A 72,089-nucleotide genomic window follows, 5' to 3' on the forward strand; every position below is an offset into this window, starting at 1 on the left:
CCAGAAATCAGGCCCTGAGTATTGCATGGAAAGGTTTGCTTAAAGGAGAACTGTAGTGAGATGTATATGGAGGCTGCCATATTTATTTCCTTTTAAGCAATACCAGTTGCCTGGCAGCCCTGCTGATCTATTTGGCTGAAGTAGTTGCTGAAACAAGCATGCAGCTAATCCTGTCAAAATTGTCAGAAAAATCTGATCTGCTGCATGCTTGTTCAGGGGCTATAGCTGAAAGTATTAGAGGCAGAGGATCAGCAGGATAGCCAGGTAACTGGTATTGCTTAAATGGAAATAAATATGGCAGCCTCCATACACCTCTCTCTACAGTTCTCCTTTAAGCAATGTAGGGATTGCCATCATGTTAAGCTGAAATTCAGAGGAAATACATTTTTCTTCGGTTCCAGTCCCCCCGACCCCCCCCCCCTCCCCCCCACACACACACACAAAGTATTAGGCGCAGCGGAGCTATGTAAATATTCACTGATCCCGCTGCCTGGCACCTCCTTTTCCTCCTGGCACCCAATCACTCTGTGCCACATACACTGCTACCGAGGTCACATGATAGGTAGAGATGGGCCGAACCTCTGATTTTTGGTTCGCGAACTTCCGCGAAATGTTCGGTTTGCGCGAACCGCAATAGACTTCAATGGGGAGGCGAACTTGGAAATCTAGAAACACTTGCTGGCCAGAAAAGTGATGGAAAAGATGTTTCAAGGGGTCTAACATCTGGAGGGGGGCATGGATGAGTGAGATAGACGCCAAAGTCCCGGGGGGAAATCTAGATTTGACGCAAAGCAGCGTTTTAAGCATTGAATGCTAAATTGCAGGCCTAAAGTGCTTTAAAACATCTTGCATGTGTATACATCAATCATTTAGTGTAATTGGTGTACTGCTTCACACTGACAGACCAAACTTACTGTGTAATGCACCGCAAACAGCTGATTGTGTAGTGATGGCCGTGCTGGACTGGTGCACACCATGACGAGAGTGCAGGTGATGGTGGCTTTACAGCCCATATGGTCGCCCTGCTGATGTAGCTGAATGACAGAACAGTGACTGTCCAGCTGATCAAATTTGGTCTGACCACAATGAAGCAACAACCCTATTATCTTTGGTGTGCCAATCCCCAAGACACTCATATAGCCAGCGGTCATTGCTGCATTGTGATACGCAAGCCCCTTCACCGCGGCAAGGTAATGATCACGAAGGGGGGTGGGCACATGTACATGCCTTTTGTTTTGTTGTTGCAGCCGCCCACAGTGCAGCCAGAAAAATTAGGCAGGCATGTATACGCCCCAGAAAAATTATTATAGCAGCTACTGCTAGTAGCGGCCTAAAAAATTCAGGAATCCGCATAGAGTCCTGGACCCTGTTGGTGGTGGCGGAGAAGGCAGTCAAGCGGCCGGCAGGCAGAGGTGCTGTGTGGGGAGCGACTTAGTCTTGGGGCAGGCAGCCAGTCACACGGCGTGCAGGCAGAGATGCTGTGTGTGGGGACTGACTTAGTCTTGGGGCGGGCAGTAGCCATCCGGAATCCATGCCTCATTCATTTTGATAAAGGGGAGGTACTGAACACTTTTGTGACTTAGGCGACTTCTCTTCTCAGTGACAATGCCTCCAGCTGCACTGAAGGTCCTTTCTGACAGGATGCTTTCGGCAGGGCAAGACAGAAGTTGGATGGCAAATTGGGACAGCTCAGGCCACAGGTCAAGCCTGCACACCCAGTAGTCCAAGGGTTCATCATCGCTGCTCACAGTGTCTACATCCACATTTAAGGCCAGGTAGTCGGCTACCTGCCGGTCCAGGCATTGGTGGAGGGTGGATCCCGAAGGGCTACGGCGAGGTGTTGGACTAAAGAATTTCTGCATGTCCGAGATCACAATGCGATCGCTGGAGCGTCCTGTCCTTGCCTCCGTGGACATGGGAGGAGGATTACTGGCAGTGGTGCCTTTATTGCGTTGTGCTGTGACATCACCCTTAAACGCATTGTAAAGCATAGTTGCCAGCTTGTTCTGCACGTGCTGCATCCTTTCTGTCTTCATGGTAACAGGTCCGCCACTTTGTGCTTATACCGAGGGTCTAGTAGCTTGGCCACCCAGTACAGCTCATTCCCCTTGAGTTTTTTTATACGAGGGTCCCTCAACAGGCTGGACAGCATGAAAGACGCCATCTGCACAAAGTCGGATCCAGACGTACTATCCATCTCCTCTTGCTCATCCTGAGTGACGTTATGTAAGTCCTCTTCCTCCCCCCAGCCACAAACAATACCACGGGAACGCCAGCCATGAACAATACCACGGGAACGTGCAGCAGCACAAGCTCCCTGTGACGGCTGCTGCGGTTGTTCTTCTGCCGCCGCCTCTTCCTCCTCCACAGAAACACCTTCCTCATCATCCGAGTTTGACTCCTCTTCTTCCCCACACGACTCCTCTTCTTCCTCCTCCAGCCCCCTCTGTGCTGCCGCGGGTGTTGAGGAAACATCTGGTTCAGATGAAAATTGCTCCCACGACTTTTCCTGCCATAACTGTTCCTCTTCACGCTCCTCCACAGCTTGATCCACCCATCTACGCACGGCACGCTCCAGGAAGTAAGCGTAGGGGATCAAGTCGCTGATGGTGCCTTCACTGCGAATCACCAGGTTGGTCATCCCCTTTAAATGGCCGCATGAGCCTGCATGCATTTTGCATCAGTGTCCAGTTGTTGGGCCACAACATCCCCATCTCCCCAGATTGTGTTCTTCTACTGTAATTGTACAGGTACTGGGTGATGGCTTTCTCCTGTTCTAGCAGGAGAGAGAACATGAGCAGGGTCGAATTCCAGCGAGTCGGGCTATCGGATATCAAGCGTCTCACCGGCAAGTTGTTTCTCCGCAAAGCATGCCATGGCCGTGTAAGACCGCCTGAAATGCCCACACAACTTCCTGGCCTGCTGCAGGACATCCTCTAAGCCTGGGTACTTTGACACAAATCTTTGAATGACCAGATTCAACACATGTGCCATGCAGGGTACATGTGTCAGCTTTCCCAAATTCAAAGCGGAAAGGAGATTGCTGCCGTTGTCACACACCACATTGCCGATCTCCAGCTGGTGTGGGGTCAGCCAGTGCTCCACCTGTTTGTTAAGAGCAGCCAGGAGAGCTGGTCCAGTGTGACTCTCCGCTTTAAGGCAAGACATGTCTAAGATGGCATGACACCATCATATCTGACATGCAGCATAGGCTCTGGGGAGATGGGGCTGTGTAGCGGGAGAGGAGATGGCAGCACTATTAGAGTTGAACTGCCACTCAGCCAAGGAGGAGGAAGAGGATGACAGCGAAGAGGATTTAGCAGGAGGAGAAGGAGATGAGGTGGCAAGAGGCCTGCCTGCAAGCCGTGGAGGTGTCACTAGTTGGTCCGCTGCGCAGCCACGTACTCGCTGCTTGCCATCGTTCACCAGGTTGACCCAATGGGCTGTGTAAGTAATGTAGCGGCCCTGCCCGTGCTTGGCAGACCAGGCATCCATGGTCAGGTGGACCCTTGACCCAACGCTGTTCGCCAGAGATGACACCACTTGCCTCTCAACTTCATGGTACAGTTTGGGTATCGCCTTTCTAGAAAAATAAGTGCAGCCTGGTATCTTCCACTGTGGTGTCCCAATGGCCACAAATTTACGGAAAGCCTCAGAGTCCACCAGGTTGTATGGTAATAGCTGGCAAGCTAATAGTTCCGCCACGCCAGCTGTCAGACACCGGGCAAGGGGGCGACTGGCAGAAATTGGCTTCTTCCGCTCAAAGACTTCCTTCACGGACACCTGGCTGCTGTGGGCAGAGGAGCAGGAACCGCTCAAGGGCAGAGGCGGAGTGGAGGAGGGTGGCTGTGAAGGTGCAAGGGAGAAAGCGGCTGAAGATGCTGCACCTGAAGGAGGAAGAGGAGAAGGAGGGTGGCTTTTCTTTTGTGTGGTTTTGCTCAGGTGTTCTTCCCATTGCTGTTTGTGCCTTTTCTCGAGGGGCCTTCGTAAGGCACTTGTCCCTACGTGAGTGTTGGCCTTTCCACGGCTCAATGTTTGAAGACAGAGAGAACAGATGGCTTTACTCCGATCTGAGGCAGACACACTAAAAAATTTCCACACCGCTGAGCCCCCCTGGGGTGATGGCACTATGGTGGCCTTAGAGTCAGCAGCTGACGTTGAAGGGCACGTTGGCTGGCTGTCTATAGCTGGCGGTACATGACGCCGGACACTGCCACCAGCTGTTTCTGAGGACAAGCTCCCCCTGCTTCTTTCAGGAACTCGTCTCCTCCTACTCCTCTCTGACTCCCCCTCCGAACTGTGCCCCTGTTCATCTATTCTATTGGGAACATATGTGGCATCCGTATAATCGTCGTCATAATCATCCTGCCCAGCTTCGCTTTCCTCAGACACCTCCAAAACTGCACCGGCAACAGCAGGTACTTCATCAACATCATCCTCCTCCATTACATCCATATTGTCACCTAACTCACACATATGAGGTGGTGTAACTTGCTTAGCGCCTTCATATTGTTGTAGCAGTAGTGGCTGTGAATCAGTGATTTCACCACCAAATAACTCCTGCAAAGTGTCAAATGCAGCGGATGTGGTGCTTGTAGTAGTGCTAGTGGCTGCGGGAGATGAGGTGTTCTGTGTTAAATAGTCAACCACGTCCTGACAATTTTGGGAGGTGATGGGACGTGCCTTCTTCTGAGCACTGTACTTTGGGCCAGGGCTGCACAAAATCACATCAACACGACCACGCACACACCTGCTAGGTGGCCTTCCTCTGGGTCTGCCGCTACCTCTTCTGCGACCTGGTTTGCCCGTTTTGTCCATATCTTTTGAAGTGAAAGGTATGCACTGATTTGACTAATACAATGTGCAGTCACACAGGTGAGGCAGTTAACAGGTATGCACGGAGTGGTATATCACACTGTGTGCACTCACGTAGGTAGGTGGGTTCACTGAACCCAACAGCTAGGTAGGTGTATGCAGTAATGGGTATTACAATGTGCAGCTGCCTATCACACACACAGATACAGTAGTCACTGAATGTACTGGGCCTGGCTGGCAGTGGCACTGCACACAGTATGAATTACAAAAGCTGTCGATGCAACACAAGTGCAGTAATGGGTATTACACAATGTGCAGCTGACTGACACAGGTAGTCACTAACTGTCTGAATGTGCTGGGCCTGGCTGGCAGTGGCACTGCACACGGTATGAATTACAAAAGCTGTCGCCGCAACACAAGTGCAGTAATAATGGGTATTACACAATGTGCAGCTGATACAGTTAGTCACTGAATGTGGTGGGCCTGGCTGGCAGTGACACTGCACACAGTATGAATTACAAAAGCTGTCGCCGCAACACAAGTGCAGTAATAATGAGTATTACGCAATGTGCAGCTGATACAGTTAGTCACTGTATGTGGTGGGCCTAACTGGTATTGACACTGCACACAGTATGAATTACAAAAGATGTTACCACAACACAAGTGCAGTAATAATGGGTATTACACAATGTGCAGCTGACTGACATAGGTAGTCACTGTCACTAGTCACTGACTCACTGTCTGATTGTGCTGGGCCTGGGCTGGCACAAACACAGTATGAATTATCAAGGCTGTCTATAATGCAACACAAGTGTCAGTGACACACGGAAAAAAAAATAAAAAAAAACAACAGGATTAGCTCTCAAAAGAGCAGTTGTGGGGTGCTATTATAGCAATAAGAATCAGCCAGGAGCAAGCCAAGAGCCTAACTAATCTTTCCCTAGGTGAAACAGTCTGCAGCAGCTCGCCCTACTCTCACTATAGCAGGCACACGAGTGAGTATAATGGCCGGTGCTCCTTGTCTTATATACAGGGGGGAGTGGCTCCAGGTCTGAGTGTAGCCTGATTGGCTACAATGTGCCTGCTGACTGTGATGTAGAGGGTCAAAGTTGACCCTAATGGAGCATTATGGGGCGAACCGAACTTCCCGGGAAAGTCTGGTGGTGCCAAACCCCCCTGGTGGTGCCAAACCCTAAGCACCCCTCCTGGTGTTGCCTAACCCTAAGACCTCCCTGGTGGTGCTTAACCCTAAATCTCCCCTGGTGGTGCCTAACCCTAACCTTGACAGTGTTACATTACAGTAAATCCATTCACTGTTTTGAAGTTAAATAACTTCTGCAGTTTTGCTTATGTAGGGCGCTATTGATAAATAACGTTACTGTGCACAATAAAGTCTGCTGTTTGGCATATGAACGGCGATATTGATAAATAACGTTACTGTGCACAATAACGTCTGCTGTTTGGCATATGAACGACACTATTGATAAATAACGTTACTGTGCACAATAACGTCTGCTGCTTGGCATATGATTTTGCAGGGAAGAGAAGAAGAATCGGCACTAGATGCTGACTTGGCAGGTCAGGAGCTGCAGGTGCTATGTCCACTGTGCCTCCAGTAAGTATTGTATCCAGGTAAAGGCAAGTAAGATTCTCCGGGCACCAGATGGATTTGCAAGTCACCTTTAATAAACTCCCAACACCTTCATAGATACATACAACAAATCTAAGCCTTACAGCTGTTTCACAGGATAAACCTGCTTCTTCAGAGGCAGAAGATACCTGTGAAACAGCTGTAAGGTAAGGCTTAGATTTGTTGTATGTATCTATGAAGGTGTTGGGAGTTTATTAAAGGTGACTTGCAAATCCATCTGGTGCCCGGAGAATCTTACTTGCCTTTGCTTGGCATATGAACGGCGCTATTGATAAATAATGTTACTGTGTGCCGTTTTTCTTCTTTTTTCCCTGTGCATCATTATTATGCAGTACTAACGATAAATAGCGATAAGCGTATCTTTTTAATGCGGCGCCATTTTTATACATGGGCGCTGTGCGCCATTATTCACTGATCTGGTTTTACCCACATACAACAAACGGCATGGACACTCAAGAACATATAGTACAAATTTCGTTTCGCAGTTTATTAACTTTTTAATCTCATATTCACGGCTGTCCCGCGCATTCCTAAACGTCGTGGTTCGATCAACCAGCCTACAGACATTACATTTACCGCACGTGTACATGCCTTTTGGTTGGATGTGAGAACCCAGCCACATGGTTTTCGCTTTTATCATGGTCGAATTGTATTCTGATTTTACAAGCATGTCTTTAATATTTGGGGCTCTTCTGGCCGTCAGTAAGGGGCGATCCCCAACCACCTCCCTCAGTGTAGGGTCTAGTTGTAAGATATGCCAGTTTTTGGCTAATGTCCGTCTTAGCTGTGACCAATGTGATCCAAACCGTGTCACTATTCTAACAGGTCCCTGTTTGTCACTATCCCGTCGCTTTCTGGTCAGAAGTTTCGTCCGTTCAGTTTTTTTCAGCTCTATCCATAGCTGTCTTAATAGTCCTAGTGTCGTACTTCCTTTCCAGGAATCTTTTTTCCGTTGCTTCTAACTCTATTTTGAAATCCGAGTCACGGGTACAATTACGACGTGCCCTTAACATCTGCCCCATTGGTATCCCTCTAATCAGCGATGGTGGGTGAAAGCTACCTGCATGTAGCAGGGTATTCCCTGCAGTCGGCTTTTGGTAAGTTTTAGTTATGAGAGTGTTTTCATACTTTTCAATTATCAAGTCCAGAAAAGTGATTTTATTCTCATCAATGTCAAAGGTCAACTTAATATTCCTGTCATTTTGATTAAGCTGATCAAGAAAGGAAATAAGTGACATCCTAGGGCCCCTCCAGACCAGAAGCACGTCATCGATATAACGAATCCATAGGGCGGCATGCGCCCCAAAACCCGCATGCCCGTAAACCTCACTGCGCTCCAATAAGATGGGACAAATAAAGTCCTATACGTGAACTGCTCTGAATAAAACATCCACGAGATGGCAGCAGAGTGATGTGATATCATAGTCACGTTGTTACGTGACGTTACTTAAAGAGAATCTGTAACGTCAAAACGTCCCCTGGGGGGTACTCACCTCGGGTGGGGGAAGCCTCAGGATCCTAATGAGGCTTCCCACGCTCCTCCGTCCCTCAGGGGTCTCGCTGCAGCCCTCTGTACAAGATGACGTCAATATTTACCTTCCCGGCTCCTGCGCAGGCGCTCTGACGGCTGTCGGCTCCGAAGTAGGCGGAAATACCCGATCGCCGTCAGGTCTGCTCTACTGCGCAGGCGCAAGTTTCCGGCGCCTGTCCAGTAGAGTGGACCCGACGGAGATCGGGTATTTCCGTCTACTTCAGAGCCGAAAGCAGCCACAGTGCCCCCGCTGGAGCCAGCAAAGGTAAATATTAAATTGACAGTCGGGTCTGTCGCCGGCTGTTCGGAGGGCTGCAACGAGACCCCCGTGGGACAGAGGACGGCGTGGGAAGCCTCATTAGGATCCCGAGGCTTACCCCACACGAGGTGAGTACCCCCCAGGGGATGTTTTTGATGTTACAGAGTCTCTTTAATGCCAGCTCTAAACCACCGCCTCCAGATCACATGACTAAGGCCGGAAGCGGCCGATACGCATGGTGAAGGCATTCTCACTGACGACCATGCGCAGCCCGGCCACACACCCTGCCTGAAGCCTACGACGGAGCCTGGCACCGTCTGACCGTGTGGGAGGCCCCATCCAAGAAGGGTAGAGAGGCTGGCTATACCGCTGGCTGGCAACACGCGTATGCACACGTCCTCATTAGTCTGACCAGGGATAGATTTCTGCAAAGGCCACAAAGGTCACGGCCTAGGGCGGAAAAAAATCAGAAGGATAAAAGGGCGGCAGGACCTGACAGAGATAAGAGGCTGCATGTCAAAATAAATCATTTCTCCTGCTCCGAAGCGCCCCGGCTTTGCTGCACACACAGTCAGAATTCCAGAGCTCCATGTATTTTCCTTACTTCGTGGTGTGCGATGAGACAGTGATATCTACTGAACATACACGCTTTAGTTTATTGCCAGGGGTGAGAGAAACATGGATCACAATGTAGACAATTTCTGATCCAGTAAAAGTAAACATTTTACCATAATTATTTCCACTTTACAACTCAAGCTGGCCTAAACAATGTATTGCTGGTCAGACTCTGTTAATGACTTGAGCCATTCCTTCTCCTCTCTCCCCCTGGATTGTAAATCTTAAACAGAAAGATAAGGGTTTTTTTTCCTTAGAGAGATTTATGGCAGCCCCTTCTAAGCTAAATCTTAACCCCTTGCTGGCTCATTTTAAAGGCAGCAGTAGTCTAGTATGAGATAGACAACTTCTCTATAATTATAATTGCAAATGTACTGTTGTATACTTTTGTATTGTTACATTCTGTTGTGTATACCAAAAGTAATAACATACACTAAAAATTAAAAAAATATATATTTGTACCGTGTTGGCAAACAGTAAAAAAACACCTGTAAAAGAATCAGTACAATAAATACTATAAAATAAATGCAACAGATCTGTGATTACAGAAGAGCAGAGAGGGAGATGATTGCCGCTCTGCTACTTCATGCCTGGTACACACCATGCAATTTTCCATCAGATAGATGGGTTCAAATTGATTATTTCTGACAGGTCTAATCTGATTTCTGATCATTTTTCTAATCGACTTTGTATAAGTGATCGGAAAATCGATTCAACCCATCTATCTGGTGCGTACCAGGCATTAGGGACTCACTGCTCTAACAGGAAAAACAATCATTCATCATTTTTCAGAGAGAAAACATTCATAGGTATCCTGCAAACAAGTGATCGTTAAGGCTCATACACACATCAGACTATAGTCTTTGGAAAAAGAAAGATCACAGTCCAATCTTACCACCCTTCATGTAGTATGAGAGCCATACCTTCACAGTCTTTTCTATGGAGCTGAACTCCCCATCAGAAAAAATCTTTGCAAGATTCTGCACACACAGATGCTGTACAGACACAAAAGATCAGTATCTGCAAAAGATCTGTTCCTGCCACAGATCCGTTCCTGCAAATTGCATTCATAGTCTATGGGCTCGATTCACAAAGCGGTGATAACTCAGTTATCACGCCTAAAAGACTTTAGGCGTGATAACCTCTGCACTAGCAAAGTTATCACCGCTTTGTGCTCTAACTTGCGCGAAGCTACCGAACGCGCGCGCGCAAAGTCCCATAGGGTTTAATGGGAGCTTCGCGCGAAGTGCCGGGTGCTGCGCGCGCGCCTGCGCGCTTGCGCGCGGAAAATTCGCGCGAGTTTCTTCTTATCATGCCTAAACTGAGTTTAGGCGTGATAAAGGGGTTTTCACTCGCGTGCAAACACTTTGCACCGCTTTGTGAATCAGGCCCTATGAGATCTGCAGATCATCATACACACCTTGTTTAACTGACATTCATCTGCAGATCAGACAATCATCTGCAGATCTGAAAATCCATCCTGGTGGATCGGATCTGCAGATGAATGTCTGTTAAACAAGGTGTGTATGATGATCTGCAGATATCATAGACTATGAATGCATTTTGCAGGAACAGATCTTTTGAAGATACTGATCTTTTGAATGTGTACAGCATCTTTGTGTGCAGCATCTTGCAAAGATTTCTGTCTGATGGGGAGTTCAGCTCCATAGAATAGACTGTGTAGGTATGGCTCTCATACTACATGGAAGGGGGTAAAATTGGTCTGTGATCTTTCATTTTCCTAAAGGCTCACACACACATCAGACCACAGTCTTTGGAAAATGAAAGATCACAGACCAATTTTACCCCCTTCCATGGAGTATGAGAGCCATACCTACACAGTCTATTCTATGGAGCTGAACTCCCCATCAGATAAAAATCTTTGCAAGATGCTGAACACGTTCAAAAGATCAATATCGGCAAAAGATCTGTTCCTGCAAAAGATCCGTTCCTGCAAAATGCATTCATAGTCTATGATATCTGCAGATCCTCATGAACACCTTGTTTAACAGACAATTATCTGCAGATCAGACAATCATCTGCAGATCTGAAGATCCATCCTGGTGGATCTGATCTGCAGATGAACGTTTGTTAAACAAGGTGTGTATGAGGATCTGCAGATATCATAGACTATGAATGCATTTTGCGGAAACGGATCTTTTGCAGGAACAGATCTTTTGCAGATACTGATCTGTTGCATGTGTACAGCATCTTTGTCTGCAGCATCTTGCAAAGATTTCTATCTGATGGGGAGTTCAGCTCAATAGAATAGACTTTGTAGGTATGGCCCTCATACTACATGGAAGGGGGTAAAATTGGTCTGTGATCCTTCATTTTCCAAAGACTATGGTCTGATGTGTGTATGCACCCTGAGTGTGTGTGTGTGTGTGTGGGGGGGGGGGGCGGTTGGTGGTACCGGGCCTAGGGCACTGGGAAGTCCAAATCCGGCCCTGAGTCTGACTGTTAACCTGACCTGCTTTACATGCGAACTATTTGGAGCAGTGAAAGCTACCTGTTTAAGGAGTGCTGTAATCTCCAGCAACCGGACGGGTGATAACCATAAACTGTACTACTGAGAGCCTCAGTGAGGCAGATCCTTGCTGTTTAACTGCATGTTTAATGCTCCAAGCTCTGCGGATATATGCTTTGCTCTCGCCAGAGCAGGGACAAGGTCCTCCAGCACCCAAGGCTGAGACACCAAAGTACGCCCCTCCATCCTTCCTACCTCAGCTGTCACACACTGATTGCTATTAGACTAAGAGGTGCCCCAAGGCCCACAACCTCCCCAACACCTTAATATCTAGTTATCTGGCTTGCAGTCACTGCCATGTATCCCCTTTTCTTATTTCTTTCTGCTTCATACACAATTAGGAATGACAGCTGAATTAATTGTGCGCCCCCTCCTACACTGCGCCCTGAGGCTGGAGCCTCTCCAGCCTATGCCTCAGCCCGGCCCTGGCTCTCGCTTTTGGTGACTCGCATGTGCTTCTGTGGACAGTCAGGCCTGTGTGCAGGCTAACATACCTTCAATTTGGGACTCTGCATATCTGAAGCATGCTGTATAAACATTTGGCTCTCTACACTTTAGCAGATGTATGGTGGGATTCCAGGTGTGACTGGTATGACAGATGTGCTGTTTGTGTGTGCCCAGCCGGCTGCGCTTGTAACATCTGCAGTGAGTATTTTATGATTTTAAGTGACACTTAGTGTCTATACAGTGCTATTTACAATTTTGAATAAAGTTTTTCTAATGATTGAGAAGCAGCGCCTGACCCTGACCTCATAATTTTCTTTTTGGTAGTAGCTACTGTCAGCCCCGTGCTCCCACAGTTGATTGTGGTTTTCATTGCTGAAATACCTGTGAGTTCTAGGAACTATTTTTTTTTTCCCAGACTCACTGTTCATCATTATGAGTGACTTCAACAGAGCAAATCTCCGACAAGAGCTGCCACGCTACCATCAGCATGTTGCCTGTCCCACCAGATGCCCGAACACACTCGATCATTGCTACACGCCACTGAAGGATGCCTACAAGGCTATCTCCGGGGCGGCGCTTGGCTCCTCTGACCATTGCGTTGTCCATCTCATCCCCACCTACAGGAGGCTCCTGGACAGGGCAGATTCTAGGCTAAAATGCACACAGGGCGAGGGTGTTAAAATTGCGCCCCTTCCCCTACCCGCGGAGCCAGGTATACATGCCCGCAGTATAGGTTAGCCAGGTCTAGTTACACTCAGTATAGGTAGCCAGCTATAGGTCCCCCCCCCCAGTATAGGTAGCCAGGCATAGGTGCCCCAGTATAGTTGCCCCCAGTATAGGTTAGCCAGGTAGGTGCCTCCAGTATAGGTAGCCGGTATAGTTGCCCCCAGTATAGGTTAGATAGGCAGGTGCCCCCGGTATAGGTTAGATAGGTAGGTTCCCCCAGTACAGGTTAGCTAGGTGGGTGCCTCTAATATAGGGAGTCAGAAAAGTTGCCCCCAGCATAGGTTAGATAGGTAGGTGCCCGCAGTATAGGTTAGTTAGGTAGGTGCCTCCAAGAGAGGTAGCCAGTATATTTGTCACCAGTATAGGCTAGGTAGGTAGGTGCCCCCAATACAGGTTAGATAGGTAGGGGCCCTCCAGTATAGGTTAGATTAGGTAGGTGCCCCCCAGTGTGGTTAGATTAGGTAGGTGCCCGTGCCCCCCAGTGTGGTTAGATTAGGTAGGTGCCCCCCAGTGTGGTTAGATTAGGTAGGTGCCCCCCAGTATAGGTTAGATTAGGTAGGTGCCCCCCAGTGTGGTTAGATTAGGTAGGTGCCCCCCAGTATAGGTTAGATTAGGTAGGTGCTCCCCAGTATAGGTTAGATTAGGTAGGTGCCCCCCAGTGTGGTTAGATTAGGTAGGTGCCCCCCAGTGTAGTTAGATTAGGTAGGTGTCCCCCAGTATAGGTTAGATTAGGTAGGTGCCCCCCCCCCTGTGGTTAGATTAGGTAGGTTCCCCCCAGTGTGGTTAGATTAGGTAGGTGCCCCCAGTGTGGTTAGATTAGGTAGGTGCCCCCCAGTATAGGTTAGATTAGGTAGGTGCCCCGATTAGGTAGGTGCCTCCCAGTATAGGTTAGATTAGGTAGGTGCCCCCCCCCCCCCCAGTATAGATTAGATTAGGTAAGTGCCCCCAAGTGTGGTTAGATTAGGTAGGTGCCCCCCCAGTATAGGTTAGATTAGGTAGGTGCTCCCCAGTATAGGTTAGATTAGGTAGGTGCCCCCCAGTGTGGTTAGGTTAGGTAGGTGCCCCCCAGTGTGGTTAGATTGGGTAGGTGCCCCCCAGTGTGGTTAGATTAGGTAGGTGCCCCCCAGTATAGGTTAGATTAGATAGGTGCCCCCCAGTATAGGTTAGATTAGGTAGGTGCCCCCCAGTGTGGTTAGATTAGGTAGGTGCCCCCCAGTATAGGTTAGATTAGGTAGGTGCCTCCCAGTATAGGTTAGATTAGGTAGGTGCCCCCCCCATGTGGTTAGATTAGGTAGGTGCCCCCCAGTGTGGTTAGATTAGGTAGGTGCCCCCCAGTATAGGTTAGATTAGGTAGGTGCCCCCCAGTGTGGTTAGATTAGGTAGGTGCCCCCCAGTATAGGTTAGATTAGGTAGATGCCCCCCAGTGTGGTTAGATTAGGTAGGTGCCCCCCAGTGTGGTTAGATTAGGTAGGTGCCCCCCAGTATAGGTTAGATTAGGTAGGTGCCCCCCAGTGTGGTTAGATTAGGTAGGTGCCCCCCAGTGTGGTTAGATTAGGTAGGTGCCCCCCAGTATAGGTTAGATAGGTAGCTGCCCCCCAGTATGGAGGGGGGAGTCAGCCGCGGGGAGGGCAGCCCGACCTCTCCCTCCCTTCCTCTCCGCAGGCTGCCCTCTGTGCTCCCCCCTCCGAGTGTGACTGCAGGGAAGCGCTGTGCACAGAGCGCAACTCACCTCCCTGCTTCCAATCGCTGCCGGTCTCCTCTTCTGTCTTCTCCTCATAGCCGCTGATACACACGCTGCTTCCGGCTATGAAGAGAAAAGGAGACCAGCGGCGATTGGAGCCAGGGAGGTGAGTTGCGCTCTGTACACAGCACTTCCCTGCAGTCACACTTGGAGGGGGGAGGAGGATTAATGAACATAGAAGTGATATTAGGAATTATAAAAAAGAGATGGAGAATAAAGAAAAATCTAAAGAAAAATTTAAGGATAAATTTGAATCTCCCGTAGGTCGCCATTTCCAGGAGTGTGGACATGCAGTTGGCGAACTAAGGTGGTGCATATTGGAGAAGGTGTTCTTGCAAGAGGGAGTGGACCCCCAAACCTCCTTGTTACGTAGAGAAAGTAAATGGATATATGATCTGGGGACTCTGGCGCCTAATGGCATGAATGAGGCCTATAATTTGAAGTGTTTTCTATGATTCTGTATAATATAGCCTGTCTCTTTAAGGATTGTGCCCGCCCCTGTGGGGGTGTGTTTTAACTTTGAATTTGCTCCTATATATATGGATGCTGCACAAATAGTCTGTAAGCACTTGATAAAGACCTGTTGGTCGAAACGTTGTGCTGTTTGCACTGTGGTACATACAATAAAATTGGCCAATCAGGCCTAAAATCCAGGTCGAGACCCAGTCGTATATTTTGTCTGGACTGTTGCTGCACCTTGGGTGGATACGGGTGTGACTGGTTGACTCCCTGGTCTGAAGCAAATACCTGGGTTGTAGTAATAAGGTTATCTACTTCACTTGGGAGCACGGATGGCGGCCCGCGGAGAGGAAGGGAGGGAGAGATTGGGCTGCCCTCCCGCGGCTGACTCCCCCCTCCATTACAGCTCCCACACTCCGTCAGCGCCCAGGGCGGCCGCACGGGACGCACGGTCCTAGAAACGGGCCTGCTCCCGGAATCTGCAAAACCGGTTGTGAAGTCCTCCAAGGTATGGTCAAGCGAGGCTAAGCTCAACCTTCAAGCCTGTTTTGACTGTACGGACTGGGAAGCCCTGGCAGCCCCTGACCTGGATAAGTGGGTGGGCAACGTCACCTCATATATCAGCTTCTGTGAGGCCTCCTGCGTCCCAACCAAATCCTTCAAGGTCTACCCAAATAACAAACTGTGGTTCTCCAACAAGCTACGGCTTTTGCGGGAACGCAAGGAGGTGGCACACAAGGAGGGCAACCAGGAGGACTTCAGGAAGGCAAGGAACACTCTGAAACGCGAGCTGAGAGCTGCAAAAAATGAATTCGCTGAGAGGATGAAGCAGAACCTGCACTCAAACGAGGCTGCCACCAACTACAAGCCCCCACCGCAACATGCATCACCCAGGTATGAGTTAGCTGAAGAGCTAAGCAAACTCTACTGCAGGTTTGAGAGACAGACTGAGCCCGGGGGACACTTACCACCTCCTACCCTCCCCCCAGTCCACGCGAATAGCGACCCAAGCAGCAAGGTCTCTCTGGAGGTGGGAGAGGCAGAAGTTCGGCACCTCCTGTCAAAGCTAAATGCCAGGAAAGCCTTGGGCCCCGATGGTGTGTCTCCAGCCTGCCTCAAAACCTGTTCGTGGCAACTCGCTCCCATCCTCTCTGCAATCTTCAGTAAGTCATTGACAGAGGGCAGTGTCCCTGCGTGCTTCAAGAGGTCCACCATCATACCCGTGCCAAAGAAACAAGGCACCTCTGATCTCAACAACTTCAGGCCTGTGGCCCTGACGTCTGTCATCATGAAGAAACTAGAGAGAGTGGTCCTATCCATTCTCAAGCTCTACACCCTGCCACTACTGGACCCACTCCAGTTTTCCTACAGGGCAAATAGGTCTACTGACGACACCCTAAACATCTGTCTAGAATACATTCTTAACCACCTCGACAGACCAGATAAGTATGCCAGAGTACTGCTACTGGACTTCAGTTTAGCATTTAACACTATATGCCTACGCACCCTTCAGAATGTCCTGGCCACACTTGGGGTCCACCCCACCCTACGCTTATGGATCACAGACTTTATTACTAAGAGATCCCAAGTTGTCAGACTGGGGGACATCTACTCCAGAGAAATGACAAACAACACTGGGGCACCCCAGGGCTGCATCCTGTCCCCACTGCTGTTCACCCTCTACACAAATAACTGTGGATCCACGGCGGACTCCGTCAAAGTCATACAATTTGCCGATGACACCACCATTGTTGGTCTCGTCACCAAAGACAATATCCAGGAGTATCAGCAGCAGGTGAAGAGAGTATGCCACTGGTGCATAGAGAACAGTCTGGTGCTCAACACAGCCAAAACTGTCGAGCTAATTATTGACTTTAGAAAGTCTGCTCCCACTCCGCCTCCCATCTACATTGAGGGCACCGAGGTGGCCAGAGTGCCCTGTGCTCGTCTTCTGGGCACTACCATCTCCAGCGATCTCAGTTGGAAGGCCAACATTATGGCAACCCAGTGGAAGGCCCAGCAGAGGCTGTTCTTCTTCCGCCAACTGCTGAAGTTCGGCATGGCGCAGGAGATTCTAACATGTTTCTATTCCGCCACCATTGAATCGATCCTCTGCTCCTCCATCTTGGTCTGGTACGCGGGTGCCACTGCCAGGGACAGACACAAACTACAGAGGATCATCGGGTCTGCGGAGAGGATCATGGGGAGACCTCTGCCTCCACTTGGCCTCCTGCATAACATAAGACTGCGTGCCAGGGCGCTGAAGATCGCAAGTGAACCCTTTACACCCAGGCGACTGCTTTTTCACCCCACTACCATTGGGCCGGAGACTTCGGGCCATTTCCACTAAGGCCACCAGACACAAGAACTCCTTCCTCCCTGCGGCCGTCAGCCTCCTGAACTCCCTTAACATTCTCCCACCCTCTATCTGTGTCTTACCTCCTGCATAGTAGCGGACTACAATAAAATACGCTTTTTGAAGCAACCTGTCATCACTCTTAACTGACTGGACTTTGTCCCTACAGCCTGGTTAGACTCCAGCAATGCCTTGAAAGAATGCATACGGCCGCTGAATGTATATTTGTGTACATATATTGTCCATATTTCCTATTTCTTGAGTACAATATGCTTTTGAGTACAATGTTTTCACTGTCATGTCCTTATTGTATTGTGATGCTCTTCTCTGCCTTTTGCCAATGTACCTCTCGGAGCTATGTATTGTGCCAAACCCAATTCCGGGCACGACCCAGTCATGCTTGGCGAAATAAAGCTATTCTGATTCTGATACTGCGTGCGCTCAACTCACATAGGTGGGTGCACTGTGAAAAGGTAGGTAGGCATATGCAGTAATGGGTATTACAATGTGCACCTGTCACACACACAGGTAGTCTCTGAATGTGCTGGGCCTGGCAGTGGCACACACACAGTATGAATTATCAAGGCTGTCTATGCAACACAAGTGTCAGTGGGACACACAGAAAAAAAAAAAAAATAGATCACAAGAACAAGATTAGCTCTCAAAAGAGCTGTTGTGGGGTGCTATTTTAACAATAAGAATCAGCAAGTAGCAAGCTAACAAGCCTACACGAGCCTAACTAATCTTTCCCTATGAGAGAGTCTGCACTGCAGCAGCTGTGCCTTCTCTATTTACTGCAGGCACACAAGTGAGTATAATTAGAGTGACCAGACGTCCCGGATTGCCCGGGACGCGTCCCGGTTTCGGGGTCCGCTGTCCCAGGCAGCATGAGGTCCCGGAAAAGGTCCCGCTTTTAGCAGCGGGACGTCCCGGCCTCGGGATTCTGGTCACTTTATTGCATGAACTGGCAGCGGCATCTATAGACGCCGTGCCAGTTCATTGCCCGCAGCCCTGCTCCAGCCTCCTTACTGTCTTCGGTGTTCCGACACCGGCAGGCGAGCAGGGCTATGGCAAGTTGGCTGCCGAAGCCCTGTACTGGAGACTATTTGTGTCTCCAGTACAGGGCTTCGGGCGCCATCTTGCCGTAGCCCTGCTCTGCCTGTCAGCGCGGGAGACTGCAGGAGGATCGTCCGGGGGACATGCGCGCCAGAGGAGTCTTCTGTCAGGTGAGTAAATGCTTTTTTTCCAGGTGAACTTTGCCCGCAGTGCGTTTATTTTCTGGTGACATGTGTGCCCACAGTGCGTTTATTTTCTGGTGACGTTTGCCCGCAGTGCGTTTATTTTCTGGTGACATGTGTGCCCGCAGTGCGTTTATTTTCTGGTGACATGTTTGCCCGCAGTGCGTTTATTTTCTGGTGACATGTTTGCCCACAATGCGTTTATTTTCTGGTGACATGTGTGCCCGCAGTGCGTTTATTTTCTGGTGACGTGTGCCCGCAGTGCATTTATTTTCTGGTGACATGTTTGCCCACAATGCGTTTATTTTCTGGTGACATGTTTGCACGCAGTGCGTTTATTTTCTGGTGACGTTTGCCCGCAGTGCGTTTATTTTCTGGTGACATGTGTGCCCGCAGTGCGTTTATTTTCTGGTGACATGATTGCCCGCAGTGCGTTTATTTTCTGGTGACGTTTGCCCGCAGTGCGTTTATTTTCTGGTGACATGTTTGCCCGCAGTGCGTTTATTTTCTGGTGAAATGTTTGCCCGCAGTGCGTTTATTTTGTGCTGACATGTTACCCATTGCGTTTATTTTGTGACATGTTGCCCATTACGTTTATTTTGTGCTGACATGTTGCCCACAATGCGTTTATTTTGTGCTGACATGTTGCCCATTGCATTTATTTTGTGCTGAAATTTTGCCCACATTCCGTTTATTTTCTGGTGTCTGGGGTAACTGTTGCTGCATTTATTATTTAATGGTCATAGTTGGCTATGCTTGCTGCTTTGGGGTTACGGTATACTATTAAATAGCATCACACAGTTTCTGCACACCCATGATGCGAAACCTCGTCTGACCACATCATGGTGTAAACACTGCTTTCTTATGCCTCACTGTTACATCATTATGTTAGCTCCTCCCATACAATGTCATGGCCACACCCTTTTTGGCACGGCGCGGGGCCTGCCTTTTAAAGGGGGGAGTGGCTCCAGGAGTGTAGCCTGATTGGCTACAATGTGCCTGCTGACTGTGATGTAGAGAGTCAAAGTTGACCCTAATGGTGCACTATGGGGGCAAACCGAACTTCCGGAAAAGTTTGCTGTTCTCCGTGATCACGAACCCCCGGAAGTTCACTGGGAACCGTTTGCCGGCGAACCGTTCCGGCCATCTCTAATCTCCACCCAGTATGGTTCCTGGTGCATGTCACATGACATCGGGTATTTCCGTCTATTTCCGAGCCGAAAGCAGCCGCAGCGCCCCCGCTGGAGTCAGCAAAGGTAAATATTGAAACTACAGTCGGGGCTGTTCGGAAGGCTGCAGCAAGACCCCCATGGGACAGAGGACGGCGTGGGAAGCCTCATTAGGATCCGGAGGCTTCCCCCACCCGAGGTGAGTACCCCCCAGGTGAGGTTTTTGGTGTTACAGAGTCTCTTTAATGGCACTAATTTTGCTGCCATGAATATTTGAATACTGACTGTGTAGTAATTAGCACGGCCTGTTCCAGGATCTGCCTGTTCCAGGATCTGCAGTCTGCACACAAAACACAAGCACAGCTGCACTGTACACTCTAACGTTACTGATCACTGATTGTGCATCAATTAAGGTGGCCTGTTCCAGGATCTGCACATGAGTACATTCACTAAACATTGCTGAGCCATAAGACCTAAGGTCGCTTAGCCTGCTGAAAAGAATATCTAATATCATTGTCTACTGAAAAGTGTTTTGCTGATGTGAGTATTTGAATTCTGGTTATGTACTAATGTGGCCTGATCAAGCATCTGCACGTGAATACAGACATTTAGCATGGCAGAACTTTACTGATCACTGATGGTGTATCAATTAATTCCTAGGTTCTTAACGTGTGGCACGCTTACCCCAAAGGGCACTTCTGATGGTTCAAGGGGGTACTCAGGTTTGATATACTTAACCAAGAATAACAAATTTAGTGTGAGAGATAGCGAAACAGCCCCCAGAACGCACGTGGCGGCGGACTCCGCATCTCGGACAGGGGCCTCCGCACTCCTGCCGGCGGGTGGAGAAGGGCAGGTGGCAGAGTCCGTGAGCTCGGCGGACTCCGCCACACAGTTGCTGCCTGGGGGGTCGCCCGCTCTCTCGCCGGCTCGAAGTCTGCAGATTACGCGCGCACGCGCGAGGAGACAGGAACTTTATTGTTCCAGAAGAAGAGTCAGCTGACCAGGCCGGTCAGCTGACTCCAGCAGTACTCTGGATTGGTTGGGGCTCTGGGGCGGCGCTGATTAGCTCTCTGGCTACAAATAGGACTTGCTGGTCAGTAGCAAGTTGTCTGCTGTCGTGAATACTTAGGTGTAAACGCTCAGACCTTAGCTCAGCTCCTAGGTGTTGATATCAAGGACGTCACACCTACGGTTGAAGTTTATGCCGCAGAATTCAGAAAGTGGGCCGTGTCATCTAGGTGGGGTCCCTACGCCTTGTTAGACTGCTTTCTTTCAGGCTTATCAGATGCCGTTTCTGAGTTAATGTTAGGACATCCTGAGCCAAAGTCCATCAATGACGCTATTTCTTTGGCGGTGCGAGCCGATCGCCGGTTACGGTATCAGCGTCAATCAAGAGGAAAGAATGCAGTGAGGGCACTCTCTTATGCGACCTCCTCACTTACCCGATCTACTGATGAACCGATGCAAATCGGACATTCTCGGTTGTCGCGGGCCGAGAAAGACTGCAGAAGGGCTGAGAAACTTTGTTTATATTACGCTGAGAAGGGCCACATTGCTCAAAATTGCCCCAAGAAGTCGGGAAATGCTGCCGTCTAGGTGTAGTTAGAGGTAATACCCTAGACGAGCAGAAGATACCTCTAAATCAAAATAATCGGTTACTCCTCCCGTGTTCCCTTTCTTGGGGAAATTTGACCACTTGCACCCAGGCCTTCATTGACTCAGGGTCAGCTGCCAACTTTATAGACTATGAGTTTGTGAAGGGGTTGGGAATTCCCATACATCCTTTGGATCGGCAAATAGTGGTTACCGCTATCGACGATTCCCCATTACAGTATACACAACCCCTCTCTCAGACTCCGATCTTGTCCTGCACTATAGGCATTTTACACAAAGAAAAGTTACAATTTCTTGTTCTGCGCATGACAACCTCCACCATAGTCCTCGGAATGCCCTGGCTGCAACTCCATTCCCCGCAGATCGATTGGGCATCCGGTCAGTTGCTTAGTTGGTCACCTTTTTGTCATCGCCATTGTCTAGAGAAAGTCGCTATCTGTGCCACCAAGTTAGAGGTAAAAGGGGTCCTGATACAATACGCTGAGTTCTCTGATGTATTTTGTCCTAAGTCAGCGGACAAACTCCCACCACATCGGAGTTTTGACTGTCCCATAAACTTAAGATCAGGTTGTATGCCTCCTAGAGGACATCTTTATAATTTGTCAAGGGCCAGAGAAACTAGCCATGCAGGAATACATTAAAGAGAATCTGGCAAAGGGCTTTATCCATCCTTCCCGATCCCCGGCTGGGGCCGGATTCTTCTTTGTACAAAAGAAAGACGGTGGTCTCAGACCTAGGGATGAGCGTAATGACCTAATTACGAATTTCCGAAATTTCGCGAAATTACTACAATTACGATTTTAGCAGTAATCGAAATTTCGTAATTTTCGCAAATCACGCAAATTTTCGTAATTACGATTACGAAATTTAGTATTTTAAAGTTTGCAAAGGTTTCTATCCCTCTAGATGCCTAAAATGAATAACCAACTCCTCCTCCCTCTCTCTCTCTCTCTCTCTCTCTCTCTCTCTCTCTCTCTCTCTCTCTCTCTCTCTCTCTCTCTCTCCCTCTCTCTCTCTCCCTCTCTCTCTCTCTCTCTCTCCCTCTCTCTCCAGAGATTTGTAGTATTTCAAAACCATACTCACATTCATGACATGTCCAGGGATCAAACCCAGGCCAACCACATGGAAGACAGCTATGCTCACCACCATACCACCAAACACACACTAAATAGACTGCTAACCTAAATCTTACTTGTAGACAGTCATATGAGACACATGCTGGGTGCAGGGCTTTGTGATTGGACCATGCGATAGAGTGAGGTGCAAAAATGAAATCATGCCTAGCAGAGGATGGTTTCACAGTGCTAAATGCTAGGCTGGCTGTGGTGCAATTGGTTAGTGTGTCTGGCTGGTAACAGCAAGGTTACAGGTTCAATTCCATCCAGGCATGTCTTTTCCTTTTGCGTTCAACAGTTGTCCAAACAGAGCCAACAGAGCCCCAGATAGCCATGTAGAGTTAGGTCACAGCTAGCCTGGCTGTGGTGCAATTGGTTAGTGTGTCTGGCTGGTAACAGCAAGGTTACAGGTTCGATTCCATCCAGGCATGTCTTTTCCTTTTGCGTTCAACAGTTGTCCAAACAGAGCCAACAGAGCCCCAGATAGCCATGTAGAGTTAGGTCACAGCTAGCCTGGCTGTGGTGCAATTGGTTAGTGTGTCTGGCTGGTAACAGCAAGGTTACAGGTTTGATTCCATCCAGGCATGTCTTTTCCTTTTGCGTGCGCGCGCTGCGCCATTGAACCCCATGGGGTATTTTGCGTGCGTAAAACTTTACGCATGCAAAACTTTGTGCTCGGTGTTTGGACAACTGTTGAACTCAAAAGGAAAAGACATGCCTGGATGGAATCGAACCTGTAACCTTGCTGTTACCAGCCAGACACACTAACCGATTGCACCACAGCCAGGCTAGCTGTGACCTAACTCTACATGGCTATCTGGGGCTCTGTTGGCTCTGTTTGGACAACTGTTGAACGCAAAAGGAAAAGACATGCCTAGATGGAATCGAACCTGTAACCTTGCTGTTACCAGCCAGACGCACTAACCAATTGCACCACAGCCAGCCTAGCATTTAGCATTGTGAAACCATCCTCTGCTAGGCATGATTTCATTTTTGCACCTCACTCTATCGCATGGTCCATGGTCCAATCACAAAGCCCTGCACCCAGCATGTGTCTCATATGACTGTCTACAAGTAAGATTTAGGTTAGCAGTCTATTTAGTGTGTGTTTGGTGGTATGGTGGTGAGCATAGCTGTCTTCCATGTGGTTGGCCTGGGTTTGATCCCTGGACATGTCATGAATGTGAGTATGGTTTTGAAATACTACAGATCTCTGGGGAGAGAGAGAGAGAGGGAGGAGAGGGAGGAGGAGGAGGCTGGCTGCGCTATTCATTTTAGGCATCTAGAGGGATAGAAACCCTTACAAACCTGAAAAAGTAAAATTTCGGTTGGAGACACGAAATTCGTCATTACGGGAGTGAAATTTCGATTACGAAATTGTAAATTACGATTTGAAAATTAATTACGAAATTACGAATTTGGGTCGTAATGTTAAATTTCGCATGCGTAATAAAAGCAGTTCGAAATTTCGAAAATTTCGGCTCATCTCTACTCAGACCGTGTATTGATTACAGAGGTCTAAACAAGATCACCGTAAAGAATCGTTACCCTTTGCCTCTGATAGACGATCTTTTCGCTGAAATAACCAATGTCAGTATTTTTTCAAAATTAGACTTGCGCGGGGCATACAACCTGATCCGCATCAGGGACGGAGACGAGTGGAAGACTGCCTTCAACACGCCCGACGGGCATTACGAGTACCTAGTTATGCGCTTCGGGTTGTGTAACGCCCTGGCCGTCTTCCAGGAGTTAATAAACAAGGTTTTCAGGGAGGTATTGGGAAAGTTTGTCTTAGTCTATCTTGATGATATACTGATTATCTCTCCAAACCTGGGAGAGCACCGTAAGCATGTCAAGTTTGTTCTAGAGAAGTTAAGACAGAATTCATTGTATGCCAAAATAGAGAAGGGTCTCTTTGAGGTCACTCAAATTCCTTTCCTGGGTTATATTATTTCGACTGCAGGTCTCTCCATGGACCCAGAAAAGGTCTCGGCTGTCTTGGAGTGGCCTCAACCGGTAGGCTTGAAGGCACTCCAGAGATTTCTTGGTTTTGCCAACTACTACCGGAGATTCATCAAAGGATTTTCTTCGGTAGTAGCCCCTCTTACCAGTCTTACCAAGAAAGGGGCTGACCCATACCATTGGTCATCGGAAGCCCAGGCAGCCTTCAATACCTTGAAAAAATCATTTTGTTCTGCGCCCATACTGAGACATGTTGATGTCACTCTCCCCTTCGTGGTAGAGGTAGATGCCTCAGAAATCGGGGTGGGGGCTGTGTTGTCTCAGCGTTTAGGTCTGCAGGGCAAGACACATCCTTGTGCCTATTTCTCACGCAGGTTTTCCCCTGCAGAGAGAAACTACGATGTGGGCAACCGGGAACTTCTGGTCATCAAACTTGCCTTCCAGGAATGGCGTCATTGGCTTGAAGGTGCCGAACACACCATTACTGTATATACTGACCATAAGAACTTGGAGTACATTGAAGGGGCCAAGAGGCTTACTCCTCGACAGGCTCGCTGGTCGTTATTCTTTTCGCGTTTCAGATTTGTCATCACATACACTCCAGGTTCTAAGAACGTCAAAGCAGATGCCTTCTCCAGATGTTTCGAGCCTGAGACAGCTCAGCCCGCACTTCCCGAGAGTATTGTACCTCACAAGGTGGTACTGGCGGCCATCGAAACCTGGGAGGATTGGACAGCCACCTTAGCCACTCACCAGCTAGATGTCCCGGAAGGGAAACCAGAAGGGGTTCTTTGTTCCACTACCGTTCTGTTTACAGATCATGCAGCTGTTCCATGCCCATAAGAACGCAGGTCACCCTGGGTTCCCCACACTCTGGATTTACTCACGAGGTGTGTGTGGTGGCCTTCATTGGCCTCTGATTGTAAACAGTTTGTCAGAGAATGTGTGGTGTGTGCCAGGAGCAAACCTTCTTGCCAGGCGCCAGTGGGTACCCTACAATCCTTACCTATGCCAAGTGAACCATGGACCCATCTGTCCATGGATTTTGTAGGCGAGCTCCCCAGGTCCGAGGGTATGACTGTCATATGGGTGATCGTAGACAGGTTCAGCAAGATGGCCCATTTTGTGCCACTTAAGGGATTTCCTTCAGCTCAAGAGTTAGCTGATCTCTTCATACAACACATCTTCCGGTTACACAGAATTCCGGATGATGTGGTGTCGGATAGAGGAGTCCAATTTGTATCAAAGTTTTGGAGGGCCTTTTGCCACAATCTGGGGATGAACCTGTCCTTTTCATCTGGGTATTACCCACAGACAAACGGCCAGACCGAAAGGGTTAATCAGGCACTGGAACAATTCTTTAGATGCTATGTGGCAGATGCACAAACTGAATGGGTTAAGTTTTTACCCTTTGCAGAATTCGCACACAACAACCTAAAAAGCTCTTCAATGGGCTTGTCCCCTTTTCAGGTTGTGTCAGGAAGGTCACCTAAATTTTCCCCATTGCCGGTGTGTTCCTCGCCCCCTTCCCAGCCCTGGAACATTGGCAGAAGGTTTTGAGGGAACGTTGGGGACAAGTAAAGAAAAATTTAGGAGCAGCCTTTCAGAATCAGAAGAAACAGGCCAACAAGAGATGCTCTGTTGAGTGGCATTTTGCCCCGGGGACATGGTGTGGGTGTCGACGAGACATTTGGCACTCAGACAACCGTCTACCAAGTTGGGACCTAGGTTCGTAGGGCCTTATCCGGTGGTCAGAAAGATTAATAATGTCTCTTATGTAGTCGGTCTCCCAGCCAGCATGAGAAGTGGGAGATCCTTCCATGTCTCTTTGTTGAAACCAGCAGTGTATGTGGATTCCTCCCCCCCCCCCCCCAGTGGTAGTAGAGGGCCAGACAGAGTACGAAGTTGGGAAGATTTTGGATTCTCGTCTGGTACAGAATTCTGTGCGGTATCTGGTCCATTGGAAGGGGTATGGGGTGGAAGATAGATCTTGGGTACCAAATAGTGTTGGGCGAACATCCAGATGTTCGGGTTCGGGGTGGTTCGGCCGAACATGCCCCCGATATTCGGCATGTTCGGGCCGAACCCCGAACCCAATGCAAGTCTATGGGGACCCCAAATATGCCCCTTTGGGGCCCCCTATAGGGTCCCAGCATAAAGGGAGAGCATGCCCTGAGCGCGCGGGGGGGGGGTCGTAAATGCCTCCCCGCTAAGCTCTCCCTTCTGCTGGTCCCTATAAAATTAAATATAAGTCCCCCGAAAGTACCTGGCAGGCTGGCAGAAGGAGGGCAGGAAGAGGGCAGCCGGAGATCATAGGCGCTAGTACCATCTGATACTTCCGCCCTCTCTCTGCCGCACTTCCTGTTTACATTTGTAGTCGCGTCAAGAGAGAGCAGAAGTGCCACGATGATGCGTACGAGGGTACGCGCCATCTACATGATGACACGTACCCTCGTACGCGTCATCGCGGTACTTTTGCTCTCTCTTGACGCGACTACAAATGTAAACAGGAAGTGCGTCAGAGAGAGGGCGGAAGTACCAGATGGTACTAGCGCCTATGATCTCCGGCTGCCCTCTTCCTGCCCTCCTCCTGCCAGCCTGCCAGGTACTTTCGGGGGACTTATATTTAAATTTATAGGGTCCAGCAGAAGGGAGAGCTTAGCGGGGAGGGGGGCATTTCCGACACCCCCCCCCCCCCCGCGCGCGCGCTCGGGGCATGCTCTCCCTTTATGCTGGGACCCTACAGGGGACTTTGTTCGGCCGAACACAGAAGGCCTGTTTGGGTTCGGGCAGCGTGGCCGAGCACCCTCCCGAACACCATGAGGTGTTCGGGGGGTGCCGAACCGAACCCGAACAGGCCAAAATCCGGGCGAACCCGAACAGTGGCGAACACTGTTCGCCCAACACTAGTACCAAAGGACCACATGCATGCTGAGAGATTAAGAAGGAGGTTTCATCAGTTACATCCTGAGAAACCGTAAAGGAAGTGTCCGGAGTCCACTCCTCAAGAGGGGGGTACTGTGAGAGATAGCGGAGCCGCCGCAAGAACGCACGTGGCGGTGGACTCCGCATCTTGGACAGGGGCCTCCGTACTCCTGCCGGCAGGTGGAGAAGGGCAGGCGGCGGAGTCCGTGAGCTCGGCGGACTCCGCCGCACAGTTGCTGCCTGGGTTAGTCGCCCGCTCTCTCGGCGGCTCGGAGTCTGCAGATTACGCGCGCACGCGCGAGCAGACAGGAACTTTATTGTTCCAGAAGAAGAGTCAGCTGACCAGGCCAGTCAGCTGACTCCAGCAGTACTCTGGATTGGTTGGGGCTCTGGGGCGGCGCTGATTAGCTCTCTGGCTACAAATAGGACTTGCTGGTCAGTAGCAAGTTGTCTGCTGTCGTGAATACTTAGGTGTAAACGCTCAGACATTAGCTCAGCTCCGAGGTGTTGATATCAAGGACGTCGCACCTCAGTTAGGGTTATTATTGTATATTTATCTGTGTTTTGACTCTGGCTATCCCTGACTACTCTCTTCTCTTGCCGATCCTGTACCTCTGCCTATCTGATTCAAAGTTGCCGACCCTGCCTGTTTACCGACTCTGAATCAGCCTTCTGTTCCTGTACTGTTGCCGTCTTTCTGTTGCCGAACCTCTGCTTGTCTGACCTTTCTCCCTCCAGTGGAACGTCTCCCACTGGTGGGCTATCTCTGAGGCTTGCCTCTCCGAGACGCCTGCCCTAGCAGACAATTACTGCCAGGTGCTGAGAATCCTCTCTCTGCCGGCTTGAGGTTCTCACACACAGGGTTCCCATTCAGAGGTAACCACACCTCTGAGGAATTACCGTGTGGTGGATATTTCCACATACTGTACGTGTGAATCATTATTGTTGTCTCATTGTCAATTATTGTATTTGGCGTCCAGAGGTTAGCTGCGCTTGTATTATTGGTGATTCTGCAGATCATCAATAATCGGGTGACATCTGTATTGTTGGTGATACTGCAGATCGCCAACAATCGGATTCTCTCTGGTTGCTTACACCGATCCTTACATTTAGAGTTTGACAATGATAAATCTTATTTAAACAACACCAAATTAGTATATTAGAATACTAATTAAAAGCAATAGTAAATGCTTGGAAATTGTTTAGAACCAATTATCATGTACTACAATTAAAGATATGTTTGTCAAGGGTTACTTGTGATAATGTTTACTATGCTAGGCGGTACTTGGTGAATACAAGGTTTTAAATGGGGTGCATACCAATAAAATGTTGAGAAGCACTGAATTAATACACACACTTTAGTAAATTTGATCTCAGGTAAACTGAGGTTTTGCCTGCTGCGTCCCCCAGACTAAAATTAATAGCTTTAATGGCTTTATTGTAAGTCGGTTAGCACTAGGCTAGCTGGTTTAGGTCACCGGCACCCCTAGATGACCCGCGATTCTGCCATTATATACATTACCCAGCCTAGATCCAGCGATGGCCGCAGCCTCCCTGGACAGCTCCGATCTCTTCTCTATGGGGAGGATCGCAGATGACGTTATGACGTCACCGATGTCATGACGTCATGCGCAGACCCGATCCTCCCCATAGAGAGACCAGAGCTGTGCAGAGAAGCTGCGCGATCGCTGGAACCAGGCTAGGTAATGTATATAACGGCTGGATCGCGGGTCATCTAGGAGTGCTGGCGACCTAAACAAGCTAGCCTAGTGCTAACCGACTTACAATAAAGCCATTAAAGCTATTAATTTTAGACTGGAGCAAAACCCCTGAAGCGGCATGCAGACACAGTGTCGGGCATACCACTCAGGAGGTTAACCATTCCTGCCACTGGGATGTGAGCCTTGTGTCCGCACGGGCAGCAGCTACAGCCGCAGGGACACGATAGTCACGTTCCTGCAGCTTGGGGGGCTGTGTGGGCGATTGTGCAGGCAGATGCCCATGATCGCAATGTTGTCATTAACGTGGGGATTGGCTGCAGGGGACAAAAGTCAGGGGATAAAAGTCCCCTGAGTCAATCCGTTCTCATCCGCCGAGAATAAACACTGTTTTTGTTCAAAACAAGTGTTTATTCTTAAATAAAGCCAATGCGCTGCCTCCCACTTGTTGATTTGCACTGCTTACCGCCGCCAATCATTAGACTAATAGACTAATGTTCCAATTCATTACTCTCCCCGCCAGGCCACCGTGATCGCAGGCATCCATCAATGCCTGCATCACTTCCCTAGTTACAATGTAGCAACACATTACTTCCTATAGCATACTTATTGTAAGTGAACAGGCAGTATTCAGTGGGGATATATTGTGGCCAAATAGTAAAATTACACCTATTGTGTTTAGGGAATAAAAATGTTTTAATATGTAAGTCAAGAGGGCATTTTATTATTAACCACTTGAGGACCGTGGGCTTTACCCCCCTTAAGGACCAGGCACTTTTTTTTCCATTCAGACCACTGCAGCTTTCACGGTTTATTGCTCGCTCATACAACCTACCACCTAAATGAATTTTGGCTCCTTTTCTTGTCACGAATAAAGCTTTCTTTTGGTGCTATTTGATTGCTGCTGCGATTTTTACTTTTTATTATATTCATCAAAAAAGACATGAATTTTGTCAAAAAAATTATTTTTTTTAACTTTCTGTGCTGACATTTTCTGTATACATGCAGCACGAAAAATGTGGACAAACATGTTTTTGATAAAAAAAAAAAAAACATTCAGCCTATATTTATTGGTTTGGGTAAAAGTTATAGCGTTTACAAACTATGGTGCAAAAAGTGAATTTTCCCATTTTCCAGCATCTCTGACTTTTCTGACCACCTGACATGTTTCATGAGGGGCTAGAATTCCAGGATAGTATAAATACCCCCCAAATGACCCCATTTTGGAAAGAAGACATCCCAAAGTATTCACTGAGAGGCATAGTGAGTTCATAGAAGATATTATTTTTTGTCACAAGTAAGCGGAAAATGACACTTTGTGACAAAAAAAAAAAGTTTCCATTTCTTCTAACTTGCGACAAAAAGAAAAATGAAATCTGTCACGGACTCACCATGCCCCTCTCTGAATACCTTAAAGTGTCTACTTTCTAAAATGGGGTCATTTGTGGGGTGTGTTTACTGTCCTGACATTTTGGGGGGTGCTAAATTGTAAGCACCCCAGTAAAGCCTAAAGGTGCTCATTGGACTTTGGGCCCCTTAGCGCAGTTAGGCTGCAAAAAAGTGCCACACATGTGGTATTGCCGTACTCAGGAGAAGTAGTATAATGTGTTTTGGGGTGTATTTTTACACATACCCATGCTGGGTGGGAGAAATATCTCTGTAAATGACAATTGTTTGATTTTTTTTTACACACAATTGTCCATTTACAGAGATATTTCTCCCACTCAGCATGGGTATGTGTAAAAATACACCCCAAAACACATTATACTACGTCTCCTGAGTACGGCGATACCACATGTGTGGAACTTTTTTGCACCCTAACTGCGCTAAGGGGCCAATGAGTACCTTTAGGATTTCACAGGTCATTTTTGTTTCAAGACTACTCCTCACGATTTAGGGCCCCTAAAATGCCAGGGCAGTATAGGAACCCCACTAATGACCCCATTTTAGAAAGAGGACACCCCAAGGTATTCCGTTAGGAGTATGGTGAGTTCATAGAAGATTTTATTTTTTCGTCACAAGTTAGCGGAAATTGATTTTAATTTTTTTTTTTCACAAAGTGTCATTTTCCGCTAACTTGTGACAATAAATAAAATCTTCTATGAACTCACCATACTCCTAACGGAATACCTTTGGGTGTCTTCTTTCTAGAATGGGGTCATTTGTGGGGTTCCTGTACTGCCCTGGCATTTTAGGGGCCCTAAACCGCGAGGAGTAGTCTTGAAACCAAATGTCGCAAAATGACCTGTGAAATCCTAAAGGTACTCATTGGACTTTGGGCCCCTTAGCGTACTTAGGGTGTAAAAAAGTGCCACACATGTGGTACCGCCGTACTCAGGAGAAGTAGTATAATGTGTTTTGGGGTGTATTTTTACACATACCCATGCTGGGTGGGAGAAATATCTCTGTAAATGGACAATTGTTTGATTTTTTTTACACACAATTGTCCATTTACAGAGAGATTTCTCCCACCCAGCATGGGTATGTGTAAAAATACACCCAAAACACATTATACTACTTTTCCTGAGTACGGCGGTACCACATATGTGACACTTTTTTGCAGCCTAGGTGCGCAAAGGGGCCCAACGTCCTATTCACAGGTCATTTTGAGGCATTTGTTTTCTAGACTACTCCTCACGGTTTAGGGCCCCTAAAATGCCAGGGCAATATAGGAACCCCACAAGTGACCCCATTTTAGAAAGAAGACACCCCAAGGTATTCCGTTAGGTGTATGGCGAGTTCATAGAAGATTTTATTTTTTGTCACAAGTTAGTGAAAAATGACACTTTGTGAATAAAAAAAACAATAAAAATCATTTTCCGCTAACTTTTGACAAAAAATAAAATCTTCTATGAACTTGTCATACACCTAACAGAATACCTTGGGGTGTCTTTTTTTCTAAAATGGGGTCACTTGTGGGGTTCCTATACCGCCCTGGCATTTTACGGGCCCAAAACCGTGAGTAGTCTGGAAACCAAATGTCTCAAAATGACTGTTCAGGGGTATAAGCATCTGCAAATTTTGATGACAGGTGGTCTATGAGGGGGCGAATTTTGTGGAACCGGTCATAAGCAGGGTGGCCTTTTAGATGACAGGTTGTATTGGGCCTGATCTGCTGGATAGGAGTGCTAGGGGGGTGACAGGAGGTGATTGATGGGTGTCTCAGGGGGTGGTTAGAGGGGAAAATAGATGCAATCAATGCACTGGGGAGGTGATCGGAAGGGGGATCTGAGGGTTTGGCCGAGTGATCAGGAGCCCACACGGGGCAAATTAGGGCCTGATCTGATGGGTAGGTGTGCTAGGGGGTGACAGGAGGTGATTGATGGGTGTCTCAAGGTGTGATTAGAGGGGGGAATAGATGCAAGCAATGCACTGACGAGGTGATCAGGGCTGGGGTCTGAGGGCGTTCTGAGGGTGTGGGTGGGTGATTGAATGCCCTAGGGGCAGATAGGGGTATAATCTGATAGGTAGCAGTAACAGGGGGTGATTGATGGGTAATTAGTGGGTGTTTAGGGTAGAGAACAGATGTAAACACTGCACTTGGGAGGTGATCGGACGTTGAATGTGCGGGTGATCTATTCGTGTGGGTGGGTGATCAGATTGCCCACAAGGGGCAGGTTAGGGGCTGATTGATGGGTGGCAGTGACAGGGGGTGATTGATGGGTGGCAGTGACAGGGGGTGATTGATGGGTGATTGACAGGTGATTGACAGGTGATCAGTGGGTTATTACAGGGAAGAACAGATGTAAATATTGCACTGGCGAATTGATAAGGGGGGGTCTGAGGGCAATCTGAGCGTGTAGGCGGGTGATTGGGTGCCCGCAAGGGGCAGATTAGGGTCTGGTCTGATGGGTAACAGTGACAGGTGGTGATAGGGGGTGATTGATGGGTGATTGATGGGTAATTAGTGGGTGTTTAGGGTAGAGAACAGATGTAAACACTGCACTTGGGAGGTGATCTGACGTCGGATCTGCGGGCGATCTATTGGTGTGGGTGGGTGATCAGATTGCCCGCAAGGGGCAGGTTAGGGGCTGATTGATGGGTGGCAGTGACAGGGGGTGATTGATGGGTGATTGATGGGTGATTGACAGGTGATTGATATGTGATTGACAGGTGATTGACAGGTGATCAGGGGGATAGATGCATACAGTACACAGGGGGGGGGGGTCTGGGGTGAATCTGAGGGGTGGGGGGTGATCAGGAGGGAGCAGGGGGCAGTTTAGGGAATAAAAAAAAATAGCGTTGACAGATAGTGACAGGGAGTGATTGATGGGTGATTAGGGGGGTGATTGGGTGCAAACTGTGGTCTGGGGGGTGGGCAGGGGGTGTCTGAGGGGTGCTGTGGGCGATCAGGGGGCAGGGGGGGGGGATCAGTGTGCTTGGGTGCAGACTAGGGTGGCTGCAGCCTGCCCTGCTGGTCCCTCGGACACTGGGACCACCAGGGCAGGAGGCAGCCTGTATAATACACTTTGTATACATTACAAAGTGTATTATACACTTTGTATGCGGCGATCCGGGTGCTAGTAACCCGCCGGCGCTTCCGAACGGCCGGCGGGTTACAGCGCGAGGGGGGCAGAGCCAGTCCCCGGCGGAGGATCACGTCACGGATGAAGCGATCGCTCCGCTCATGCCCCTACAAGGACCGCAGCCTCTGGGCATGAGCTGGTCCTTGCGGGATCCACTTTCCGGCCGCCCCTGTGCAGTGGGCGGTCGGTAAGTGGTTAAATTATGGGCTAAAAATTTGTGATGGATGTAAAACTGAAAAAATGCACTTTTATTTCCAAATATTGTCACCATACATTATACTAGGGATATCATTGCAATAACCTGGACAAATGGGCAAATAAAATGTGTGAATTTTAATTACAGTAGCATGTATTATTTTAAAACTATAATGGCCGATAACTGAGAAATAATTATTTTTTTCCATTATTTTTCTTCTTATTCCTGCTACAATTCACTTAGAATAAAATAATCCTTAACATAATGTACCACCCAAAGAAAGCCTAATTGGTGGTGGGAAAAAACAAGGTATAGATCATTTTGTTGTGATAAGTAGTGATAAAGTTATTTAGGAATGAAAGGGAGGAGCAATGAAATGTGAAAATTGCTCTCGTCCATATGGTGAAAAATACCCGCGGACTGAAATGGTTAAAGGAAGGTAATATAAACTTCAGAAAGGACACAAATCAAAACAGTGCAAAACATACACAACATTACTCAGCCAGGTGTATATATTTGGTTCCCAACTGCTTCTGATCTAAGTGCTTCTGCTGATCTGCCTTAGGCCCCCTGCACACTGCATGCGATTCCAATTCCTAATCGTTTTTTTACATGCGATTCCGATTTTTAATTGTTACTGCATGCTGCATTTTTTCTGGGTTTTTCTGTTGATAGCTGTCAGGGAAAATTGGAATCGCAAATCGGATTTGCAGTGTGCAGGGAGCCTTACTGTTACCGATTTTTGCCTGGATTTTGACTACTCTTTGCCTGCCACCTGCACTGACCTCTGCCTAGATTTTGACTACTCTCTACCTGCCGCCTGCACTGACCTCTGCCTGGATTTTGACTACTCTCTACCTGCCGCCTGCACTGACCTCTGCCTGGATTTTGACTACTCTCTGCCTGCCACCTGCACTGACCTCTGCCTGGATTTTGACTACTCTTTGCCTGCCACCTGCACTGACCTCTGCCTAGATTTTGACTACTCTCTACCTGCCGCCTGCACTGACCTCTGCCTGGATTTTGACTACTCTCTACCTGCCGCCTGCACTGACCTCTGCTTGGATTTTGACTACTCTCTACCTGCCGCCTGTACTGACCTCTGCCTGGATTTTGACTACTCTCTGCCTGCCACCTAAGACTGATAGCAAAGGGAAAAAAAATTCTGCAAGGAATCACGCTTCTACTGCCCCGATTGTAATGTTGCCCTCTGTGCCATTCCCTGTTTCAAAATATACCGCACGCAGGTGTTCTAGTCTTTTATTATCAGCAGGATGTCTGCAAGACCTTTATTCTGACATATTGAACACACAGAAATGAACCGCCAGGGAAGTTAAGGAATGGGGGGGGGGGGGGGGGGGAGGGCGAATAAGAGGTGAGCTAGTATGCATTATTCATACCTAGAGGCAGTGGCCCATATGCAATTCTCTTTTTCACCTGAGTTTTCTCCCAGGAGATAGTTTTTCATCTTTGATTTTAAATAACTTTCCAGCACTTTTCACTTAAAAAAGTACCAAAATGTTGGTGAAAAAGTACTATTAAAATTATTTTGAGCATATTCTTGCCTTCTGGGGGCTTAAAATGCATTTTATTGACACATTTAAAAATATCACCTAGGAGAAAACTCAGGTGAAAAAGTGAATTGCATATGGCCCAGTGTTTTTTTTTTTTAGGTTATCAAGTACTGAGTACAACTTGGCCAGAAGTCAAAATGGAATGGCCTAAATTAGAGCATATGCTTGTCGGAAAAAGTGAGATTTGAGGGAGCGTTCAAAAGTTTCAAAGGTTGGATGAGAGTGATGGATTATTATTATTATTATTTATATAGCGCCAACCTCTTACGCAGCACAGTACAGAATATATTGTCTTCTCACTTAACTGTCCCTCTCAGAGGGGCTCACAATCTAATCTCTACCATAGTCTTACATCTATGTATGTATTGTGTAGTGTAAGTCTCCTAGTCTAGGGTAATTTAGGGGAAAGCCAATTAACTTATCTGTGTGTTTTTGTGAGGAAACCAGAGTACCCAGAGGAAACCCGCACAGACATGGGGAGAACATACAAACTCCTTCCAGATGTTGACCTGGCTGGGATTCGAACCAGGGACCCAGCACTGCAAAGCGAGAGCACTAACCACTACACCACCATACTGCCCAGATGTGTTGTGGCGGGAAGAGGGCGGGCAATGCATACACAATTAGGCAGAGGAGAGTAAGGGAGGAAATGACATCAGGGTTAGCTTCACAATAGATACAGTTAAAATGGAGAATGCTACAAAGGATTTTCTCTTTTTTTTTTACTATAAAAAAGTCACTAAAATCAAAATATGAACAGTGCAATACATATGTTATGTAAGTAGAGCAAGTATTTATCTACTTATATATGTGTTTTTTCTGGGATAGTATAGCTGACAGCTCCTCTTTAACTAACATAATCATAGTCATCTGTTTGCTCACACCAACCTTTTCTGTGGCTTTAACGAGGAACGTATCCAAAGACTTGACAAAGGCTTTTCCCTACTTTGAGGATTTCACAGAAATGTGACATTGTACAGTGCAATTAAAGAGACACTGAAGCGGAAAAAAAAATGATGATATTATGATTTGTATGTGTAGCACAGCTAAGAAATAAAACATTAAGATCAGATACATCAGTGTAATTGTTTCCAGTACAGGAAGAGTTGAGAAACTCCAGTTGTTATCTCTATGCAAACAAGCCATTAAGCTCTCCGACTAAGTTAGTCCTGAAGAGGGCTGTTATCTGACTTTTATTATCTCAACTGTTCCTGGACTATTTACTTTTCCTCTGCTAGAGGAGAGGTCATTACTTCACAGACTGCTCTGAAAGACTTATTTTGAATGCTGAGTGTTGTGTAATGTGCACATATTATAGAATGATGCAATGTTAGAAAAAACACTGTATACCTGAAAATAAAAGTATGAGAATATTTTCTTTGCTGCTAATCTTCTAGTAATTATTCATAGTACACAACTAATTCACTATATCATATTTTTCTTTCTGCTTCAGTATCTCTTTAAGTACAATCCTGCAGCATCAAAGGGAAAAGAACTGTTGGCTCAGTTGGGCGCGTGTATACATTCTGTGCTTGTATATTAAGACATTTCTTATCAAGTCTAAATTTCTTTAAAAGTTGTGCTTGTCTTGCAAGAAACTCTTAAACCAAGTTGCTCTCAATTCAAGGTTTTACTGTACTCCGACATACAGATGAAAAATAGTTTATGGTAGGATAGAAATAATTTGAGCTGGACTTACCTTTTGTCACGCTGGTGCGTGATGAGATAGCGTAACGTGAGGCAACTGACACACACAGATACATAATGTACAAATATATATATATAATAGGTATGTAAGGTCCGGACCGGTCCGTAGTCAACACAGAGTCAGAGATATCAAGGTACGGAGTAACTAGGCTAAATCATAGTCAATAATTGAGCAGAGTCATATACATAAATCAGATGTCAGTGGTATTGTAAGGATTAGGCAATTACGTAGTCAGTGAGTGACAGGCCGAGTCAGTAACGAGTATCAGATGACAGCGGTACAGAAGGATCAGACTAAAGCGAGGTCAAGAGGCAGGCAAAAAGGTCGGTACACAGATAAATATACAATAGATGTTACTTCAATAATATTACTAGAATATTATGAATAATTACAAAATATAACTACAAGAACAATACTGACTTACTAGAGTACATATATATTGTGCATCTACACAATATTTCAATGTATCTCAGAAAGGCTTTCTAGCTAGACCTGAAACCAGCGAACTGATTAGTATCAAGGCCAGGGAATGACTGAAAGCACTGGCCTTATATACAGATCCCAATTCCCCAGAAATCACTCCCATAGTGATGTCACCTCAGTGACATCACTGCTGACCTCAGCTAGATCCTCCACCTAAGCCTAAAAGGCTTATCAGCAGTCGCGCGCGTGCGTTTTGTCGCACGCACGCCAGAACTCACCGCCGGAGGGAAGCTGGGGATGCCGCCAGAGGACGTCAGCTGTGAAGTCCCGCCGCTCACCCGGACCACGCCAGAGTCGCCGTGGGACCTCCCGCTGGAAGGTAAGAATGTTACATTACGCCCCTCCTGAGGAGTGGTGTCCAAACACTCATTACTTGGTTTGTCAGGAAATTTCAGATGAAAGTCATGGACCAATAAATCAGCATGAACCTGGCGGGCTGGGAGCCAACATCTCTCCTCAGGACCATCCCTTCCAGTCCACCAAATACTGCAGAGTGCCCCAAACCTTTCTAGAATCTAGAATTTTCTCAACGTCGTATTCAGTTTCTCCATCAACCTCCACTGGAGGAGGAGGAGTGGAAGGTAGAATAGTGTTAGCAGCTGGTTTCAGAAGGGAGACATGGAAAGACTTGACTCCTTTAATAGACTGGGGAAGTGTCACCCTATAAACCACATCATTGATCTTCTCCTGAATGGGGTAGGGACCAATAAACCTAGGGCCCAGCTTAGCAGAAGGCTGGCGTAGAGGGATATTGCGAGTAGACACCCATACCATATCCCAAGGAGAAAACTCAAACTCAGGTGAGTGATGGGCATCAGCATAAAATTTCTGACGGGCCACGGCATCTTTCAGATTTTGCTGTACCTGAGGCCAAATTTGCTGAATGTGAGAACTCCACTCCTCCAGAGCTGGAAAAGAGGAAATAGACAGGGACGGATCTAGACCAAGTTGCGCCTGGGGCAAGGTCAGGTTTTGGCGCCTAAAGGTGAGGTTTTGGTGCCTAAACTGCCACTCATTTTGCCGCCTTTTTAAGAATTCAACAAACTGCGCCTGGGGCAAGACACCCACCTGCCCCCCACCCCCCCACCCCTAGATCCATCCCTGGAAATAGAGGAAGGGAAACAAGTAAATTTGGGATTCTGACCCGTTACTATCCAAAAAGGTGACAGTTTAGTAGAAGTATTGGATAGGTTACAAAACATCGTAGGTACTGTTATAATGACTGGTTAGTTCTGTTTGTCTGCCCATTGGTCTCAGGGTGAAACCCTGAAGAGAAGGACAGTTTAATACCCAACAGGTCACTAAAAGCACGTCAGAACCGGGAAACAAACTGGACCCCTCTGTCTGACACAATATTTTCAGGGATAATGTATAATGAACAGCCTTGCCAATTCTTGAGCTGAAGGCAGTCCGGGAAGTGGCACAAAATGTGCCATCTTACTGAACCAATCTACAATAACCCAAATCACTTTTTTGCCTCCAGAGGGAGGTAAATCTACCACAAAATCCATAGACAAGTGTGACCAGGGTCTAGAAGGAACAGGCAGAGGCGTAAGATAACCTCGAAGAGCACTCTGAGAAGCTTTGCTTCTCGCACAAGTGGCGCATGCTGCCACAAAAGCCTTACAAACCTTTCTGAGGGAAGGCCACCACACATGCCGGGACAATAGCTCCAATGTCTTAATCTCACCCGGATGACCTGCTCTAGTTTACTATCATGAAATAGCTGAAGTACTTGTAACCAAAACTGTAAGGGGACATAATCTACCCCAGATGGTTTATTGCTCGGAGTATCAACTTGATATGACTGTAACAACGCATGAACATCAGGAAATTCATTTGTCTGAAGTGCAGCAATTACTCGGCTAGAAGGTAAGATATTTTCAGGTGTGGTGGTTGAAAGACAGTTAGTCTCAAAGCTCCTGGATAAAGCATCAGCTTTTACATTCTTAGACCCTGGCTTATATGTGATGATGGAATTGAAACATGAGAAAAACAGAGCCCATCATGCCTGTCTGGGGTTCAGTATCTTAGCTCGCTCTATATATTCCAGGTTCTTATGGTCAGTGTAAACAGTAATTGGATGTAATGCTCCCTCCAACCAGTGTCTCCACTCTTCGAATGCCATTTTTACAGCTAATAATTCCCTGTTACCTATATCATAATTTCTTTCAGCTGCAGATATTTTTTTTAGAGAGAAACGCACAGGAATGCATGCACTCAAGTTGACCAGAAAATTGGGACAGGACCGCTCCTCAGTGGTGCATGGATACCCCTTTTTATTATTCGAGTTTGGTCGAATTCGAATAGTAAATTATTCGCATTCGGTCGAATATTCGAGTCGAATATTTTTTACTATTCGATTCGACCTCGGACTTCGAGCTCACTATTCGAGTCGGTATTCGAGCTCATTATTCGAGCTGACTATTCGAATTGGCCTTAAATAGCTTCCAACACTTGTTTTGAGGGTGAATGATGCAAGAAACATCTTTTTTTTCCAAGTAACAACAGCAAGTGATTATGTGGGGATGTTCCTTTAAAAAAAAAAAAAAAGGTGGAAAGAGACGTTGTGTCCAAAATTCTGTTCAGTACAGTGTATATACTTCTTCTTCTTCTTCTTCTTCTTCTTCTTCTTCTTCTTCTTCTTCTTCTTCTTCTTCTTCTTCTTCTTCTTCTTCATCTTCTTCTTCTTCTTCTATATCTTCTTCTTCTATCTTCTTCTTCTATATCTTCTTCTTCTATATCTTCTTCTTCTATATCTTCTTCTTCTATATCTTCTTCTTCTTCTTCTTCTTCTTCTTCTTCTTCTTCTTCTTCTTCTTCTTCTTCTTCTTCTTCTTCTTCTTCTTCTTCTTCTTCTTCTTCTATATCTTCTTCTTCTTCTTCTATATCGTCTTCTTCTTCTTCTATATCGTCTTCTTCTTCTTCTTCTTCTTCATCATCATCTTCTTCATTTTCATCTTCTTCATCTTCTTCATCTTCATCTTCTTCATCTTTTTCTTCTTTTTCTTCTTCTTCATCTTCTTCATCTTCTTCTTCATCTTCTTCTTCTTCATCTTCTTCTTCATCTTCATCTTCTTCTTCTTCTTCTTCTTCATCTTCTTCTTCTTCATCTTCTTCTTCTATATCTTTTTCTATATCTTCTTTTTCTATATCTTCTTTTTCTATATCTTCTTCTTATTATTATTTTTCTATTTCGTCTTCTTCTTTTTCTATATCTTCTTTTTCTTCTCCTTCTTCTTCTCCTTCTTCTTCTTCTTTTTCTATATCTTCTTCTTCTTCTATATCGTCTTCTTCTTCTTCACTTATTTCTCTTTTATTTTTATTTTTTTAAAGAAATGCAGCTATTTTTGAGCGTAATAAATAGCTGGTGGCGCACGCATGTTGGAAGCGCCATTGTATGTGCTCCCTGGCAGTGGAAACACACAGACAGCAGGAGGTAAATTCAGCAGCAGCAGCAGGAGGAGGAGGATGATTGTGTGGCAGCAGGCAGTCAATGAGGCAGGCAGCGAGACATAATAGGCTGTGGTACCTAGCGGTGGTACCAGGCCGTAAATACACAGCATGAGGTTCCAGACAGCGGTCGTGAAGCCCACATCATGTCCAATACACAACTGGGACAACACAGTTTTCAACCCGGACACCTCTAAAAATAATATCACAAAGTATTAATAAAAAGTATATATATTTTTATCGTTTTTTTAAAGAAATGCAGCTATTTTTGAGCGTAACAAATAGCTGGTGGCGCATGGTGGAAGCGCCTTTGTATGTGCTCCCTGGCAGTGGAAACACACAGACAGCAGGAGGTAAATTCAGCAGCAGTAGGAGGAGGATGAGTGTGTGGCAGCAGGCAGTGAATGAGGCAGGCAGCGTGACATAATAGCCCTGGTACCTAGCGGTGATACCAGGGCATAAATAAACACAGCAGAAGGTCCCAGACAGCGGTCGTGCAGCCCACATCGTGTCCAATACACAACTGGGACAACACAGTTTTCAACCCGGGCACCTCAGAAAAATTAAACCTTTTTTTTTTTTAATGTTTTGTTTGTTTTTATAGCAAATTACACAGATATAGCTATTGTTTGACGTAATAGCTGGTGGCAGAGTGGCAGCAGAAGGTAAATCTGTGTACCCTGGCAGTGGCAAACACAGACAGACAGCAGCAGCAGCAGGAGCAATGGAGGAGTAATGTGAGTAGCTATTGTTTGACGTAATAGCTGGTGGCAGAGTGGCAGCAGAAGGTAAATCTGTGTACCCTTGGCAGTGGGAAATACAGACAGACAGCAGCAGCAGCAGCAGCAGGAGGAATGGAGGAGTAGTGTGAGTGTGGCAGCAGGCAGGCAGCGTGACATAATAGCCCTGGTACCTAGCGGTGATACCAGGGCGTAAATAAAAACAGCAGGAGGTCCCAGACAGCGGTCGTGCAGCCCACATCATGTCCAATACACAACTGGGACAACACAGTTTTCAACCCGGGCACCTCAGAAAAATTAAACCTTTTATTTGTTTTTGTTTTTTAAGGTAAATACAGGCAGCAGGGGCAGCTATAGAGTTGGGTTCCAGGCGAACTTTGGGGGTTCGCGTTCGCCTGCATCAGGCGAACTTTTGCGGAAGTTCGATTCGCCCCATAATGCTGTATTGAGCAAAATTTTTAGCCTCCATTTCACTGTCAGCAGACATGTTATTGTCAAACACACTGCTTTCAGTGCTAGAGAACCCGCCCACCCTCCCTTCAAGCTAGGTCCTTTATACCATTTGACTCAGTTGTCTGCCTACACTAATTAATTATGGGACAGCTGGTACACACTCTGCTAGGGAGATTTTAATTCCTCCCCTCCTCCCCTCCTACCGGAGGGAGGAGGGTCTCTTCTGCCAGGGAATTATACTATTTTAAAAACCAGTATACATCATACCATAGCTGGTACATCATACCATAGCTGGGAATACATACATGAGTATACATCATATCATAGCTGGGAATCGAACCCAGATCTCACTGTGTGGTGGACACGTCACCCTAAGCACTGTACCACTACAGAAGTAAGTGAAGCTAGCCTAAAATTTAACATTTATGCTCAATGCAATAGAACCATTAGGTTGCTTAAGCAACCTAATGGTTCTATTGCATTGAGCATAAATGTTAAATTTTAGGCTAGCTTCACTTACTTCTGTAGTGGTACAGTGCTTAGGGTGACGTGCCCACCACACAGTGAGGTCTGGGTTCGATTCCCAGCTATGGTATGATGTATACTCATGTATGAATCCCCAGCTATGGTATGATGTATACTCATGTATGTATTCCCAGCTATGGTATGATGTACCAGCTATGGTATGATGTATACTGGTTTTTAAAATAGTATAATTCCCTGGCAGAAGAGACCCTCCTCCCTCTGGTAGGAGGGAGGAGGGAATAAGTAGAAGGGGAGGAGGGTGGAGGGAAATTAAAATCTCCCTAGCAGAGTGTGTAGCAGCTGTCCCATAACTAATTAGTGTAGGTAGGCAAATGGTATAAAGGGCCTTGCTTGGAGGAGGGAGGCTGGGCGGGTCCTCCAGCAGTGATGTGTATTTCACTCAATTAGGTGTGGCTCCAGGTATTAGAGCTTTTGAAACATGTTTTCTATCATTTTTCCAGTTGATAGAATTTTTTAAAACTTTGAAAGTTCGCCTCCCCATTGAAGTCTATGGCGGTTTGCGAACTTTTTCGCGAACCGAACCTTTCGCGGAAGTTCGCGAACAGGGTTTGCGAACCTAAAATCGGAGGTTCGGCCCAACTCTAGGCAGCTATTGTTTGACGTAATAGCTGGTGGCAGAGTGGCAGCAGAAGGTAAATCTGTGTACCCTTGGCAGTGGGAAACACAGACAGACAGCAGCAGCAGCAGGAGGAATGGAGGAGTAGTGTGAGTGTGGCAGCAGGCAGGCAGCGTGACATAATAGCCCTGGTACCTAGCGGTGATACCAGGGCGTAAATAAACACAGCAGGAGGTCCCAGACAGCGGTCGCGCAGCCCACATCGTGTCCAATACACAACTGGGACAACACAGTTTTCAACCCGGGCACCTCAGAAAAATTAAAACTTTTTTTTTTTTTTTTTTTTTAAAGGTAAATACTAGTGTTGGGCGAACACCTGGATGTTCGGGTTCGGGAAAGTTCGCCGAACATGGCCGCAATGTTCGGCATGTTCGGGCCGAACCCCGAACTCCCCGAACATCCCGCTTTTGGGGGCCCTATGGGGTCGCAGGCATAAGGGGGGAGCATGCCCCGATCGCGGGGGGGGTCGGAAATTCCCCCCACCCCCTCCGCTAGCGCTCCCCCCTCTGCCCGCTTCCCCATACAAAAGTTTCAGGAAGTACCGGTCCGGTGGTAGTGGGTGGCTGGCAGTGGGCGTCACTGTGAAGTGAGTGACTGAGGAGGAGGAGTCCGGAGAGTGACGCGTTGAGGGAGGCTGGGCAGCGGGCGGTTCAGCAGTCGGCCGAACAGGGGCCCCGTTCGGCCCTGTTCGGCGGCCAATTAGTAGTTCGGGGCAAACCCGAACTTAAAAGGCCGAACACCATCAGGTGTTCGGCCGAACTCAAACATCACCCGAACAGGGTGATGTTCTGCAGAACCCGAACAGTGGCGAACACTGTTCGCCCAACACTAGTAAATACAGGCAGCAGGGGCAGCTATTGCTTGACGTAATAGCTGGGGGAAGAGCGGCAGCAGAAGGTAAATCTGTGTACCCTTGGCAGTGGGAAACACAGACAGACAGCAGAAGGGCAGTACACAGCAGCCCACTGTAGATGTAAAATGTGTGGCTGCAGGCGACGTAATAGTCAAAGTGAACCAGGCTGGCTTAGTGAGCAGGAGCCAGGAGGTGGTAAAGGGTGGTAAGGCACATTAACGATGGTTCTTCCGGCAGGCAGTTCATGTCCCCCTCTCGCCGACAACAGGGGCCAGGAACTCGCCTTCCACCCACGCCTGGTTCATCTTGAGAAACGTCAGTCTGTCCACAGACTTGTGAGACAGACGTGAGCGTTTCTCGGTGACCACGCCACCAGCTGCACTGAAGCAGCGCTCGGACAGCACGCTGGAAGGGGGACAGGACAGCACTTCCAGGGCGTACTGCGCCAGCTCGCTCCAGATCTCCAGGCACTTGACCCAATACTCCATGGGATTAACAGGGGCATCGCTGTCGAGCCTGCTGTAGGACCCCATGTAGTCAGCCACCATGCGGGTCAGGCGCTGGCTGTGACCGGAGGAGGATGCTGCTGCATGCACCTCCTCTCTAGTCACTGCTGCTGGAGCCTCTACAGTCCTGTAGAGCTCGTTGCTGAGAGACAGCAGGTCTGTGGGGCGCTTGCTGCTGGTTGCAGGCACCTGCTGCTGCCTCTGTGCTGGCTGGACAGTGGGGGTGGAAGGCTGGGGGAAGGCTTCCTCCAAGCGCTCAACAAGGGCCTGCTGCAAGCTCCTTATTTGTTGCGCTGGCTCTCCTCCTGCAGGCGGCAGGAACTGGCTCAACTTCCCCTTGAGGCGCGGGTCCAACATCATGCTGATCCAGATGTCCTCCCTCTGCTTCATCTGGATCACCCTGGGGTCCTTGCGCAGGCACGTCAGCATGTGCACTGCCATTGGGAAGAGGCGGGCCACGTGTGCTGGCACATCGACGGCAGTGCTGTCCTCATCCTCCTCCTCTGCCTCCTCAGCCTCATCCTCTCTCCACCCCCGCACCAACTCAGCTGCGCTGTGCTGATCCCCCTCTTCAGCAGCAAGGTCAGGGACCTCCACCAAGTCCTCCTCCTCCTCCCCCTCAGAGGTGGACTGTGCAGCTGCATGCCGCTCCTGCTGGGCCAAGGCTGACGCTCCCTGTTCCAGCAAAGCATCGAGGGCCCTGTTCAGCAGACAAACCAGGGGCACCCACTCGCAGACCATAGCATGGTCCCTGCTCACCATGTTAGTGGCCTGCAGAAAGGGAGCCAGCACTAAGCACACCTGCTGCATGTGCCTCCAGTCATCATCGGGGACGATGCTGGTCTTGTCCCTTTTCTGAGCGGCGCACACAGTGGCCAGGGCAAGGTACTGGTTGACAGCGTGCTTCTGTTCAACCAGACGCTCCAACATCGCCAGGGTGGAGTTCCAGCGAGTTGGAACGTCAATGATCAGCCGATGGCGTGGCAGCTCCAGCTCCTTTTGCACGTCTTCCAGGCTCGCACAGGCTGCAGCCGAGCGCCGGAAGTGACGCACAACATTCCTTGCCATTTCCAGCAGTTCGCCCATCCCCTGGTAGGTGCGCAAGAACTTCTGCACCACCAGGTTCAGCACGTGGGCAAGACAGGGGATGTGGGTCAGGTTTCCCCTGTCAATTGCGGCAACCAGATTGGCCCCATTGTCGGCCACCACCTCTCCGACTCTGAGGCCTCTGGGGGTCAGCCAAATCCTCTCCTGCTCCTGGAGTTTGGCCAACACATGGGTTGCCGTCAGTTTGGTCTTCCCAAGGCTGACCAACTGCAGCAGCGCTTGGCAGTGGCGGGCCTTCACGCCGCTGCTGAGGCGGGGGGGTTTGGCCAGGTGTGCCGGAGGATAGCAGAGGATCGGAGGAACCTGCTGCAGTTCCCCTGACCCTGCGGGGTGGCACCACCCACTGTGTTGCTGCTGCTGCTGTGCCCGCTGCTGCTCTCCCATCCTCACCCCCTTCCACCAAGCTGACCCAGTGGACAGTGAAGGACAGGTAGCGGCCTGTCCCAAAGCGGCTGCTCCAGGAGTCCATGGTGACGTGGACCCTTTCACCAACCGCTTGCTCCGGCCCTCGCTCCACATTGGCCATCACAAAGCGGTGCAGTGCAGGAATGGCCTTGCGGGCAAAGTAGTGTCTGCTGGGGAGCTGCCAGTCTGGGGCTGCACAAGCAAGCAGCGCACGCATGTCGCTCCCCTCCTGCACGAGGGTGTACGGCAGGAGTTGGGAGCACATGGCCCGTGCCAGCAAGCCGTTCAGCTGACGCACGCGACGGCTGCTGGGAGGCAGAGCCCTAACCACCCCCTGGAAGGACTCGCTCAAAAGGCTCTGGCGTGGCCTTTTGCTAGCACGGGAATCAGCGGACACAGCAGAGGAGGCCACTGAGGACTGGCTGCCAGAACAGGCCTCAGTGTCGGCGGCAGGAGTTGCAGAGGGGGGAGGAGCAGTGCGTTTCCGCACTCCTGCTGGTGCTGCTGGAGGAGCAGGAGGGCGGGTGGCTGCTGTTGCTGCTGCTGCTGCTGAAGGTTGTGCAGTGATGGGTGTGGTGCCACTGCCAGCACCAGATGCCTTCAGCCTCTGGAACTCCTCATGCTGGTGGAAATGTTTCGCAGCAAGGTGGTTGATGAGCGAGCTGGTGCTGAACTTTAAGGGGTCTGCACCTCTGCTCAACTTCCGCTGACAGTGGTTGCAAGTGGCGTACTTGCTGAAAACTGTGGGCATTGTGAAAAATCGCCAGCTGCTGCCTGTCTCCCTGTGGTGGTTGGGGGGGGGCTTGGGTGCGGCTGGTGGTGGTACTGGCAGATGCTGCTGCTGCTGCTGAGCCTAAGACACCAGCAGGCTGTGGGACCTGCCTACTGCTGCCAATGCTTGCAATGATGCGCCTCCTTGCAAGGCCCACAAGCGCATCCTCCTCCTCCTCCTCAGAGCTGCTGATGATGACATCCCCAGGTGCTGGTGGTGGCGGCACCCAGTCTTTGTCTGTCACCACGTCATCATCATCCTCCCCCTCCTGAAACATGTCCTGCTGGGATGATGACCCCCCAAACTCCTCTCCTGATGCATGGATGGGCTGCTTGACTGTCGCCACAGTCTTGCTGTCCAATCCCTCATCCCCCAAAGTGCCCATCAGCATCTCCTCCTCCAAATCGCCAACAACAGCAGACAATACCCTGATGGTGCCTGGGGTAAAAATACTGCTGAGTGACAGGTCACCAACTTGTGACGGTGAACTGGCCTCCTCCCCAGGCCCTGCTGGGCGGCTGCTGCGAACAGGGGTGGTGGTGGTGGTGAGGGTGGAGGCCTCGGATGCAGAGCTGATGGCGGGCTGCTCATCCTCCGTCATCAGTTGCACCACAGTGGCTGCATCCTTTTCCTCAATGGGACGTTTCCGACCCGGCTGGAGGAAAATAGGAGCAGGTACTACACACTGCTGCTGCTGTGTCTCTGCAGCGTGAGTTGCTCCTGCTGGGCGGCACCCAAGGCGTCCACGGCCAGTGGCTATAGGCGGAATGTTAGCCACTGACGCAGCTGCTGCGGAACTGTGCATGGTGGCGCGGCCGCGGCATGCCACAATGCTGCTCCCTCTCCTCTTGATTCCCTTGCTGCCCTTCCCCTTGCCCAAACCGCGCTGGCTGCCACTTCCAGACATCTTAGATGTTTTGGGCGTAAACAAAAACGTTTTTTAAAAGGGCGGGTGAAAAAGTGGGGTACTTTAATGGAGTGGGTTGGTGGTTAGATCGCTAAGTGATTACTAGTACAGTACTAATACAAAATACGATAATCGGTAATCAGTAAGTGTGAACAGTGAACAGTGAGTGTGTCCCCTAGTACACTAACTAGAAAATACAATAATCAGTAGTAATCAGATTAAGTAGAAGGAAATAGAGTGTGTGTACTGTACAGACAGTGCACGCACACACACACGCAGGAGCTAGCCTATGAACAGTGACTGAGTGTCCCTAGTACAGTAAGTAGTAACAGTAAGTAGTACAACTAGAAATTACAATAATCAGTAGTAATCAGAAGGAAATAGAGTGTGTGTACTGTACAGACAGTGCACGCACACACACACGCAGGAGCTAGCCTATGAACAGTGACTGAGTGTCCCTCCCTAGTAGTAAGTAGTAACAGTAAGTACAACTAGAAATAACAATAATCAGTTGTAATCAGAAGGAAATAGAGTGTGTACAGTAAGTAGTAACAGTAAGTACAACTAGAAATTACAATAATCAGTAGTAATCAAAAGGAAATAGAGTGTGTGTACTGTACAGACAGTGCACGCACACACACACGCAGGAGCTAGCCTATGAACAGTGACTGAGTGTCCCTAGTAGTAAGTAGTGTTGGGCAAACACCTAGATGTTCGGGTTCGCGAACGTTCGCCGAACATTGCCGCGATGTTCGGGTGTTCGCGCCGAACTCCGAACATAATGGAAGTCAATGGGGACCCAAACTTTCGTGCTTTGTAAAGCTTCCTTACATGCTACATACCCCAAATTTGCAGGGTATGTGCACCTTGGGAGTGGGTACAAGAGGAAAAAAAATATTTGAAAAAGAGCTTATAGTTTTTGAGAAAATTGATTGTAAAGTTTCAAAGGAAAAACTGTCTTTTAAATGTGGAAAATGTCATGTTTCTTTGCACAGGTAACATGCTTTTTGTCGCTATGCAGTCATAAATGTAATACAGAGAAGAGGTTCCAGGAAAAGGGACCGGTAACGCTAACCCAGCACAAGCAGCAGAACACGTGATGGAACAGGAGGAGGCGCAGGAGGAGAAGGCCACGCTTTTTGAGACACAACATCCCAGGCCTTGCATGAGGACAAATAGCGTGCGGATATAGCAATGCTTTTTGCCGCCATGCAGTCATAAATGTAATAAAGATTAGAGGTTCAATAAACAGGGACCGGCAACGCTAACCCAGCAGCAGCAGCACACGTGATGGAACAGGAGGAGGCGCAGGAGGAGAAGGCCACGCTTTTTGAGACGCAACCCAGGCCTTGCATGAGGACAAATAGCGTGCGGATATAGCAATGCTTTTTGCCGCCATGCAGTCATAAATGTAATAAAGATGAGAGGTTCAATAAACAGGGACTGGAAACGCTAACCCAGCAGCAGCACACGTGATGGAACAGGAGGAGGCGCAGGAGGAGAAGGCCACGCTTTTTGAGACACAACATCCCAGGCCTTGCATGAGGACAAAAAGCGTGCGGATATAGCAATGCTTTTTGCCGCCATGCAGTCATAAATGTAATAAAGATGAGAGGTTCAATAAACAGGGACTGGAAACGCTAACCCAGCAGCAGCACACGTGATGGAACAGGAGGAGGCGCAGGAGGAGAAGGCCACGCTTTTTGAGACACAACATCCCAGGCCTTGCATGAGGACAAATAGCGTGCGGATATAGCAATGCTTTTTGCCGCCATGCAGTCATAAATGTAATAAAGATGAGAGGTTCAATAAACAGGGACCGGCAACGCTAACCCAGCAGCAGCAGCAGCAGCACACGTGATGGAACAGGAGGAGGCGCAGGAGGAGAAAGCCACGCTTTTTGAGACGCAACCCAGGCCTTGCATGAGGACAAAAAGCGTGCGGATATAGCAATGCTTTTTGCCGCCATGCAGTCATAAATGTAATAAAGATGAGAGGTTCAATAAACAGGGACCGGCAACGCTAACCCATCACAGATGGTCATTGTTCATGTTACTTGGTTGGGGTCCAGGAGTGTTGCATAGTCGTTTCCAATCCAGGATTGATTCATTTTAATTTGAGTCAGACGCAGGCATGGTCGGAATAGCCCATTTCCGTTTCCGGCACAATTCCGCATTCCGTCATATAGAAATTCCGTTACCGTTCCATTCCGACGGTATACCGGGTCAGTTCCGCGGAATTCCGTATAAGTCGGAATTCCGTCGGAAAAATCTCTCTCTTCTCCTCCTCCTCCTCCTATCCATCCATATCATGCAGTAGGGAATTGCAGATTTTCAAAACAGCTTATATACCATAGCTGGGATTTGAACCCAGGACCTAGTGTGTAGTAGGTATCTGTCTTAACCTCTAGACCATGACCCACACTACATGCTAAAGCTGGCGGTAGCATAAATTATACTTCCATTATGATCAATTCGATAGAAAAAGTAGCATGATTAAGGATTTGTACTTTTTGAAAAGCATGCTTATATACCATAGCTGAGATTTGAACCCAGGACCTAGTGTGTAGTAGGTATCTGTCTTAACCTCTAGACCATGACCCACACTGCATGGTAGTAGGTACCTGTCTTACCCACTAGTAAGGCTGAGGCTGGAGAGGCTGCAGCCTCAGCGCGCAATGTAGGAGGGGGTGCACAATTCATTCAGCTGTCATTCCCAATTGTGTTTGAAGCAGAAAGAAATAAGAAAAGGTGATACATGGCAGCGAGTGCAAGCCAGATAAGTAGAGATTAAGGTGTTGGGGGTGGGAGGGTGGGGGCCCTGGGGCACCTCTTAGTGTAATAGCAATCAGTGTGTGACAGCTGGGGTGGGAGGGATGGGGGGGGGGGGGCGCACTTTGCTGTCTCAGCCTTGGGTGCTGAAGGACCTTGTCCCACCTCTGACCACACTACATGCTAAAGCCTGGCCCTGAGTGTGGTTGATGGTCTAGAGCAGTGGTCCTCAAACTAAGGCCCGCGGGCCGAATGTAGCCCCCTAAGGCTTTCTTACCGGCCCCCCACACAGAAAATGTATTGCTTATAAATGCAGTCAGCTACATCTTTAAATATTGGTGGTCCACATAAGGAATAGCAGTGCAGCACCCCCCATCCACATGGAAGCCAGAAAGCAGAAATTTTGCTGGTTTCCAATCAAATTCCACATCAGGTGACACTGCTGTCCAATTGGCTTGCAGATTGTCACCTGGGTATGCTTCACTGTCTGGTCCGCAAAGACTTCTACATCATTTTATGTTTACTCCGGCCCCCCAGCGGTCTGAAGTATGTTGACCCGGCCCTCAACCCAAAACGTTTGGGGATCCCTGGTCTAGAGGGTAAGACAGATACCTACTACTCACTAGGTCCTGGGTTCAAATCCCAGCTATGGTATATAAGCATGCTTTTCAAAAAGTACAAATCCTTAATCATGCTACTTTTTCTATCGAATTGATCATAATGGAAGTATGGTTTATGCTACCGCCAGCTTTAGCATTTAGTGTGGGTCATGGTCTAGAGGTTAAGACAGATACCTACTACACACTAGGTCCTGGGTTCAAATCCCAGCTATGGTATATAAGCATGCTTTTCAAAAAAGTACAAATCCTTAATCATGCTACTTTTTCTATCGAATTGATCATAATGGAAGTATGGTTTATGCTACCGCCAGCTTTAGCATGTAGTGTGGGTCATGGTCTAGAGGTTAAGACAGATACCTACTACACACTAGGTCCTGGGTTCAAATCCCAGCTATGGTATATAAGCATGCTTTTCAAAAAGTACAAATCCTTAATCATGCTACTTTTTCTATCGAATTGATCATAATGGAAGTATGGTTTATGCTACCGCCAGCTTTAGCATGTAGTGTGGGTCATGGTCTAGAGGTTAAGACAGATACCTACTACACACTAGGTCCTGGGTTCAAATCCCAGCTATGGTATATAAGCATGCTTTTCAAAAAGTACAAATCCTTAATCATGCTACTTTTTCAGTCAATACATTTTTATTAATGTTTAAGAACATAAAAAGGTAACAAGCATTTCAACACTGGCAAAGGGCAAGCTTGTAACATCCGATGGTACAATAGAACAAAAATATAAACTTGAACTCATCATGGTTGGCAGTGTTGTAACAAATATAATACAGTTAATCTACATAATTGAAAACAGAGTTGGTGTACATGTGTTGAATAATAATCTACAATGGTTGGTGGATAGTGCAGCAGGATAGAGGGAGATGTAGGATAAGCTGACCCAAATTGGAGGCTAGGTATGGATTTTTGGCCAATCAATATGTAAGAGGTAGGGAGGATCAATCTCATGACTGTGGCATCTGATAGATCTTTCCATTTGTACATTGAAGTCTACCTGTCGTTTCAGCTGTAAAAGAGTAGGGATTTCTGCAGTCTTCCAGTTCGCTGTGATAAGGCTTCTGGCAGTGCAGAGCACCTGAGATATTAAGAGACGGTATCTAATAGGGAAGGACGTTATTCCTATGTGGAGGAGTGCTAGTTGTGGAGTTATCTCCACATGTGATTGCATAACTTCACCTAGTAATTTTGCGATTTCTTTCCAGAATGGTTGTATTAGGGGGCATTCCCAGAGGAGGTGGAATAAGGAGCCAATTCCTGTACAGCTACGCCAGCAGAGTTGGGAATTTTGGGGTGAGAAATTGGCGATCTTTCTAGGGGTATAATACCATTTCAACATAATTTTATGGAAACTTTCCCTATGATTGATACAGGAAAAGAAGCGTTGGATATTTTTGGTGGAGGTGACTATATCTGAGTAGTCAATTGGGTACTTGAGATCGTCTGTCCAAGATTGTATGTATTTTTTCAGCTTTGTATATCCATTTTTCATCAGTTCTTTGTACCACAGGGAAATACCACCTCTGATGTCAACTGGAGAGGAGAGAAAGGCTACCACTTTTTTAGAAGTAGTCGGTAGAGGGAGACGGTGTTCCGTGAGGATATATTTAATGCGTATGTATTTAAAGATATCTTTGGGTGGGATTGAATATTTCTCTTTTAGATCTGGAAAGGATAGAATTTTAGAAGTGTTAGGGATAAACAGATCTGTTATATGAGATAAGCCTGCTTCTTTCCATTCTTTTAGATCGAGGTCAGGGGTTAGTGAAGATAGCGTGTCTATGGGCAATTTGAGCAAAGCAGTATCTGAATTGATTTTGGGAATTTTTGTGAATTGAGACCAAGCTATAAAGGAGGCCAAAACTGGGGGGTAGTTTGATTTTGCTGTTTTAAACCCTAGAAGCTGAAGCGATAGGAGGTGCAGAAGACTAGAGGGAGATGTGGAATTTTCTATGTGAACCCATTTTTTAGGAGAAGACGTTTTCCACCAGTCTTTAGAAGCGTCTAGGAGGCATGCATAAAAGTATGTTTTTAAGCAGGGAACCCCTACTCCTCCTGCTTGTTTCGGTACTGTTAGGTTGTTATATGCTATCCTGTGTTTCTTCTTACTCCATAAGAAACTTGCAATAATTTTGTGTAGTTTGAGGAAGAAGCTATTGGGTACTGGGATGTGAACTGTTCGGAAAAGGTACAGTAGCTTGGGTAGAGTTTTCATTTGAAAAGCGGCAATCTTTCCAAACCAGGAGAGTTCAATCTTGGAGATTGTTTCTAGCTCTTTGGGTATTGCTGAGAGGAGTGGGAGGTAGTTGATTTCATATAATTTGTTAGTAGAGGAAGGAAGTTTTATACCAAGATAGGGAATGTATTTCTTGGCCCAGTGAAAGGGAAATTTGTCAGATATTTGTTTTTTCATTGAGGGAGAGATATTGATCCTGTTAAGCTTGGGGGTGTAATCTCCACAGTCAGCATACAACACATAAGCTGACGTGAAGGAGGTACACACACCAGCACAAGGGATCAGGATATCCCCAGTTTAGTGGAGGAGAGGACTGACTCCAATAGGAGATTGTGGTGCACAGAGCCGGTGCAGATCTGAACAGCCACAAACACTTTCGTAATAACGTCTCAGCGCAAAGTAGCGCTGAGCGCATAAACCAGGACTGAGGAGATCAGGACAGGTAGACAGAATGAACGCTTGCCAGCTAGCGATTACTTAGCGACAGCAAGCGTCCAAAACCAGACAGACTGGAATGAGGCAGCCAATGCGTTGTGGCGATGGCGTGCCTCACAAAGACAGGACAGGAGAGACAGGAAATAGCAGGATCGAGATAGATGAACGTAACACAGATAAATATACAATAAGTATGTTTTCCTAGCGTATTACAATTACAGCTATCAATGAAACTATTCGTAACGTCTGACTAACATATGTATATATTGGCAATGAACCGATATATGACATAAGCAGGAACTCTGACTAAGACTGAAGTAATACAGGGAACAGGACTCAGAAGGATTCGCTATCTCTTCGCAGAGATGAACGCAATCCACAAACAGGACCAGGAACAGGATTCAGAAGGATTCGTTATCTCTTCGCAGAGATGAACGCAATCCACAAACAGGACCAGGAACAGGATAACTAGCTCAGCACGGGTGTTCACGATACGCGCAAACTACCAAAACGTGCTGGAAAACTGACTAACTGAACACAGGAAATAAACAGTTCGTGTACGTATATATCAGCAACACTGATATATCAACGTAACACGGATACAAGGAAAATAACAAAATGCGCAAGTATGCGTATATATTGGCGATGAACCAATATATGACACAAGACAAGCAAGTAACAACTTCTAGAACAAGAGCAGAACTAGGAGGACTCGCTGACCCCTTCGCAGGAGTCAGCGCAGTCCACACGGACCAGGAACGAGGTGGGGCACGAGCAGAGTAACAGATAGAGTCTGAAACTATGATAGCCCATGAGGCATTGCAGGAAGCAGTTCTTTATACTGAGGTCATCCAATGGGAGCAGACCTGCAGATTCCCACACAAGTGAATGGTAATTAATCACAGGCTGATAGCAGGAAAAGGCAGACAATGATATGCAGCCTGCAGGAAAGGGACCGCCCCTCCACTGCAGCAGACAATGTTTGTTTACACAAAAGCATATTAAACTGTCATAAACTTCAGAGCGACTGCAGATGGAATCAGCAACTAGTTTAAGTGCAAACCAAACTATGCAAGCAAATGCATGTAATGACATTAGAACTGCTTGGTTTGCAATACCAGTGCAGTCAGCAGTAAACGCTGCAGAAGCGATCATAACAGTACCCCCTCCCTTAAACGCGGCCTCTGGACGCCTATGAAAACTGACATATTTCTCCTGAACCACCCAAACCAAAAAATCAGAAGTGGGAAATCCAGCAAACTGATCTGACTGAAAATTCATGAAGGTCGGATCCGTCCGACAAAACCAAATTCCCGAATCAGTCTCACCAAAACTAGACCAATTGGAACCAGAACCTACCGAACCATGCCCGTCAGCACTACAAGCCTCAGTGTGACACCCATCAGAACCACGACTTCCAGAAAACAACCCCAAGAAACTCTCTGCGCGATACCCACCGCCTTCCAAGGACTGTCCAAAAACGCCAAAGCCTTTGCAATGCCCACCGGAACTGTCCCTACCAACACAAAACCCACCGTTGAACCAGTCCAAGGTACCAGGACAAGTTTCCTCAGAGATCTCCCAGAACACTTGGAAGCTCCAAAGAGATCCCCACAGGTCAGAACGCCCCTTAGGCTCACATGGAGAACTATCAAGAACCCCTATGGAACCCAGGGCAACTCCAGAGTCAGGGTCACAAGGACAAACATCAAGATCAGGGCTTTTAGGGACCAGAACCATCTCCGGGCATGCAGGCCAACCGGCAACATCAGAACATGTCTCCACTAGGGAAGCACGTGAGCACGCTAACACAGACACATCTGGGCAGTCTGGCATACGAAGCACATCTGGGCACACCGGCACAAGAGAAACCTCTGGGCATGTCAAGGAACTGCGAACCTCAAAGTCAGTCAAGACAGGACCGAAACCAGAACTGGGCAAAAAAAATTCATCATGACTAGACTTCATAGTTACTGGATTCTCACTAAAAACTGCAGGATCAGACTTAGATGTCGCTGATTCCAGCAGGGTTATTAACAAATCATGTTCAGGGGCATTTACAAGACAGGGCAAATCTTCTGATGTATGCACTGAACTAGACAGGGTTCCCATAGCTTCTTCTGGACTAGACAGAGACTCATCAAATACACTGGACTGGAGCTCATGAAGGGCTGCAAAACAAGTCAATATTGCAGCAATCCCCACTGAACTAGGCAAAACTGAGTAACTCACTGGACAGGAAGGGGGCTCTGGAACTTCTGCCACACCGGCCAGAGAACCAGAATTTTCCAGGATACAGGGCTGGGTTTCAGAAACACTCATTAACCCGGACTGAAATTCTGAGATTTCTATTATTTTTTCCAGCGAGTCAGAATTATCCATGTTACAGGGCAAGACTTTTGAAACATTCAGAGGACAGGGCTGGAGTTCCTCGGCTGTTACAACACTGGAGAGGGACTCAACAACATTGGTTAAATCAGACTGTGTACAGGGCAAGGTATCTAACACACTTGCTGACGAGGACAATATTTCAATGGCTTCTGCTTCGCTGGGCAGAAATTCATCAAGTTTTATTAGAGCAGACTGTAATTCCAAAACAGCTGCTAGACAAGTGAATATTACTGCAACACCAACTGAGGTAAGCAGTGCTTCAGCCTCCTCTGCTAAAGGGTTTAAAGTATCCAAAGTACTGGGTGAAGCATAAGACTCTGCGACCACAGCTTCACTGGACAGGATCACTGAACAGTCCATATTGCAGGGCAAAACCATGGAAGCACCTGCTGGACAGCATAATGATTCTGTGACCTGAGTTTCATTGGAGAGATCTACTGCACAATTCATGGTACAGGGCAAATTTATTGGAAAATTTTCTGAACAAGGTAATAATTCTGTGATTTCAGGTTCACATAACAGATGCTCTGAGCTATTCACGAAACTAGAGCGAGGTGTAGAAACAGGAAGATCAAGACACAATGTTTGCGCATCTGAATCACCATTCATTTGTAAAATTGGAAAATTCAGATGCTGGGGTTCTGAGTTTACTAGACAGGATTGCTGGGACTCGGAAACTGATGTAGTGCATCTATTGGCATCTGCTGGATCAGACAGGAGTTGAACTTTATTAACACAGGTAATTTCTGCAGAAGTGTTTGCAGAGACAGGCAAGATTTTTCTGGTGTCTGTTTCACTAAACAAAGAGTCATGAGTACTGGCTAGGCTGGACTCGAAAGTCAGCAGGACCTCTGGGTCCTCTGCTGAGAAATTTGTGCAGGGCAAGATTAAGGAAGTATTAGTAATTTCTGTCTTACTGGGAAGTAACACTGAGTTATCCATGGTACAGGGTGGAATTACAGGAACTTCAATTTCACACAAAAGGAGCTCAGAATCACTCGCTGAATCAGCCAAAGGTGCTGAAGCAGGCGAGTCCTCAGGAACTGAGGAAGTGGAACAATCTCCACTTGACAGTGTGTCTTCCCTGGTATCAACTGATTGAATTGCATAAAAATCGTCCAGAATCATTCTCCACACATCGATCAATGGAGCCACAAAGTCATACCCACACACACCAGTTTTTATTAGGTTATAAGCAGACTTAATGCATGCATTCAATACTAATTCACTTTTTGCACTGTAAAACTGACAAAATGAACTTGCATCTTTCTTCCATTCATAGACCAGAGCTTCCATCTCTCCTTTCTCAAATGGAGGATCCCATGCATATTTAACAGCTGAGCATTCCGGCTGATCATAGTTTGCAAATGTGTTAGTGGCAGAAACATACATTGGGTTATTTAGCAGGTGATTGGCCGATTTCTTATTCCTAAGGATCTCCAATACCTGTAGCAAGTATTGAACTGTAGTGTATGCAAATTTCCCTTGCTGCACGAATAAATTGATCTGTTCAATACTCTGTAATATATCTTCATAATCATATTCAGATAATTCATTTAAACAAGAACCTTTATTTTCCCTGGCTAGCAATGAAAGTTCATTAGTAGTTTCATAGGTCCATTTGACTCCCCTGAATGGTGACTGAATTTCATTATCTGCTAATGGTGGAGTCTCGTTACAGATCTGATGCGCAGTCGCCAAGGGCAACGACTCCGCTGATTGTAACGCTTTTCTTTTGGAGCGTTTACGTTTGGCTTTAGACCCTGCTGCCTTAGCAGAAGAAAAGTTATCAGAACAATTATCTGCTTGTTGATTATTTTTGTAGGCAGTAGAAGGAGCAGCTGATTTACAAGCTGCCAGGAGCTTATCAAAAGGGCTAGGCAAATCGGTTTTGCGCAGCCAGTTATGGATCACAAACGCTAGAAATTCCAGTGGTCTTTCTTTTAAATTGGTATGATCCAAGACATCGTAGGCCCACTGAAACAATCTTCCCTCAAATAAAACATAAACTAGCTGGGGGGCCCACGTTGAAACAGGAGTAGCCTGGAGCTCAGGATTGGCCAGGAACCTGGCACATTCAGAAAAAAACTCATTTTCTGTTTCAGAATTGAGCTTCTCAAATTTCTTAAAGGAACAGGAACCATAACAAACAGTGTCATTTTTGCTGGGAACCCCCCCCACAATGGGGATTGGTAATGGGGCTATCATAATGTTAAGCTTGGGGGTGTAATCTCCACAGTCAGCATACAACACATAAGCTGACGTGAAGGAGGTAGAGATGAGCCGAAATTTTCGAAATTTCGAACTGCTTTTATTACGCATGCGAAATTTAACATTACGACCCAAATTCGTAATTTCGTAATTAATTTTCAAATCGTAATTTACAATTTCGTAATCGAAATTTCACTCCCGTAATGACGAATTTCGTGTCTCCAACCGAAATTTTACTTTTTCAGGTTTGTAAGGGTTTCTATCCCTCTAGATGCCTAAAATGAATAGCACAGCCAGCGCCGCCTCCTTCTCTCTCTCTCTCTCTCTCTCTCTCTCTCTCTCTCTCTCTCTCTCTCTCTCTCTCTCTCTCTCTCTCTCTCTCTCTCTCTCTCTCTCTCTCTCTCTCTCTCTCTCTCCCCAGAGATCTGTAGTATTTCAAAACCATACTCACATTCATGACATGTCCAGGGATCAAACCCAGGCCAACCACATGGAAGACAGCTATGCTCACCACCATACCACCAAACACACACTAAATAGACTGCTAACCTAAATCTTACTTGTAGACAGTCATATGAGACACATGCTGGGTGCAGGGCTTTGTGATTGGACCATGGACCATGCGATAGAGTGAGGTGCAAAAATGAAATCATGCCTAGCAGAGGATGGTTTCACAATGCTAAATGCTAGGCTGGCTGTGGTGCAATTGGTTAGTGCGTCTGGCTGGTAACAGCAAGGTTACAGGTTCGATTCCATCCAGGCATGTCTTTTCCTTTTGCGTTCAACAGTTGTCCAAACAGAGCCAACAGAGCCCCAGATAGCCATGTAGAGTTAGGTCACAGCTAGCCTGGCTGTGGTGCAATCGGTTAGTGTGTCTGGCTGGTAACAGCAAGGTTACAGGTTCGATTCCATCCAGGCATGTCTTTTCCTTTTGAGTTCAACAGTTGTCCAAACACCGAGCACAAAGTTTTGCATGCGTAAAGTTTTACGCACGCAAAATACCCCATGGGGTTCAATGGCGCAGCGCGCGCACGCAAAAGGAAAAGACATGCCTGGATGGAATCAAACCTGTAACCTTGCTGTTACCAGCCAGACACACTAACCAATTGCACCACAGCCAGGCTAGCTGTGACCTAACTCTACATGGCTATCTGGGGCTCTGTTGGCTCTGTTTGGACAACTGTTGAACGCAAAAGGAAAAGACATGCCTGGATGGAATCGAACCTGTAACCTTGCTGTTACCAGCCAGACACACTAACCAATTGCACCACAGCCAGGCTAGCTGTGACCTAACTCTACATGGCTATCTGGGGCTCTGTTGGCTCTGTTTGGACAACTGTTGAACGCAAAAGGAAAAGACATGCCTGGATGGAATTGAACCTGTAACCTTGCTGTTACCAGCCAGACACACTAACCAATTGCACCACAGCCAGCCTAGCATTTAGCACTGTGAAACCATCCTCTGCTAGGCATGATTTCATTTTTGCACCTCACTCTATCGCATGGTCCAATCACAAAGCCCTGCACCCAGCATGTGTCTCATATGACTGTCTACAAGTAAGATTTAGGTTAGCAGTCTATTTAGTGTGTGTTTGGTGGTATGGTGGTGAGCATAGCTGTCTTCCATGTGGTTGGCCTGGGTTTGATCCCTGGACATGTCATGAATGTGAGTATGGTTTTGAAATACTACAAATCTCTGGAGAGAGAGAGAGAGGAGGAGGAGTTGGTTATTCATTTTAGGCATCTAGAGGGATAGAAACCTTTGCAAACTTTAAAATACTAAATTTCGTAATCGTAATTACGAAAATTTGCATAATTTGCGAAAATTACAAAATTTCGATTACTGCTAAAATCGTAATTGTAGTAATTTCGCGAAATTTCGGAAATTCGTAATTAGGTCATTACGCTCATCCCTAGAAGGAGGTACACACACCAGCACAAGGGATCAGGATATCCCCAGTTTAGTGGAGGAGAGGACTGACTCCAATAGGAGATTGTGGTGCACAGAGCCGGTGCAGATCTGAACAGCCACAAACACTTTCGTAATAACGTCTCAGCGCAAAGTAGCGCTGAGCGCATAAACCAGGACTGAGGAGATCAGGACAGGTAGACAGAATGAACGCTTGCCAGCTAGCGATTACTTAGCGACAGCAAGCGTCCAAAACCAGACAGACTGGAATGAGGCAGCCAATGCGTTGCGGCGATGGCGTGCCTCACAAAGACAGGACAGGAGAGACAGGAAATAGCAGGATCGAGATAGATGAACGTAACACAGATAAATATACAATAAGTATGTTTTCCTAGCGTATTACAATTACAGCTATCAATGAAACTATTCGTAACGTCTGACTAACATATGTATATATTGGCAATGAACCGATATATGACATAAGCAGGAACTCTGACTAAGACTGAAGTAATACAGGGAACAGGACTCAGAAGGATTCGCTATCTCTTCGCAGAGATGAACGCAATCCACAAACAGGACCAGGAACAGGATTCAGAAGGATTCGTTATCTCTTCGCAGAGATGAACGCAATCCACAAACAGGACCAGGAACAGGATAACTAGCTCAGCACGGGTGTTCACGATACGCGCAAACTACCAAAACGTGCTGGAAAACTGACTAACTGAACACAGGAAATAAACAGTTCGTGTACGTATATATCAGCAACACTGATATATCAACGTAACACGGATACAAGGAAAATAACAAAATGCGCAAGTATGCGTATATATTGGCGATGAACCAATATATGACACAAGACAAGCAAGTAACAACTTCTAGAACAAGAGCAGAACTAGGAGGACTCGCTGACCCCTTCGCAGGAGTCAGCGCAGTCCACACGGACCAGGAACGAGGTGGGGCACGAGCAGAGTAACAGATAGAGTCTGAAACTATGATAGCCCATGAGGCATTGCAGGAAGCAGTTCTTTATACTGAGGTCATCCAATGGGAGCAGACCTGCAGATTCCCACACAAGTGAATGGTAATTAATCACAGGCTGATAGCAGGAAAAGGCAGACAATGATATGCAGCCTGCAGGAAAGGGACCGCCCCTCCACTGCAGCAGACAGGGCTCTATTCATAAAACCTTCCCGCAAGTTTTCCGCTCAAAACAGCGGATTTTCCCGTCCATTTAGCAAAGTGGGCATTCAAAAAAGCTGTTCCCGCATGAAAATCTACAATCCCCCAGCAGAGCGAGAAATTTCCGCCTTCTCCAGTGTTTTTCTAGATTTATCTAGAAAAAAGTAACAAAATGGCCATTCATAAAGATTAGAGGAAGCGGTATGTGGACGGGAAATACCGCTTCCTCTGATTTTGCGGATTACATACAAGTGAATGGGACAGACCTCCCAGAGAGAGCAGTGCACGGAGGGACTCTGCCGGCTGAAGTGTTTCCGCATGCCTTCCGACAGCTTACCGCCAGCTTTCAGCGGGAGATCTCCGCTCTTGCATCGCAGCTTTCAAGATTTCTTTGAATGACCACCCAGAAGTGTAAAATACCGCTGCGGTATTTTCCCTCCAGGAGTTTTCTCGCAACAACTTTTTTATGAATAGAGCCCACAATGTTTGTTTACACAAAAGCATATTAAACTGTCATAAACTTCAGAGCGACTGCAGATGGAATCAGCAACTAGTTTAAGTGCAAACCAAACTATGCAAGCAAATGCATGTAATGACATTAGAACTGCTTGGTTTGCAATACCAGTGCAGTCAGCAGTAAACGCTGCAGAAGCGATCATAACAGATCCCTAACATTAGAGACTTTTCTTCATTAATTTTGTAGTATGAGATTGCTGAGTATTCATTCAGGGTAGCTATTATATGTTCTAGAGATTTAATAGGGTCTGTCACTGAGATTATAACATCGTCAGCAAAAAGACCAATCTTATGGGTTTGTCCATGAATATCTAACCCTTGGATCTTGCTGTTTGCTCTTATCGCTTCAGCTAGAGTCTCTATTGTAAGTACAAAAATGAGTGGTGATAAGGGGCAGCCTTGGCGCGTGCCATTGGAAATGTGAAATTCTTTGGAGTAGAACCCTGCTACATTGACTATGGCTGAGGGAGCATGGTAAAGGGCCATCACAGCTGTTAAATAGGGACCTGTAAAACCAAATTTTAGAAGTACTTCCTTGATAAATCCCCAGTGTACTCGATCGAAGGCCTTCTCCGCATCCAAAGTTAGAAACAAGGAAGGCCCTCGATCGAGCTCCAGAAACTTGAGCATATTAATAATTCTGCGGGTGCCGTCAGTTGCTTGTCGTCCCTTCGTAAACCCCACTTGGTCCCAATTAATCAATTGAGGTAAAATATTTACGAGTCTGTTTGCTAGCAGTTTGGCATATATCTTAATGTCGGTGTTTAGTAATGAGATGGGCCTGAAGTTTAATGGAGAATCTGTACTTTTCCCTGGTTTGGGTATGACTGATATAATCGCCTGGGCCTGATGTATAGGCATTGTGCATCATGCTACTTTTTCTATCGAATTGATCATAATGGAAGTATGGTTTATGCTACCGCCAGCTTTAGCATGTAGTGTGGGTCATGGTCTAGAGGTTAAGACAGATACCTACTACACACTAGGTCCTGGGTTCAAATCCCAGCTATGGTATATAAGCATGCTTTTCAAAAAGTACAAATCCTTAATCATGCTACTTTTTCTATCGAATTGATCATAATGGAAGTATGGTTTATGCTACCGCCAGCTTTAGCATGTAGTGTGGGTCATGGTCTAGAGGTTAAGACAGATACCTACTACACACTAGGTCCTGGGTTCAAATCCCAGCTATGGTATATAAGCATGCTTTTCAAAAAGTACAAATCCTTAATCATGCTACTTTTTCTATCGAATTGATCATAATGGAAGTATGGTTTATGCTACCGCCAGCTTTAGCATGTAGTGTGGGTCATGGTCTAGAGGTTAAGACAGATACCTACTACACACTAGGTCCTGGGTTCAAATCCCAGCTATGGTATATAAGCTGTTTTGAAAATCTGCAATTCTCTACTGCATTGGATGGATGGATGAGAGAGAGAGATTTGTGCTATTCTGGAAAATTCCGTCGGAATTATAAAATTTCCGCGGAATTCCGTTTGAGAGGTATAGGAATTCCGATTGACTACCGGAATCGGAATTAACCTAATTCCGGCCGGAATCATGGAATTTATAATTCCGCTGAATTTTCCGAGCATCTGCATTTTCTGTGGAGAGGCGGATACGCCGATCTGTGATGATGCCTCCGGCAGCACTGAAACAGCGTTCCGACATAACGCTGGCTGCCGGGCAAGCCAACACCTCTATTGCGTACATTGCCAGTTCGTGCCAGGTGTCTAGCTTCGATACCCAATAGTTGAAGGGTGCAGATGGATTGTTCAACACAGCTACGCCATCTGACATGTAGTCCTTGACCATCTTCTCCAGGCGATCGATGTTGGAGGTGGATCTGCACGCTTGCTGTTCTGTGGGCTGCTGCTGCATGGGTGTCAGAAAATGTTCCCACTCCAAGGACACTGCCGATACCATTCCCTTTTGGGCACTAGCTGCGGCTTGTGTTGTTTGCTGCCCTCCTGGTCGTCCTGGGTTTGCGGAAGTCAGTCTGTTGGCGTACAACTGGCTAGAGGAGGGGGAGGATGTCAATCTCCTCTCTAAAGTCTCCACAAGGGCCTGCTGGTATTCTTCCATTTTGACCTGTCTGACTATTTCTTCAAGCAGTTTTGGAACATTGTGTTTGTACCGTGGATACAGAAGGGTATAAACCCAGTAATTGGTGTTGTCCAGAATGCGCACAATGCGTGGGTCGCGTTCAATGCAGTCTAGCATGAATTGAGCCATGTGTGCCAGAGTCCTGCCAGAATCCTCATCATCCTCTTGTGAGCGTTGTGATAGTTGTTGTGATGCATCATAGTCGTCACCTTCTTCCTGGTCTGCTTCTGCTGACCATTCGCGCTGAATTGTGGAAGTCCAACGTGCACCGCTCTGGCCCTCGTCAGTGGTGGCAGGAAATTCCTGCTCCAACTCCAGCTCTTCCTCCTCCTCTTCTTCGTCATAGCTGCTGGGGCCAGCGTTTCCTGAGGCGGATGGCCTGATGTTGGTACCATCACGCTGATCGTTTTCTCCTTCAGATTCCCCCAGTTGCATCATGACAGCTGTTTCCTTGATTTTCAACATTGACCTCTTCAGTAAACACAGCAGTGGTATGGTAATGCTGACTGAAGAGTTGTCACTGCTCACAAGCAACGTGGATTGCTCAAAATTTTGGAGGACTTGGCAGAGGTCCAACATGTTGGCCCAATTGGATCCACAGAAGCTTGGCAGCTGTCCGGATGCGCCTCGGTACTGCGCCGTCATGTACTGGACCACTGCACTCTTCTTCTTGCAAAAGCGGGCTAGCATGTGCAGCGTAGAATTCCAGCGTGTAGGGACATCACACAGCAAGCGATGGTGGGGGAGATTGAAGCGCTCCTGCATCTTGGCGAGTGCCCCCGAAGCAGTACTGGAATTTCTACAATGTTTGGCCACTCGTCGCACCTTTAACAGAAGATCGGCCATGCCTGGGTATGTCCTCAGGAACCGCTGAACTACTAGGTTCATCACGTGCGCCAGGCAAGGGATGTGTGTCAGCTTAGCCAACCTTAAAGGGATACTGTAGGGGGGTCAGGGGAAAATGAGCTGAACTTACCCGGGGCTTCTAATGGTCCCCCGCAGACATCCTGTGCCCACGCAGCCGCTCACCGATGCTCCGGCCCCGCCTCCGGTTCACTTCTGGAATTTCTGACTTTAAAGTCTGAAAACCACTGCGTCTGCATTGCCGTGTCCTTGATCCCGCTGATGTCATCAAGAGCGCACAGCGCAGGCCCAGTATGGTCTGTGTCTGCGCAGTACACTCCTGGTGACATCAGCGGGAGTGAGGACATGGCAACGCAGGCGCAGTGGTTTTCTGACTTTAAAGTCAGAAATTCCAGAAGTGAACCGGAGGCGGGGCCGGAGCATTGGGGAGTGGCTGCTCCAACACAGGATGTCTGCAGGGGACCATTAGAAGCCCCGTGTAAGTTCAGCTCATTTTCCCTCGACCCCCCTACAGTATCCCTTTAAAGCGCGAATGAGATTACTCCCATTATCACACACAACCATGCCCTATTTCAGGTCCAGCGGTGCCAGCCACAAATCCGTCTGTTCCTTTATTCCCCTCCAAATTTCCTCCCCTGTGTGCTGCTTATCCCCAAGGCAGATCAGCTTCAGCAACGCTTGCTGACGCATGCTAACAGCTGTGCTGCACTGCTTCCACGATCCTACTGCTGCTGGGTTAGCGTTTCCGGATGAGGTACAGCTTTGCGATGCGTTGGAGGAGAAGGAGTCAGAGAGGTAGGTGCTGCTGTTGTTATCCAGTGGGAGGGACGGCGGTGCAGCTGTTTGCGGCGTGGGCAACACCCGTGCCGTAGCAGGTGAGGAATCGCTGCCAGGCTCCACAAGGTTCACCCAGTGCGCGGTAAGGGAGATGTATCGACCCTGGCCGAACGCACTCGTCCAGGTGTCAGTGGTGAGGTGAACCTTGCAGGCAACGGCATTCTTCAAGCTTTGGGTTATTTTGCTGACCACGTGCTCATGCAACTCAGGCACTGCAGAGCGTGCAAAGTGGTAGCGGCTGGGAACCACGTAACGTGGGATGGCCACTGACATCATGCCCTTGAAGCTGTTTGTCTCCACCACTCGATATGGCAGCATTTCGCAGGCCAGAAGCTTGGCTATGCTGGCTGTTACTGCCACGGCCCGGGGGTCATTTGCTGGCAATTTCCTCTTGCGCTCAAACATCTCCGAGACAGACAACTGAACCGTAGGGCTGCACACTGAAGGGCTGTTGGTTGTTGTGTTTGATGAACACTGGGAGACCTCAAGACAAGAGCACTACTCCGGAAAGTGACAGTGTCAGCGTCGTCTGATGTTTGTGAATGTTGTGAACCACGCAATGGCTGGGCTACTGCTGCTGCTGAGGCAGGTCTGGTGGTGAGTCTGGTGACCCCAAGGGAGGCAGTGTTGCTGGTACCCTGTCCTGCCGCGTTTGCCCACAGAGTGGGATGTTTGGATAGCATGTGGCGGCTCATGCTGGTGGTGGAGAGGTTGTTTATACTTTTCCCCCTGCTCAGGCGGGTCTTGCACACCTTGCAAATCGCCATAGTACCATCCTCAATGCAGTCTTCAAAGAAAGCCCAGACTTTGGAGCACCTGCCTTGCTGGCGATTTCTGTTTGCGCCTCTTTTGCCTCTCACTTGAACTTCCACGCTTGTGTTGCCTGAAATTGCGCGCAGCCTACCTTGTGGCACAAGGCGAACTCGTGCAGCAGTGGGTTCTTCAACAGACTCATCTGTGCTGCTGCTACGACGGCGATGTTCTCGTTCACAAACAAAATCTGGGTCTATGTCCACATTGTCCATACCCTCCTCTTCCATCTCCTCAAACTCGTCATATGTCATTGTGGGGGGCCGCCGCCGTGGAGTAGAGCTCCCCAGAACAACCTCTGCGCAGCTCACTCCAACGTCGACTTCCAGATCTTGTCGGCCGACCTCCTGCAATTGCAACCCCTCCTGCCCAACTTGCTCTGGGATTTGGGTTTCAAAGTCCTCGGACTCGCCTTGTATTTCAGTGCGCGGTGCATTTCCCACAGTTAATGGTTGTGAATCCGGGCACAACATTTCTGGCTGTTCCTCCATTGACCTTTCAAAGGTGGAAGTTTGTTGGGCTGGGAATAGCTCCTGCGAATACCCCATTGTGTCCTGAGGTAATTCATCGGACTGGTTATCTGGCAGTTGTATGCGTGGTGTCGCTGCCGGTTGTGTCAGCTTTGTGCCCACTGGCTCCTTGTAACTGGCTGAGGACTCGGACCTCGTGCGTGATGTGCAGGTGCTGCTTAACCCACTGCTGGACGCTTGAGAGGTCATCCAAGTAATTATCTGGTCCTGTTCTTTTGGATTTGTGAGGGTTGTTGTCCTGGACAACATGGGCGGTATTGAGTGGGTTTTCTTGAGTGCTCCCCTGTGGCCTGTACGTGAACCGTCAGGGGAAACACCTCTTCCCTTGCCCCTCCCTCTTTCACCGGATTTCTTCCTCATTTCACTTATCCTTAAAGTACACGCTGACTGGCAGCAGTACAGTGGCAGTACAGAAATGCTATACAGTGGTGGGTGAGCGGTGTACCACTATTCCCAGCAGCGACACAGAGCACAATGCTATACAGTGGTGGGTGAGCGGTGTACCACTATTCCCAGCAGCGACACAAAGCACAATGCTATACAGTGGCGGGTGAGCGGTGTACTACTGTTCCCAGCAGACACAGAGTGGCAGTAAACACAATAATGCTATATAGTGCTGGTTGAGCGGTGTACACAGAGTGGCAGTAAACACAATGCTATATAGTGTGGCTGAGCGAGCGGTGTACTACTGTTCCCAGCAGACACAGAGTGGCAGTAAACACAATGCTATATAGTGTGGCTGAGCGAGGTACACAGAGTGGCAGTAAACACAATGCTATATAGTGTGGCTGAGCGAGCGGTGTACTACTGTTCCCAGCAGACACAAAGTGGCATTAAAAACAATGCTATATAGTGTGGCTGAGCGAGGTACACAGAGTGGCAGTAAACACAATGCTATATAGTGTGGCTGAGCGAGCAGTGTACTACTGTTCCCAGCAGACACAGAGTGGCAGTAAACACAATGCTATATAGTGTGGCTGAGCGAGGTACACAGAGTGGCAGTAAACACAATGCTATATAGTGTGGCTGAGCGAGCGGTGTACTACTGTTCCCAGCAGACACAGAGTGGCAGTAAACACGATGTTATATAGTGTGGCTGAGCGAGGTACACAGAGTGGCAGTAAACACAATGCTATATAGTGTGGCTGAGCGAGCAGTGTACTACTGTTCCCAGCAGACACAAAGTGGCAGTAAACACAATGCTATATAGTGTGGCTGAGCGAGGTACACAGAGTGGCAGTAAACACAATGCTATATAGTGTGGCTGAGCGAGCGGTGTACTACTGTTCCCAGCAGACACAGAGTGGCAGTAAACACAATGCTATATAGTGTGGCTGAGCGAGGTACACAGAGTGGCAGTAAACACAATGCTATATAGTGTAGCTGAGAGAGCAGTGTACTACTGTTCCCAGCAGACACAGAGTGGCAGTAAACACAATGCTATATAGTGTGGCTGAGCGAGGTACACAGAGTGGCAGTAAACACAATGCTATATAGTGTGGCTGAGCGAGCGGTGTACTACTGTTCCCAGCAGACACAGAGTGGCAGTAAACACAATGTTATACAGTGTGGCTGAGCGAGGTACACAGAGTGGCAGTAAACACAATGCTATATAGTGTGGCTGAGCGAGCAGTGTATTACTGTTCCCAACAGACACAGAGTGGCAGTAAACACAATGCTATATAGTGTGGCTGAGCGAGGTACACAGAGTGGCAGTAAACACAATGCTATATAGTGTGGCTGAGCGAGCAGTGTACTACTGTTCCCAGCAGACACAGAGTGGCAGTAAACACAATGCTATATAGTGTGGCTGAGCGAGGTACACAGAGTGGCAGTAAACACAATGCTATATAGTGTGGCTGAGCGAGCAGTGTACTACTGTTCCCAGCAGACACAGAGTGGCAGTAAACACAATGCTATATAGTGTGGCTGAGCGAGCGGTGTACTACTGTTCCCAGCAGCGACACACAATGACTGGGGGGACCATGGCTAGCGCGGCTGGAGCACGAACTACCCTGCCTGCCTACCCAAAGCTAAACCCACAGACAAATGGCGGAGATATGACGTGGTTCGGGTATTTATTTACCTGAACCACGTGACAGTTCGGCCAATCAGAGCGCGTTCGGGTCCGAACCACGTGACCCGTTCGGCCAATCACAGCGCTAGCCGAACGTTCGGGGAACGTTCGGCCATGCGCTCTTAGTTCGGCCGAACACCATCAGGTGTTCGGCCGAACTCGAACATCACCCGAACAGGGTGATGTTCTGCAGAACCCGAACAGTGGCGAACACTGTTCGCCCAACACTAGTAGTAAGTAGTAACAGTAGTAAGTACAACTAGAAATTACAATAATCAGTAGTAATCAGAAGGAAATAGAGTGTGTACACTGTACTGTGCACGCACACACGCAGGAGCTATGAACAAACAGTGACAGTGAGTGTCCTAGTACAGTTAGAGTATAACTACAAAATACAATCACTCAGTAATAAAGGACAGCAGAAACACTGGTATAGATAAGATGAGAAATAAAGTAACAGAGGACAGGAGGACAGCTGCCCACACAGGCAAGGCCCTGAGGCCTAAAGCTGTGTAAGCTTGCCTGCAGCTGCTGCCTGTCTCTATGTAACACACAAGCTACTAACTAAAATACAATGTCTATCTAAATAACAACAATATAGGTGTGTATAGGAGGTGTATGTGAGCAAAAACGCTAGGTAATTGACCACTATAGAGCTCTTGCTAAGCCAAAGCACAAAGGAGCAGATCTCTCTCTGTACAAAGTCAGGCAAGGACGGAAAAATGGAACATGGCGGCCGCTATTTATAGGGTAGGGGCTGGCCAGGGTCCCCCTCTGTGATTGGCTGCCGTCAGAGGGCCTGGGAGCCCTTTGATTGGCTCTAAGGACATCAATCTGGGCTATGACGCTATTCGAGCTCGGTATTCGAGCTCGAATAGCGCTGTTTGCTCGAATAGCTCGAATAGTGAGTGGGCTATTTCGAGTTCACTCGAATAGCCCATTCGAATAGCTACAGCTATTCGAGCTCGGTATTCGAGCTCGAATAGCTGAAAAAGAGCTCGAATATTCGAGCTACTCGAATATTCGAGCTCTGCTGAGCACCACTGCCGCTCCTACTCCAATCTCAGAAGCATCAACTTCAACTATGAACAGTAAAGTGACGTTAGGGTGAATCAGGATTAGAGATGTCGCGAACCTCCGATTTTTGGTTCGCGAACTTCCGCGGAACGTTCGGTTCGCGTGAAAGTTCGCGAACCGCAATAGACTTCAATGGGGAGGCGAACTTTGAAAAATAGAAAAAATTATGCTGGCCACAAAAGTGATGGAAAAGATGTTTCAAGGGGTCTAACACCTGGAGGGGGGCATAGTGGAGTGGGATACATGCCCAAAGTCCCGGGGAAAAATCTGGATTTGACGCAAAGCAGCGTTTTAAGGGCAGAAATCACATTGAATGCTAAATTGCAGGCCTAAAGTGCTTTCAAACATCTTGCATGGGTATACATCAATTAGGGAGTGTAATTAGAGTTCTGCTTCACACTGACACACCAAACTTACTGTGTAACGCACCGCCAACAGCTGTTTGCGTAGTGACGGCCGTGCTGGACTAGTGCGCACCGTGGCCAGAGTGTAGGCCGTGGCGTTTTTCAAGCCCATATGGTCGCCGGGCTGTGGTAGCTCAATGATAGAACAACAGTGACTGTCCAGCTGATCAAATTTGGTCTGACCACAATGAAGCAATGACCTTATTATCTTTTGTGTGCCACCCCCACCCGAGACACTCAAAAAGCCGGCGGTCATTGCTTCATTGTGATGCGCAAGCCCCTTCACTGCGGCAAGGTAATGATCACGAAGGGGGATGGGCACATGTACATGGCTTTTGTTTTTTTGTTGCAGCCGCCCGCAGTGCAGCCAGAAAAATTAAGCAGGCATGTACACGCACCAGAAAAATTTGTGTAGCAGCCGCTGCTAGCAGCGGCCTTAAAAATTTAGGAATCCGCCTAGAGTCCTGGACCCTGTTGGTGGTGGCGGAGAAGGCAGTCAAGCGACCTGCAGGCAGAGATGCTGTGTGTGGGGACTGACTTAGTCTTCGGTCGTGCAGTAGCCCTCCGTGATCCATTCCTCATTCATTTTGATAAAGGTCAGGTACTGAACACTGTCGTGACTTAGGCGACTTCTCTTCTCAGTAACTATGCCTCCAGCTGCACTGAAGGTCCTTTCTGACAGGACGCTTGCGGCAGGGCAAGAGAGAAGTTGTATGGCAAATTGGGACAGCTCTGGCCACAGGTCAAGCCTGCGCAACCAGTAGTCCAAGGGTTCATCGTCGCTTTTTGCAGAGTCTACATCCACACTCAAGGCCGGCTACCTGCCGGTCCAGGCGTTGGTGGAGGGTGGATCCGGAAGGACTATGGCGAGGAGTTGGACTAAAGAATGTCTGCATGTCCGACATCACCCTGAGATCGCTGGAGCAGGGATGCTCGGATGTGCCTCATCCACGAATTCAGCAATCCGCGTGGTTGCAAAAAAAAATCCGCATTCGGCCCTGCCGCATGCGGATTTTCGTCCGCGTCCACGCAACCACGCGGATTTTCTGCCGTGAATGGCGTAATCACGCGTGGATTCCCGCCCGGAGGCGGATTTTCTTTTAACGTTAATAACAAAGCCCCCATACATGCTACAATACCCCAAATTGCATGGATTATCGAGGTGATAAGGGGCAACAAAACTTCAACATAAAAAATTCCCCAAATTTTTTTTTTCTTTAATGGCTTTTAAAGACAAATCACCACTGTAAATGGGGCTATTAATTGGTAATACGTGGTTTTAAAAAGGGATATACGCGTTAAGCAATCAAAGAGGTGAAGGCGAGTTCCAATGGCACTTGGCGGCGAAGGTACCGCTGGAGGAGGATGAGTGGCTGACGCCAAAAA

This window comes from Hyperolius riggenbachi, chromosome 4 (assembly GCF_040937935.1).
Source record: "Hyperolius riggenbachi isolate aHypRig1 chromosome 4, aHypRig1.pri, whole genome shotgun sequence".
In the NCBI taxonomy this organism is placed as follows: domain Eukaryota; kingdom Metazoa; phylum Chordata; class Amphibia; order Anura; family Hyperoliidae; genus Hyperolius; species Hyperolius riggenbachi.